General features: G+C 39.4%; 1 protein-coding gene across 8 annotated transcripts; it reads left to right on the plus strand.

The window, feature by feature from the left end:
• Positions 1-14107: 14107 nt before the first annotated feature.
• DDX6 (DEAD-box helicase 6) lies at positions 14108-48937 on the plus strand. 8 transcript variants are annotated; one of them, XM_068554498.1, is made up of 14 exons: positions 14108-14240; positions 17523-17998; positions 20669-20732; positions 21698-21802; positions 30979-31108; positions 32310-32456; positions 33581-33675; positions 35140-35262; positions 35750-35878; positions 37339-37455; positions 40508-40571; positions 42808-42909; positions 43393-43599; positions 44592-48937. In XM_068554498.1, exons 2-13 carry the CDS (start codon positions 17799-17801, stop codon positions 43566-43568), a joined length of 1452 nt encoding a protein of 483 aa, XP_068410599.1. In that variant the 5' UTR covers positions 14108-14240; positions 17523-17798; the 3' UTR covers positions 43569-43599; positions 44592-48937. The 8 variants fall into 8 exon arrangements, with proteins under 8 accessions (XP_068410599.1, XP_068410598.1, XP_068410597.1 ...); XM_068554497.1 differs by lacking the exon at positions 14108-14240 and adding an exon at positions 14670-14737; XM_068554496.1 differs by lacking the exon at positions 14108-14240 and adding an exon at positions 14873-14953.
• Positions 48938-60948: the final 12011 nt, after the last annotated feature.

Genomic DNA, 60948 nt, shown 5'->3' on the forward strand with positions numbered 1-60948 from the left:
TTGTGACACTTGGCACTACTTCTTTCTTTTCTTTTTTCTTTTTTAATATTTATTTATTTATTTGGTTGCGCTGGGTCTTAGTTGCGGCAGGCAGTTCCTTATTTGCAGCTTGCAGGCTCCTTAGTTGCAGCAGGTGGGCTCCTTAGTTGTGGCATGGGAACTCTTAGTTGTGGCATGCATGTGGGATCTAGTTCCCTGACCAGGGATTGAACCCGGGCCCCTTGCATTGGAAGCTCGGAGTCTTAACCACTGTACCACCAGGGAAGTCCCACTACTTCTTTCTTGAAGTTCCCTCTCCCTTTCTCCCCACATTCTCCTTGTTATCCTTGGCCTGTCTCTTCTTCTCAGACTTCTTTGCCACATCCTCTTCTTCTGCCTGACTCCCCTGATGTTCTCTTCCTTGAGTTTATCCTTCGTCCTTCTGCCTCAGTCCCACCTACCTTTCCTGGGACATCATTCCCACTCCTGTTGTTTTAACTCTCCCTCTCTGAAGAAGACATTTTTCCTTTTTCCACTTCTGACCTCTCCTTCTGACCTTCAGTTCCGTATCTCCAGATAGATGCCTACAATAGACTGAATGGTTGCTTCCCTCCAAAATTCATATATTGAAATTCTACTCTCAATGTGATGGTATTTGGAGGTCGGGCCTTTGGGAGGTAATTAAGTCATGAAGGTGGAGTCCTCATGAATGGGATTAGTGCCCTTATAAGAAGATGCCAGGGAGCTAGCTAGCTCTCTTTTCTACCATGTGAAGATACAATGAGAAGTCAACTGTCTGCAACCTGGAAGAGGGTCTCACCAGAACCTGACCATGTTGACACTGATTTCAGACTTCTAGTCTCCAGACAGAAATAAATTTCTGTTGTTTATGAGCCACTCAGACTATGGTATTTTGTTATAGCAGCCTGAGCTGATTAAGACAATGCCCAAGAGGCATCTCAAACTCAGTACTCAACTTAGCCATCTCTGAAAGTATCACTTACCATCCCCACCATGAACCTAATCTTCCTCTTAGGTTCTCTCTGACAGTGGCTGTTGCTTCCAACCTCCCAAGTCTGCAGGCCTAGAAACCTAGACGTCATTCTTTCCACCTCCTTTACCTTTCTTTCTTTTTCTTTTAAATTTATTTTTGTTATCTATCTATCTATCTATCTATTTATTTATTATTTTTGGCTGCGTTGGGTCTTCGTTGCTGTGCACGGGCTTTCTCTAGTTGCGGTGAGCGGGGGCTACTCTTTGTTGCAGTGTGTGGACTTCTCATTGCGGTGGCTTCTCTTGCTGTGGAGCACGGGCTCTAGGCACACGGGCTTCAGTAGTTGTGGCTCACAGGCTCAGTAGTTGTGGCTCGTGGGCTCTAGAGCGTAGGCTCAGTAGTTGTGGCGCACGGGCTTTGTTGCTCTGCAGCATGTGGGACCTTCCCGGACCAAGGCTCAAACCCGCGTCCCCTGCATTGGCAGGCAGATTCTTAACCACTGGACCACCAGGGAAGTCCTCCTTTACCTTTCTTCCCCACATCCAATCTATTCCCATGTCCTGTCATTTAACTTACTATTGATCTCCCAAATCTGTTTCTCTTCGTCAACCCTCATGCTGGGTAGAGAATGGATTATAAGGACCAAGGAGATCAGTTAGGAGGTGTTTTCAGTAGTCTAAATGAGAGTTGATGAGGAACCTCTTAACTGGTCTCCTTGGCCCCTCAAAAATCCATCTCTATTCAGCTGTCAGAGTAATATTCCTTTTATTTTATTTTGCCACACCACACGGCTTATGGGATCTTAGTTCCCCAATCAGGGATTGAACCTGGGCCCTTGGCAGTGAGAGCATGGAGTCCTAACCACTGGATTGCCAGGGAATTCCCAGAGGGTAATATTCCTATAGTCCCATAAAGTCACCCTCATCTTCAAAATCTGTAGGTTAATGTATAACCTTCAATGCTTGACACAGGCTGTTTATAGAGTGATTCCTAACGGGCTCTCCAGCCTCAGCTATAGTCACTTATTTTCCCAACACACACCTACACACCTAAGCTACTTGTGGGACCCCACTCCCCATCCTAGTCAACCTGCTGTTGACTCTGTCAGTAATGCTCTTTAATCCGTGGTCCACCTGATCAGTTCCTACTCAACCTTCAGCATCTTGCTCAGAATTTCATCTTGAAAGCTTCCCTGAAACACTGCATCCCTACCCCCTTGCAGAATTAATTACTCCCTGTACTCCTCTTAGGCTTAGTACATATTTTCTTATTTTAAAGCTTGGTACATGTTTTTATTATAGAATGCATTATTATGTTATTTTGGTAATGTGTTTTATCTTTGCTACTATTAGAGTGTAAATTCCTTTTCATTCATATTTGCTCCCCCAGAGTCAAATGTCAGGTCTGGCACATAGTGGATGTACAGTTAATGTTTTTTAAGCTCAACTGAATTCTGTACAGGTGAGGCCTTAAGGAGGAAGGAAAAGGGGATATTAAAAGAGAGGGGAGGTGGGAGCTAAGTTTGGAGAGGTTGGGAGAAGGCACCTTGTTTGCCAATCTACAACGCTTGGCTTTTACCCTATGGAAATTTGGAACCAGCAGAATCTTCAAGCTGGGGAGTGATGTAGAAAAAATTGTTTCAAGAAGCCAGTTCTACAGCAGACTTGAAGACTGTTGCAATAATGCAGGCAATGGATAATAAATGTGTACATCAAGATAATGGCAGTGGGTATAGACAAAGGAGCTAAGCTGCAAGCAGTATTTCTGAAATAAATTTGATCAGTTTAATTCAGAGGGGTAAGGAATGAAGGTTAAGACTTCTAGGTTTCTGGCTTAGATGGCTGGTGATACCATTAACCAAGATACACAATACAAAAAGGGCAGGGATGTTGGGGGTTGGGACACAGTCAGAATGAAAGGCTAGTGAGGCAGCCAGAATAGATGTACCTAGTCACTAGATGGGGACACAAGCCTGGGGGTTATCCATTTGGTAGTTATCAACACACTAAATGCCTGGTGACCTCATGATGGGTGAGATCATCTTCAAAGGAAGAAAGAGAACCAGGAAAAGTGGAGTCCTAGGAGCCAAGGACGGAAGATATGGAGAAATAGTGGGTACTCAACAATATCTAACACTGGAGAGTAACGTGTTCCCATGTGTGTTTTATGAACTCCCCTGGGATGTTTGACAGTATTCTACTACTGGGAACGTGAGAGAACAAAGAGAGCAACTGGTGATCCAGTTTGGAAAATCCTGTGCTAAACAAATTTGAACAATTTTTTTCTGTTGCAGGATTTTACATTTACATTTTCACACTGTGACTTTCCCAGAGGGAAATGTATTCATTCATTCATTCATCCTTTCAGTTCGACAAATATTAAACATCTTTTACGTGCTGGAATTACGGGGCTATTCAGTAACAAAACAGTTAAGGGTTCCTGCCCTGAAGAACATGAATTTCTCAGAAAAGTCAGATATTAACTAATTAAACAAATTAACTGCAATTGAGCTACATGCTACAGAGTTGACGCACAGGGTACTACAGCAGCGTCTAATAGGAGGAACGTGAACTCACTTTTTTACCAGAGCAACTCTAGGGACTAGTGTTCTGCAGAACCAAATTGAGGAAGTGTGGCTGTGGAAAGGTCAAGTAGGCTGAGAACTAGAGCATATGTCTGTGGATTTAAAAACAAAGAGGTCATTCATGGTACTAGTGAGAGCTGTTTCACAGAGTCGAGTTGATGAGGTCTAGACAGACAATCTACTCTTTGGTAAAGTAAGGGAAGAAGCAAACAGGGCTGCAGCTGCAAGGGGAAGAGAAAGTCTAGGGTAAGTCTTTAGTCTTTAGTCTGTCTTTTGTCTGGGGAGTCATACCCATTTGCAAGTTAAAAGGAAGGAATCAGAAGAGCTAGACAGTTTGCACTCAAAAATAGTGAGGGCACTCAATCGTGTACAGTATTCACTTGTAAATGTTTGTTTGGTATATTCTTTGCTCTAGGGATTGTACTAGGCACTTGGGATACAAGGGGGAAGACAATATACATCGTCCCTGCTCTCCTATATTCTAACAGGGAAGACAAACAATAAACAAGTCATCATGAAGAAATAAAATAATTAGAGCTATGATAAGAAGTATGAAGAAAATAAACAGGATCCTGTGATAGGGGACATGGTGTATGTGTGTGTGGGAGGGTCTTTGAGGAATGATATTTACTTGAAGAATAACAAGAAGCCAGTTGTGTAAGGAGAGGAGAGGAGTGCTTCAGTTAGACGAAACAGTAGGTCTTGAGGTGGGAAAGAGTTTAGCTGATCTAAGAACTTCCAAGGGCCACTGTGGCTCAAGTAGAACGAGCAACTAGGAGAGTGGCAGGAGCTGAAGTAGGAGGGGTAGGTAGGACTCGGATCATGTAGGTCCTTGCAGACCAGGGCAGGGAATTGGGAGCATATTCTCAGCATATTGGGAAGCTATTAACAATGCAGGGTACTGATGCTCTCATTTACATGAAAAAATATCACTAAGGCTGTGTGGAATATAGATTGGGGTAAGACAAGGAGTAAGTAGGGAGCCCAAGTTAGGACACAACAGCAGTAAACAGGCCAGTGAAAGACAATTCTGTCTGGTTGAGATTGGAGGCAATGGGGTAAAGGAGTGGACAGATTCAGGAAATATTTTAGAGGTTGGTGATGGATTGGGTATAAGAGATGAGGGAAAGATCTAGGCTGAGGAAGTAGAAATTGAGATACTATGTAATTCTTTTGGAAGGATTTTCTTTTTCAGTAAAACTTTCTGTGATCATCGAAATGTTTTACATTTGCCCTGTCCATTATGAGCCATACTGTGTGACTATTTATTTATTTATTTATTTTTGGCTGCGTTGGGTCTTTGTTGCTGCACGCGGGCTTTCTCTAGTTGCGGTGAGCAGGGGCTACTCTTCGTTGTGGTGCACGGGCTTCTCATTGCAGTGGCTTCTCTTGTTGTGGAGCACAGGCTTCAGTAGTTGTGGCACATGGGCTCAGTAGTTGTGGCTCACAGGCTCTAGAGCACAGGCTCAGTAGTTGTGGCGCATGGGCTTAGCTGCTCCGCAGCATGTGGGATCTTTCCAGACCAGGGCTCGAACCCATGTCCCCTGCATTGGCAGGCAGATTCTTAACCACTGCGCCACCAGGGAAGTCCAAGAGCCCTTTCAATAAACACTTACTGAGCACCTACCAAATGCTAGGCCTTATGTTAGGTGTTGGACATACAAAGAATAAGGCATAGATAGATCCAGTCATTGTGAAAGGCAAACCTACAACCAAATTAACTCTGATAGCAAGGGATCTGCACAGTCATAGAAATTTGCACAATGGTGGCACTGAGGTGGGAGTGCTTCACTCTGCCTGGGGTACTGGAGGGAAGGGATGTAGGGAAGGAGGTAAGGCCAGGTTCTCTAGAAGATGAGTCTAGAGGTGGAGAAGGGAAACTGAAAAAGACTGAGCTCTGTGACCTTGATTTTTTCCACGAAGCAGGAGGCAGTCATCTGCTGTGAGTCAGTAATAGGTTAGAAGACCTGTGTTATATATTCTTGGTTGTGTTCTCTGTAAGTGAAGTACCTGGATTTGCACCTTCAGCAACCAGCATGATGTCCTGACCTTAGTCACAGGGCATTTTATACTCATCCAGAGATATCATTGAGAGCATATCTCCAAAAATGTCTGCATCTCCACACATTACTTACTACTCTATTATTCATTCAACATTTTTAATTGTACGCTTTATTTTTCCTTCCAGTTTTATTCGTAACTGACATACAGCACTGTATAAGTTTAAGGTATATAGAATAATGATTTGACTTACATACATCATGAAATGATGACCACAATAAGTTTAGTGACCATCCATCATCTCATATAGATACAAAACTAAAGAAATAGAAAAAAAATGTTTTCCTTGTGATGAGAACTCTTAGGATTTACTCTCTTAACAGCTTTCATATATACCATAGAGCTGTGTTCATTATATTGATCATGTTGTACACAACATCCCTAGTACTTATTTATCTTATGAGTGGGAGTTTGTACCTTTTGACTGTCTTTATCCAATTCCTCCTCCCTCAACCTGCTCCTCTGGTAACCACAAATCTGATCTCTTTTTCTATGGGTTTGGTTGGTTGGTTGTTTTTGAAGTATAATTGATCTACAACACTATGTTAGTTCCTGTTACACAACATAGTTATTTGGTATTTCTATACATTTCAAAATGATCACAGTAAGTCTAGTTACAATATGTCACCATACAAAGAACATCGTTATCGACTATATTCCCCACACTGTACATTTCACACCCATGACTCATTTATTTTGCAACTGGAAGTTTGTACCTCTTAATCTCCCCACCTATTTCTTTCTTCCCCTTACCCTTATTCAACAGCATTTAATAAGCATTTATTGTGTATCTGGTATAGAATAAATGAATGAATGGTGAATAAATGAACAAAAGAATAAATGGTTGAATGAATGAACAGGTAAAGAATTACAGCTTGTCATTGACACTAGAAACAAGATTTAACTAAAAATTTGATAGCAATTATATTTTTAGCTACCCCACCTTTAGCATGGAAACCTTTAGCTGCCTAGATCACTCACTATAAAAATAGCTATTGTTTATTGAGGCTTGCAATGAGTTAGGCCCTATGCTAAGCAGTTTACATGTATTTCTCATTTACTCTTCTCATAATCACCCCAGAGGCAGAGTTATCATCCTGATTTTACAGATAAGAAAACAGGTTTAGGGAGGTTAAATAGCTTAGGAATTCAAGGTCTTTTTATTCCAAAGTTAGATCTCAACACTATGCATAGTTTTCACTCTTCCCCTACTTCCAAAAGACACTATGCTTTTGCATAACCATTACTTGATCTTTTGAACCTGTACCCTGAAAACATTACTGAAATTGTTAGGATGGAGATATCTGAAGCTCCTCCTTTTGCTGGCTGGAAGAACACAGAGGCATGCATCTACAAATAGGGAAGGTGATCTTTGACCCTGGTGCCACCGACTGTGGGCACCTAACCTGATATTTCCTACCATTGTCATCACTTCACTCTTTCCTACAAATTACCAGCCAGTAAGTATTGAGCATCTCAGTTATCAACCAATTTATAAATATGAACTAGTTTTGTTACGTGGAATGGAGAATTATTAGACATGATACTTGCCTTGAAAGAGCTTCCAATCTAGAAGAAATAAGATCACAAAAAACTCAACAAAAGCAAGCTAGCTAGTATGTACCTGGGTACTAAATGGTGTGGCACAGTCTATAATCAAAGAGCTTGGGAGACATGACATTTGGAGTCAACTGGGGGCAAAGGAAAGTAACATTTATTGGACTTTTTTTTAGCCTAACACACTTACAATGTGTTAGATATTGTGCTAGACTCTTCACATACGTGATCTCATTTTAATGTATCATCCAGTTTTATTCAACAAACACTTCCTGAGCTTTTACTATATTTATACAAAATACTAGGTGTTATTGATGAAAGAAATAGGAACATGACTTTGTTCCTGTCCTCACTGAGCTTAGAAATAAGACATGTGTACAAATGGCTATGATACAGGGCTTTAAACAACAGTGACTGTATAATTTATTGTCCAAATTGGGATGCTTTTGAGAATAAATAAGAGCACTATTAATAGTTACTGTGGAACAACCCAGGCATTAAACCCAGACTGCTCTGAACAATCCAGGTTGTTATCACCTCGGCAAGGAGAGAGCTTGAAGTGGTGGCCAAGCACAAAGGAGCCAGGGGGCTGAATCAGCGAAACCCAGTGGTAGAAATGGATCATTTGGGCTTGCTGCTTGGGAGGGCACAGGCAATAAGCATGTAAACAACATAATTTCAGGTAGCTTAAGGGGGTAAAGAGAGGGGGGAAGGGGACTACTTTAAAAGGCATGGCCAGGGGAATTCCCTGGCAGTCCAGTGGTTAGGACTCCATGCTTTCACTGCCGAGGGCCAGGTTCAGTCCCTGCTTGGGGAACTAAGATTCCACAAGCCACACGGCACGGCCAAAAAAGAAAAAAAAAAAAGAAGCATGTTTAGTGGGAAGACATTTCAGAGGCAGTAATATTTAAGCTGAAACTTGAATGATGAGAAGAATCAAGAAATTGAAAGACAAAAAGAAAAAAAAATCACAAGAATGGTCTTATCTCATCAGTGATCTGAAGGTCAGTAGGCCCAACCTCCCACTCCTGGGGTTTGGGGTGAGGAGGTTTAGGGGCCTCCTACTTAGTGTGAAGAGACATGAGGGGGTTTCAGTTTTATTCTGTAGGTAATAGAGAATCATTAAAGAGTCTTGAACAGAACAGTGATATGAGTGGAAAAATTACTCTGGCACTAGTGTATAGGGTGGGTTAGAGAGGGGAAGAGGTTGAAGCAGGAAATCCAGGCAGCTATTGAAATAGTCCAAGCAAGAGAAAAAACTCCTGGATTGGGACAGTGGCAGTAACATTGGAGAAATAGAGATGGAAGTGATACCCCAGAGCAAGAACGTGTAGGACTTATGCTAGGATGTCACCTATCATAGTGCCAGTCCCTAGGAGGCCCTCAGTAAATGCTAGCTCCTCCCCTCCCTCACTCAGCAGGTAATGGGAGTGAGGGAAGATTGTTTCTGTTTGTTGTTTAGAATCGAGAAAAACCTGGGCGGGAATCCAGTTTCAGGTTAAGGGGAAGAACCAGTAGAGAGGGAGATATCAAAAATGTAAGGGAAAGGGGGTTACCGATAGCATGTTTTATTTAAAAAGGGATAGATGTAAAGGTGAATATAGTCTTAGATAGGAGGTGTGATACTTCATCCTCCAAGACAGGATCAACAGAAGTCTGTCGAGGGAGGTGGAAAGTCAGTGAAGCTTCTATGGAACATCTTTGATTTGAAGGTGGGCTTATGGATAGAAGAAAATATTTGGAATGCTTCCGTGGGAAACAATTTGTCCAACAGCTGTTCTCACCCTTGGTTGAATGTTAGGCTCTTCCTGGGAGCCTTAAAACAAAAAATGATGCTGGACCCCCAGCCCCAAAGATTCTGATTTAATTCCTCTGGGATGGGGCCCAGGCACTGGTGTTTTCAAAAGTGCCTGTGTTGCTGTTAATGAACAGCCCTGATTGAGAACCATCAGAAAGAGGTTCGAGGGCCTCAGAAATGGCTCAGCTGAGGTATGGGAGCAGGGATTTGTTGTTGAGCCAATCAGCCTGGTTACAGGGCTCTCTCCAGCACCAACTTTTCTGGAGCAGAAGCTGTGAAATTAGAGCATGGTTCTTGTTTACTGAGGTTGGTAAAGCACTAGGCTGAAGAAGTAAGAGGTGATAGAGGTTGGGGGAAAAGAATTGGCCAATCACAGATTGTCTAATCTGACAGAAAAAGCAGAGGTTCAGATGAAAGTCGATAAAATAATAATAGCAACACCACATAATTTTTTTGAGTGCTATCTACCAGCTGCAAAAATAAAGTGATTTATACAAATTCTCATTTACTCTCACCGAGCTCTAGGTCCTCATTTATTATCCTCATTTTATAAACGGGGAAACCGAAGCTCAGAAGTTAAGAAAGGTTCCCAAGTTTATGGAGTTAAAAAGTGGCAGAACTGGGATTTGAACCCAGATCTGACTGACTCTAGAACCTGAGCTCTGGTTGGGCAGGAACAAGGGAGTGGGAAGGAGGGAAGATAAGAGCCTGTAGGAATCTGCTGGGTTTGAATGGGCTTGAGATTGGCCTCGAGGAAAGGAGATGAGAGGGTTTCTGAGGGAAACAATGGAAGGTGGGGGGAATGGGTCCTGAGCATTGGAGGGAGAGTGGGAAATCAGATTGGATAGGCACACTGACAGGCCCAATCTGTCAATGGAATGTAGACTCCATGTGGTAAAAAGGAACTGGGCGACACTAAGGGGTTATTTAGGAGGTGGTTGACGTGATAAAGAGTAACCTTAAAATTTATCAAGCAGATGAAGAGCTAGGAAGGTCACTGAGGAAAGCTCTGCACTGAAATACTTTTTTCTTCCTTTGTTCCCTGTCTTGTCCTGGTAGCCACAGATGTGACTTAACCCACCCATGGCACTCAGGACTGCAGACTGCCTAATCCTCAGCTCTAAGCTATCTTTCCAGGGCTCGTACCTAAGATCACAGTTCTATGTTCAAGGATTAATAGAAGGCTCTGCAGATTGACTAGTGGCTGGAAAGCGGGGCTGGGCACTTTGTCATGTTTGTTGCTACCCCTGCAGAGAAGGTTATTCAGAAATATAATGTTGATACAAGGTGCTGGGTACAAAGGAGGCACCGTACACATACCAACACCACGAGAATTCCACAGGATTGCCAGGGACCTCCATCAACATCACTCATTAGCAACTGCCCCTGACCTAACTCAGAAAGTACCCAAGAGCACCAAGCCATCTTCGATGCGGACGGTGTCAGTTCTTTCTTGATTTGAGTAGACCAAATTAAATTTATACCTAAAGAACTAGTTTCCAGATTTCAGTGTCTTCCCAGCCCACGTTGTTTTCAAATTAATGAAAATTAAAATTGCTGGTGCACAGTAAGGAAAACTGAAGAGGCAAAATGAATAGCTAGAATTCTCTGAGTGATGACCAGAGCACAAATAATGCTGGGACCTGATGAGGCCAAAAGACACCTAGTGAGCTTAGCTAGCTGGTTGTGGTACCCTGGGAAGGGGGAGATGTTATCTGTCAAAGGGAAGATAAATTCTGCAAACCAAACATGGCAGTTTGGGGAAAATGTGTTTAACCCACTCACTTCCCTCCTTATTTGTAATATTGCTTCCCTACTTTTCAACTTGAGTTTACTCTGGAAGTGGAACATTTATTCCAACAAAATGTGCCCGGTGTGGTCTCTCAGAGATTAAAGACATCTGCTTAGTAGGCATTAACTTCAGTGTAGTACTTGCACCTCTCTGAGGATGTCTTACTAAGCCCTCAGCAGGCTGAGGCTGCTTCATTTTCTTCAGGTATGTAAACTGAAGAGGCAAATTTTACCTGCTCTGAAGTCCAAAGAAAATGGTACTTGGCTCCTTGGGCTCATTAGCCTTTAGTCTTAGTTAGTAATTACCAGATGTTGCTCAGGCATATTTGGAAAAGAACTTTATCTGTTGAACTTTCTTTTGGAAAATCAGAACATTATACTGCAAATTGTGAAGGAGGGGAAATGCTGTACTAGAAAGCTTAGCCAGGTGTGACATAATCATTTTCTTGAGGATGTGGTGTGGCAAACTTTTTTTCTTCTAGGTAATGAACACATTTGCTTGTAGTTTGAGTTAAAAAAAAAAAAGCTGGGGCTTCCCTGGTGGCGCGGTGGTTGAGAATCTGCCTGCCAATGCAGGGGACACGGGTTCGAGCCCTGGTCTGGGAAGATCCCACATGCCGCGGAGCAACCAGGCCCGTGAGCCACAACTACTGAGCCTACGCGTCTGGAGTCTGTGCTCCGCAACAAGAGAGGCCGCGATAGTGAAGAGGCCCGCGCACCGCGATGAAGAGTGGCCCCCGCTTGCCGCAGCTGGAGAAAGCCCTCGCACAGACACGAAGACCCAAAATAGCCAAAAATAAAATATATAAATAAATAAAAGATTACTATAAAAAAAAAAGCTATTATGTTTCCTTTAAAAAAACGTGTAGACCGTCAAAAGTGTGAAATCCATTTTAGCCTGTTGAAAATATTTGGGTTTTTAAGATAGCATCACAGATGTATATATTCCAGGTTCAAATTACTCTGAATTCTAGATTCTAAATATTATAAACTGAAGTTAAAATCAAATGTAAATTAACCTGTGATTTTTTTTTTTCTTCTAGTTATTTTTAGGTAAATAACTGAGGATAGGATGTGAGGCTGGCAAACAATATTCGCTGGGAGGACCCTTATTGTGATCGAATTCCAAGTAGTATTTTTTAGTCACATCTCATTCTTACACACACACACGAATCCTGTTGTGTTTTAAACAGATACTGAAAACCTCAACTCTATTTGTGAATCTTTTTCTTTTTTAAGATATCTTTCCTACAGACAGAATCTCTAGCAGCCAGCCAACAATCCAGGCCTAACACTTTAGCTAACAGCTTCATGGTTCAAAAAAAGTAGGGTGGGGGAAGTGAGAGTGAGTAAAAACAAAATGAAAATGACCAGTATGTTTTGGGAAACACTTTACTACAGTTATTAGGTGACCTCACTGGGGATAGCACGCCCTCCAGAAACCGTATTTACCACGAATCACCCAAACTATTATATTCAATAAGGTCAAAGGGCTGATTTATGTAATATTTTTAAATTTACATTTTATAAATATAAGGATACTGTGTGTATTATCAAATAATTCATTTGTATTTCTAAAGTGTCATATTTTCTATTGTTCTTGTTAATCTGTTTGAACTAGGGAGAAAAAAAGGTATTGAGATAGTTGAATATTGGATCCATCAATCACTAAAATTGAACCAAGAAAAGATCCAAGTTTTCATAGTTTAATTCTATACCATCCATACTTCTCACCAGAAAACTGATAAGGGCTGACATAAATAACTCAGTTGGAAGGATATCTGACTATCTTATAAAAACATTATGCAGAATCTTTAAAGGTGTTAGCCCTGGCAGGATTCCTAGGTGAGAATAGGCAGCTATACCATATTCTACTTTTGGTGGCCTCCTCACTTTTGGTTTTTGTCATGACCTCAACCAGGCCCCCTTTGAAGGTTTATTTGTGAACACAAACCTTTCTCCTTTGGCTGGTCTCATTTTTTTAGTGGTCTAGGGAAAGAGACCGAGGCAAGCTGTGGCCTATTTTAAATCCTTAGGTTCCCTTCCCTCCCACTCCTTGCCCTCCTCCCCTCCACATTCCTGCTACATGGAAAGGCAGTGGGGCCTCATACCTCAACATTTTATTAAAGAACCACTTAGCCATTCTCTCACCAGGATGGGCACAAGATGCCGGTTATTCCCTTAGATGAGTGGGTTTTTAAAAAGCTGGGTGGGAGACCCCATGCTACAAATTTAATTTAAAAACTGTTAAAGGAACCTTTTTTTAAATCTCAAGAACAGCCTTTTCACACTTCTCTACCACCTTTCCATTGGCTGTGTGTAAATAAACAAAGACCACCAAGTGAGAACAGGCTATTTATTCAAAGCTTGCTACAGCAAGGGAGCCAGCCACCTTCACTCAGCTTGGGACTTACAGGCCGGCAGTTAAAAAAAATAAATAAATAAAAATAAAAGGGGGTGGGTGGAGTAGGCTTCAGGGTATGCTCTGATTGGAGGTTAACTCGGGGAAGCTGGAGGCGGGCTAACTAGAAGCCGGGCATCTAACGTGATTGGTTGGGGGGGTGGAAAACATATCTGGCTTTCTCTGATTGGTCCCGAGTTGGTAACAGGGGCAAAAATTTGGGAAGCTGGCAGTCAATGACCGACTCCTGCCCGTTCTAAGCTGATCACTGTAGAGGCTGTGGTTTGGCTTCCCGTGTTGGTTGCAGCAGAGGTTGTGGGTCGTAGTTCTGTTGTCAACATATGGTCCCGTCATTGCCCTGTATATTGTCTGTCAACTGGGTGAGACCCAGGTTTTTATTTTCCCTTGACCTAGATAACTTTCTAGCTTCCGATTTTTGTTTTACCTGGAACAAGATTGCATTCCTATTATTTCTGTTAAGGATAAACGGAGACATTAGGATATGGAAAGTATTTATGGGAACAAATACATCAGTGTCTTTCTGATGAGGGTCAGGCTGGAGAAAGAATCACCCTCGGTCCTCTGATTCCCCATTTCCGTACAGAACTCCTATTACCATTATAACTGACTCCTTAGCAGCGTTTCCTTCCTTCGGGGGAGGCTCGGCCTCCTTGGTTCCCTCTCTTTGAGGACTGCCCTTTGGGGCCGAAAGAGGAGGATCGTTGCCCCAGTCTCCCACTCTCCTTCCCGAAGCTCGCTTTCCGGGTTCCGGCCCGGGTCGCACGCCCGCTACCCAGCACCCCACCCCCGCCCAGTCCTCCTACAGCGTCCTCCACCCCCGCCCCCGCCCGCCCGCGCACAGCGCCCCCTGTCCCCCGCCCCGCGCCCTCCCCGGTGCTCCCCACCGCACCGGTCCCGGCCGGCCCCCCTTCCGGTTCCCACACCCGGACGCGTGCCGGCGCCTCCGGACCACTGGTTCCGCGCGTTCCTGCACGGAGGCGCGCCCCGGAGGGGCTCGAACGGACGCGACCCCCTTGGTCCCGCAGCAGCCTCCCCGGCCCGCGGGAGATGTCAGGTCAGCTCTCCTGTCCCCGAGTCTCTACCAGGTCCTTGGTCAGGAATAAGCAGATCCTTCTCGGGTCCCAAGCCCCCGACATCCATTCTGGGGGGACTCTTCCCAGCCACCATTCCCCGATCATTTCTCCTCAGCTGTGGAAAAAGCAGCCCTCCTTTCTCTTCAGAAAGGGACCCGTATTTTCCTTTCAACTTCCATCAACTTGGGCCCCCGCGGGCCCCCAGTCGGTGGGAAAGCACTACCCTCCATTTTCGCCTCAGGGAGGTTCCTCGGCCCGGATCTCTCCTGCCACGAATCAGGAGAGGTCGAGGCGCCGCGGCGAGCTCAGCGGCTGCAGCTGGGCCCTCGCCATCTTGCGCGGAGGAGGAGCCGCGGCGGCCGCCATGCGGAGAGCTAAGGGGCGGGGGCGCTGCGGGCGAGGGAGGGGGCGGGGGAGCCGAGTTAGCTCGGCCCGGGCGGCGGCTTCGGCGGCGCCTTGAGAGCGGGCAGCGGCGGAGGTAGGGCTGGGTGGCCCATGGAGCGGGCGAGCGGCGGCAGGCTGGCCCACTGGCCCCCGGCGTGGAGCGGGGCGGGGGGCGGGGCGGGGGGCGGCCGAAGCGAGGGGCCGGGTGGGGGCGGGCGGAGGTTTCCGAGGAGGAAGGAGCCGCCGCCATTTTGGGAGCTTCGAGTCAACAATAAAGGACCGAGGGTACAGAGCGGGAGTGGCCTCAGTGGTAGGACTCGGGCCCGAGCCGCAAGGAGTGGGGTGAGGTGAGGGGGTGGAGGTCGGCGATGCAGCGGGGGCTGCGGGGAGTCCCCCCCGCCCCGGCCGGCGTGGAGGGCGCTCTGAGGCGGAGGACTGAGGCCTGGTCGGGCCCGGGGGAGGAAGGCGGGCGGCAGTTGTGGGGCGGGGGCGCCCGGGAGGAGTGGGATAGAGCACTGTTGTGCCCGACGGGGTCCGGAGGAGGAGCGGGAGAATTCCTCGGAGGAGCTTTGTGGGAGACGAGGGAAGGTGGGATCGTAGGGGGTGGCAAGGACTTAGGGAGATCGTGGAGGTTACAGGGTACGAGGCGGCCCTATAGGGGGCGGCAGGGATATGCAGTAGCGGAGGGCTGGGTTTCGAAGAGGACCGGCTGCTTGACGGAGTAAGGCCTTGCAGGTCGATAACAAGGGGGTGATTATGGAGCCCCAGAGTCATGGAGGAAAGGAGGGGCCGTCTGACTTAAGGGTTTCTCTTCGGGGCCTTTTGGGGGAGCCCCTATTGTTTCCTACCCGCGGAGCTGGTTCCCTGCTCTTGTTGCGCAGATACGATTGCAGGGCCCCAACCCTTTTGTGTTTATGGGCCCAGGGAGCTGACTCGAAGTGTGTGGGTTTGGGGGGGGGGTGTTGAAGGGGAGGGAGACAAGAAATTATTTGCCTACAGTTATGGGGCTCAAATCATTGGCTTGTTTCTTTCCCTTATCGCTCACTCCCCTTTCTCTTCCACAGTCCCCTCGCCCCTTCAAAATAGAACGGTCACTCCAACTTGCAGACCAAGCTTAGAGAAACTGCGCTGCATTCGCACACAAAAGGTCTTTTTGGAGATGACGATACTGTTTTGGGTGTGAAACTGTCAATTGCTAACTACAATTTGGGAAGTGCTGTAATTAACTCCGCTAGGGGTGCCTCCCAACTCGTCTCTGTTTCGTTCGTATTTTTGAAAATGTAGAAATATAACTTGCAAATCTAAATTGGGAAGGGGTAGGAGGAATATTTCTTTTCCTGAGACGTAGAGCTGCAGTGCTGGTTTTAGCTTAATTAAGAGGGGAGCAGTTATCACATAGTCACATTTTGGATGCAGGGAGGTATGAGGTCTTACGTGCATGATGGACAGTAATGATATCATTTAATTTTTAGAAGTTGCCACTTTCATCCTCTTAGTGCTTGCAAATAAGTAAGTCTTCTGGTATGAAGGAGGTGATATCGCTGATCATAATATAAACCTGTCAATACAGGAAACCAATTACTACCTTGCACTGAAATTGGGTGGCTCTTAACCACCCTCTGCTTAAGAGGTCACTCAGCTTCTGGGAGACTTGGAAATATACAGCTTTGTGTACGTGATAATCAGGATTTGCTTGTGAGCAACTTTATTTTCAATTTAAAAAAAGACATCAAAGAGTTGTTTTTTTTTTAATTTTATTGTTTGAGAAACCTTGGTGTATGGCAGAAACGCTAATTAATAAGCTAGTGTATATTTGGTAAGAAATGTAAAGGAGTCAAAGAACAAAGCAAACAGAGTAGCCCTTTATTTTCTGGCCTTTTTCCCTCTGGCTTTTAAATTATGTTTTCATTTACTTCCTTTAAAAATAATTTTATTTGGGGAATAATTTAAAATTTTTTAAAATTAACTTAATTAGTACTCTGGGTTTCCTGGAAAGTTTGATTAAAGTTACTAGTATCTTTAGCCTTTCACAGATTTTTTTTTTTTAACACAGGTAATTTCCTTTTTGTGTTTTTGTAATTTAAAAAAATGCTACTTCAAGTTGGAATATACTTTTTGAAAAGTGTTATATTTAAAAACGTAGAAGTTTTTTTAGTATTCAGATTTAATTAAGGTAGCTAAAGGTTTTCTTGTCTGTTTTTCAAGCAAAAGATTTTGACATGTAGACATATTTATATCCCTTGACTGCTTCCGTTACTCTTTTAAAGGGCAAAAACTTAAGGAAAAAAAATATTTTTCTTTATAAAGTTTAACTTATGTCGTTGAAATTCATAAGGGCATAAATGTGTTCTTCTGAAAGCATAAGGTGAAGTCAAAAGCCCAACTCTTCAAGGATTCTCAGTTGTCAGAAATAGAAAAAAAATTAATGAATTGTCTTGCCTTGTTCATTTGTAGATTTACATTAAGTTGTGTGATACTTCATTGAGTTGTAATGCAATTGAGTGTAATGACTCATTGACTTTAAGAGGTGGCAGGGACTTTAGAGAATTCATCAGGGAGGAAATAAGGGAAGAGATTGTCATTTGACAACTAATGCTAACTTAATCACAGTATCTTTCTACTTGGTATTCTCTGGGTTGCTTTGAACTGACAGTTTAAAATGTTTGAGATCGGTCTCGGTGCAGGTTTGGTTTTTGAGGCAGTTCATCTTTTTGTGTCTTTCCTAGCTTGGCTAGTGATTTGGTCTCAGTGCAGCTATATTCGTAATTCTTTAATTTAAAAGAAGAGAGTGCTTCTAAAGGAGTTCTTTAAAAGGGAAACAAAATTTTTTTTTTCTAATTTTACTCTGTTTGCTAATTTAACTTTTTTCTTTGTTTCAGACTGAAGTGGGCGAATTCAGATATATAACTCAACCTTGTTAGAGGGCTTTATTAAAAAAATAAAGAGTTGATTCTGTGCATGAGAGCAAGTTACTGCTGCTTACCGTTCAGAGACTTACAGGTGCTTGCCTGCATTGCAATAAAGGACTCATATATTGAGCAAGACTTATATTTATCTCTTCGTTTTGGAGAGCCTAATAAACTGTTATTACAGTTTCTCTACTGACTTTCAAAAGTTTTGAAGTTTGAAAGAGACATCTTTGCAATTAATACAGCATGAGCACGGCCAGAACAGAGAACCCTGTTATAATGGGTCTATCCAGTCAAAATGGTCAGCTGAGGGGCCCTGTGAAGCCCAGTGGTGGCCCCGGAGGAGGGGGCACACAGACACAGCAACAGATGAACCAGCTGAAAAACACCAACACAATCAATAATGGCACTCAGCAGCAAGCACAGAGTATGACCACCACTATTAAGTAAGTCTTAGAATAAATAATAAACACACTTGGGGGACCAAGGAGATTTATTTTGTTAGTTTGTTGTTGACTACTTTGGGTTTACCTTAGTTTAACCATTTTGATAGCAAATAGAGGACAGATGCCTTTGTTTTATGGCCAGCAGGTATTTGCAGTAGAAGAATGTATTTCTGTCATAACTAATTCAGGTTTATTAAGTAACTTAACAGGCACAGATTAATATGTATTAATTTTGTGTAGACTATTTTTTGAAACATTTCTGGCTTTCATAATGAGCTCAGATTCATCTTGTTTTTGCCAGTATGGCTTTTTCCCTAGTGTTGGAACTTGACCTTATCCTAGTTTGAATGGCAGTTATAGCCAGTTTCACGTTTTAAATTTAAAGACTTGCCCAGCCTTCTGAACTTCAAACATACTCATAGAAAATTTATCCATAACTTTTTTTTAGTTTATGACACTTTGCTTTTCTGCCCTATTTATTTAATTTTCAAATACACTTTCTCCTCCTTTTACACACACACACAAAATAACAAGCAGTTTATGTCATAGGGAACTCAGGATTTTGAACTCTTGTAAACACATCTCTGAATAGTCCCAAACCCGTTTGACAACTTTTAAAAACGTAAGAGCTTCATCTTACTATGGAATATTTTTTCTTTTAAATTTGGAAGTGTGTAGGCTATCATCTTTAAGTGTACACTTTAAAGTATTTGAGTGGTAACTATGACTCCAAAGAATCAGTTAATAGAAAACATTCAAGAATCTTGACCCATATGAGATTTGTCTTTGTTAAAAATCTAGCCATGTAAGTTGATTTAACCTCTAGAAATCTTCGTAAGATGATAAAACTCTTTCAAGGAACCAAAGCTTGTGTTTTATTACAACCTAGATCTTTTCCAGCTTAAAAAGTACTTACTAAAGAAAAATAGTCCTAACTTCCAACAGAATTGGTTTGGTCACTAGGAGAATTGGCATTAATGCGTATTATTTTTGAGATGAATGTTTTAATTAGTATAGAAATCAAGAATATTTTCTAAATTGCAGTTTGTCTTGACAAAATATGAATAGGCTAGCAATATTTAGGCTACTTTTAATCCTTAATCATAGAAACATAAAGCTACATTATTTCATTTTGAGAGTATTTTCTACTTGAACTCAGATTTGAGACAACAGTGGATTTTGCCTTTTTTTTTTTTTTTTTTTTTTTTTTGCTTTTCCTAGGATTAATGGTTTCTTTTCAATTCCGTGAATCTTTAAATCTCAGTTTAAATGTCATCTCTTCTATGAAGACTTCTAGATCCCATGGCTCAGAGCTCTTCTAATACCTATCTCTATCACTTATTTTCTCATTAAAAATTTTTTTTAACCTCCTAAGATTATACATTTTTTTTGTAGGCAGATTTTGCGTTGTATCTTCCCGTATTTTTATCCACTATTTAGTGAATTTGGCAATGTGGCAAGCTGGCTTACTAGGATGTTCAACTGACATTTTTGTTTATACCAAACTTTGCTATGGTAGGGACTGGGGTGAAAGGCTTTAGTACCCTTGGATTGGTAGCAAATAGTTCCCTGTGTTACAGTATCTGGGATTATGTGGGACCTAGCTTTAAGTAAAATATATGCTTATCTTTCTAAATCAAGACTCTTGAGATGTTTGGGGTGCTCTAATTATATGAGTTATTGCAGTTAAATCAGTGAAAGCCTACTTATTTTAAAGACACAGTTGAAAGCATTGTCTGCTTTATTGACAGTCTTTTTTCTGTTAGATGCTTTGGGTATTGTATTATTTGAAGTTTTTACCTGACCAAAAAGAAAATTTTTTATTACGTTTTCTTTGTTGTTTTCTTTCATGGTTTCAGGCATCCCCAGTAAAAAAGAGAAAGAGAGATGTTTACTAGCAGCTAATGTTTAGCTCTTCTTTTGCCAGGCACTGTGCTGAGTGCTTTATAGAAATTATTTTATGTAATTTTTATCCCATTTTTTATGTGAGAGAATGGAGGTTTAGAAAAGTAACTGTTCCAAGGTCACAGAACTAATATGTAGAAGAGTCAGGGCTTGAACTCAAGTCTGAAACTTTATAGATTCCTTGGCTTTAACTAGTCACCAAGAGTTACAAACTCAGATGCCTATAGGGGACTGCCAGATTAGAGGGTACTTGCCCTATTAAAAGGCATCAACCACTTGATTTTAAACTCCATTTACTAAGCTCTGTCAAACTATTGCCATGCAGAAATTTGAAACCAGTGTTGCTAAAGCTTCCAGGTTTTTACAAGAAAATCCAGAATCTGGACTTTTACACAAAATCTCCTAATTTTTTAATGTTGGCCACTAATTTAAATTAAAACACACTATATAGGTCAAACAAAACATATGGGTTACCAGTTTTGAAAATGGTTGGACTGTATACAACACTGCTTCTCTTAAGAGGATGGATACCTTACTCCCTTCTATTCTTGATTTTTAAAAATTCTCCCTAGATTGTTGTGCTTTGTAAGAAAGAACAGTTTTTCTAAAATTGTTTATCTCTTTTGTTACCTGTATTCTTAAGTAAACGGCAATATGTTAAACTTAGTGTGGTTTTTAGAATTATAATCGAGATGAATTATCTTTGTATTTTAGAATACTAATGCTGTGAATTCTGATACTTCAATTTTACTGTATTCTCTCTAGACCTGGTGATGACTGGAAAAAGACTTTAAAACTCCCTCCAAAGGATCTAAGAATCAAAACTTCGGTAAGTTGGTTGTAACATTCAAGTGGAAAAATGATGTGGAAAGTGAAGTAGTTATTTAATGATAACAGGCACTGTGTTTACTCTTAAGTAAGTTGAAGTGGTTGAAATTGTATAACTCATGTATGATGAGTTGCCCAAAATTTCCACTATTTGGAGGAATTAGTAATAATGTGTATGTATATACATTATTGCAGTATATAATGTAATATTTAATATACAGTATACAATACAATAATTATCACTATATATAGAGTATTTAATATATAATTTATATATTGAATATTGTGTTTATACGTATATATATCTTATCTCATTTGTGGAACGCTTTTATGGTTTTCAAGGCATTTTCTCAAAATTCTCTTGTTTCCAGCAGCACAGTAAGTTTCAGGGTAGGTATTGTCCACATTTTGTGGATGAGAAAACTGAAGTTGAGAGGTTAGTTCTCTTATCCCAGTGTTCTCAACCAAGGGCAATTTTTGTCCCCTAGGAAGCATTTAGCAATAGCTGGAGACATTTTTGGTTATCACAGCTGAAGGGATGCTACAGAACAGCCCCTTACAGCAAAGAATTTTCTGGCCCAAATGTCAGTAGTGCTGGGCTTGAGAAACCCTGGTTTAGACTAGGATATTTGTAGGCAGTGCATGGTGGAGCTAGGGTTTGACTTCACATCTTGTGGTTTGATACTTATATAGAAATAACAGTATTCCATCAGTCCTTGGAGAAAAATGACCACAGGGTGGCTGGTCTTTCCCCAAAACATAGTTTTTAAATGGCTTGTGTGTGTTAAAGAGAGTGGTTATTTTTCAGTTGAACTATAGATCAAGACAGAGAACTAATCTGCATATATTTATATTTTAAATGGGGTAAAGAATTAGTCTCTCAAACACTTTATTAAACATGCTAATTACCAAAGGAACCCAGTTGTACTTCATTCTTCTGATGTTTGTCTGTTTTTGTTTGACCAGGATGTGACCTCCACAAAAGGAAATGAGTTTGAAGATTACTGTTTGAAACGGGAGTTGCTGATGGGAATTTTTGAAATGGGCTGGGAAAAGCCATCTCCTATTCAGGTATGTTTCCCCTTTTTTATCATATGTATAATGTTATGAGTTAAGCGTTACACACTTTTTGATCTGCGGGAATGGTACAGTGAAACAACAATTCTCTCCAGTTTGTATACACACACATATATATATATATATGTACACACAGGCATACACACTTTCTGAACCTTTAAATGGTAAGTTACAAAGTCATGGCCCTTTATTTCTAAATATTTCAGTGTGTATTTCCTAAGAATAGGGATAGTCTCTTGAATAATCATAGTACGGTTATGTTCAGTCAATTTAACTTTAATGCAATATTTCTATCTCATCTGTCATTTGTAGTCTTATTTTTAATTGGCCCCCAGATTTTGTCTTAAAGCATGTTTTTTCTCTTCTGTATAGGACCCATCCTAGGATCAGGTATTGCATATAATGGTTACATCTCTTTTAGTAGTGAGCATTTCCCTATTCTTTTTTTGTCTTTTATGACATTGACATGTTAAAAATATGGCCCCCTTCCTTTTTTTTTTTTCCTCCAGTAGAACATTCCTCATTTTGGGTTTGTCTCATGTTTCCATGTGATTAGATTCAAGTTATGCATTCTTAGCCAGAATACTGCAGAAGTCACATTTGAAGGGATAGTGTTCATCTATTCCTCAAGGGTGATTTTAATTTTGATTACACTTTTGAAGTGGTGTCCTGATTTTTCTACTGTATAATTATTGCTCCCCCCCACCACCTTGAAACTAATAAACAGTCTTTGGGGAGCATTTTAAGGCAATGCAGATATACTACCCTTCATAAAAATTTCCCCCTAGCTCCTCCTTATGTATCTATATATTATTAATGTGGACTCATGAATTACTTTTTTTTTTTTAATGGTATTTTTTTGTGTATATAGATTTATTTATTTATTATTTTTGGCTGCGTTGGGTCTTCGTTGCTGTGCGTGGGCTTCCTCTAGTTGTGGTGAGGGGAGGCTACTCTTCGTTGCGGTGCACGGGCTTCTCATTGCGGAGCACGGGCTCTAGGCGCACGGGCTTCAGTAGTTGTGGCACACGGGCTCTAGAGCTCAGGCTCAGTAGTTGTGGAGCATGGGCTTAGTTGCTCTGCGGCATTGGCAGGCAGACTCTTAACCACTGTGCCACCAGAGAAGTTCCTTTAATAATGGTATTTTTGTGCTCGAATTGTCCCATATTTGGCCAGTGTGAGCTCCTTCAAGCCAGTTCCTTTGTGTTTGTAATGTTCCTCTTTCATTTTTTTCCTCTGATAGACTATTTTGTAAAGCAGTTTTAAGTTCATAGCAATTGAGCAAAAGAGATTTTTCATAAATGCCTGCCCACACTCATGCATAGCCTCCCCCATTATCAGCATTCCCCACAAGAGCAATATTTGTTACAACTGATGAACCTGTGTTGACACATTATCACCCGAAGTCCATAGTTTGCATTAGGGTTCATTCTTGGTATTGTACATTCTGTGAGTTTGAACAAATGTATAATGACATGTATCCACCATTATAGTATCATACAGAGTAGTTTCACTGACCTCTGTGCTCCACCTATTCACCCTTCCCTTCCCACTTCGTTTTTCTTGAGCACTTCCTTTTTGGTATATCATGATGTCAAGCTTATCTGTAGAGCTACCCTTCCCCAGCCTCAGAATCAGCTATTTCTCCAAGGAACTCTGATTCCAATTAGTGGGGAGTAGTATTAGGGACCAAGATCTAAGCACTAGGTGCACTCTTTGAGTGGAAAGAGCAAGGAGATATATGTATGTATACACATACATGCCTGTAGACCTAAACATGCATCATACATACACAGATTTGATAAATGTGTTTGTTGTCTTCACATAAATTGAAGCTGTTGAATCCAAGCTGTACTCGGGACAAACTCTGTGACATCATTGAGTACTTTTTCATTGAACAGACATGTATCAAGTGACCTAGAAAGTGTTAGACCCTGAGGGTGTTATGATGAACAAGATATTAAATAGGGTTCCTGCACTCAATAAGGACAGCTTACTGTACAGGTAATTTCAGTGTAATGTAATGGGCACATATATGTAGTTGAAATTGCACATATATGTAGCCACTAGGGAAGATGGAACAACATGGAAGAAGTGATCCATGTTCCAAGTGGGGAACACTGGAATGGTGATTGCCTGGGGATGAGAGTGTGCCTTTGTGGACAAACTGAAAGGAGTTTGTTGTGGTTAGAGAAAGTATCAAGATAAAGTTATACCTCATCAGGCAATTTGAGTGCAGATATCAAAAATATTTAGGAATCTACTTTTCTATAATATAGTTCATGTTAATCTATTTTATCTGTAGGAGTGAAACATTTTATGGGCACTTTTCTACTGTATCATTCAACTTTGTATCTCTAGTACTTAGCAAGGTGCATGGCAGGAAATAGGCCCTCAGTTGTATTGCTTTGTTGGAATTATGGTTAATGGATATCTGTAAGTGAACTTCGTCTAGAGAAGTGTTTGAGAGCACTGTCTTTGCGGTGAGGCTGCGCAGGTTGAATCCCAACTCCACTCCTAAGGAGATTATTTAAATGTCTCGAAGCCTCTGCTTTCTGACCTATAAAATTGATAAAATAGTATATACCGTGGAGTTGTTGTAAAGATTAAATGAGGTAATTCATGTTAGTATCCTAACTACAGTGGCTAGTAGGTGACAAATGCCCAATAAATGTTATGGGGTTTTATTTTATGTAGTAGTTTTATCAAAAAAGGAGATTGGTTCATTTAGCAGAGTTAATTCTTAATGGACGCTTGCTGACTCCTGTTTCACACCTTTGTATTAAATTTTAAAATTCACTTTGTTATTTGCATTCTCAGTTTGGTATAGCATATAGATAATTAACTCTCCAGCCACTTAGCCAGTCTATCATCTAGCTTTTTCTGTAAAGTAGAAATGATCTCCCTCACAGGGTTTTTATTGTGAGGACCAAAGGTAGTGTACAGGCATACCTCGTTTTACTGTGCTTTGCTTTACTGTATTTTGCAGATACTGCGTTTGGGTTTTTATTGTTTTTTTTTTTAAAACAAATCGAAGGTTTGTGGCAACCCTGTGTTGTCAGATGATGGTTATTATTTTTAAATTAAGGTGTGTATATTGTTTTTTTACACAGTGCTACTGCACACTTAATAGACTATAGCATAGTGTAAACATAACTTTTATATGCACTGGGAAACAAAAATATTTGTGTGACTCACTTGATTGCACTGATCTAGAACCGAATCCGCAATGCTCCAAGGTGTATTTTGAAATAGCAAGCAGAGTATGAATATAAAGTATTATTCTATATACCTGAGACTATCATTCACATTGCTTTTTCCTGCACTATTGTTTTGCCTGAGAATCCATGGAAAACACAAGATAACATGCTTCTTAGAGTCATTCAGTGTAACAAACCATAAATACTAGGACTTTAGAACCAAAAGAAATCTAGAAGGCCTCTAGTAAAATCCAACCTCGTGACTGACATTCTTCTATTCTCTTCTTGTCTACCTTCTCTCCTCACTTTTTTTGTTATTTTTTTTCTTTCCCTAAAACGTGTCTATTGTCTTTATAGTACTTAGTTTTACAGTTTTATTCAGGTTTTTTTTTTTCTCTCTCCAGATATAAAATCCTCTTGATCAGATGGGTGTCATATGCATTTGAATCTTTTTTAAGAGATCTGACTTAGTTGCATTTTGGCTATAAGATTATTGGAAAATGAGGCACTTAAAATCTTTTGAGATGATATAATTTTACACTGACAGGCTGGAACCGGATATACTACAGATTGCTTCCACACATCTTTCTTTGGTACAGCCATCTGTGATTCTAGTTCTAGGTCTGAATGCTGTGCCCAGTAGCATAACCATGCCATTCTAAGGCCTAGCTTTACAGGAATAGAGACTTCTTTGGAGGACCTAAGAGTCTGTTATTCTGCTTAACATTGAGAAACCTTATATTAACTTGGGGATGATTGGTGACAGCTCTTGCTGCTTCCAGACCTTAGGCACAACTTTTGAAGACTTTTTAGGTAAGAAGGTGATGGAATGGCAAGTAGTTCATTATTGAGGGAAACATGGAAGTTCTTCTTTTGGCAACCAAATTTCATATCAAGTCGGGAATCTCAAATTATTTTGAGAAATTATTTTGTTAACCAAGTCTAATTGGTCGTTTATTAAATTTATAGTTAAGAATTAGAGCATTCTTAATTCTTTTGTAATTCATTCCTCCTGCTGACATGGATTTATTGCCAAAAGAATTATTTTCCTAAATTCTCAAAAAAGTCTTTAAATGCATGTCTTCATTGGTTACTATGGTAAAATTGGGATGTGTTCCTTAAGCTGGAGATGTTCTTTTTGAAATTACTATCTTCCATCTCCTTTTTTTCTGGGTAGCAGTAGATGTCTTAACTATTGCTTACCTCCTCCACAGTACCCATTTTTTTCCCCCTGAAATTAAGGTTCTTAAATTCAACTGGTCCTAGGAAGTAAAAAGAAGCAGCTACTCTAAAAGCAGCTAGCTGGGCAATTTGGAGCCTTTTCAGGTACTGTACTTTTGTAAAATGCCTCTCAGTACTAGGAAATTGGAAGGTATCCCATTCTTTGGTTGTAGGCAACAGAAACCAACTTGGGTTAACTTAAGCAAAAGGAAATTTATTGAATATCAGGAATTCACAAGATTAGGGAGAAGTCTGGAGAAACACACTTGGCATTGGCCAAGAACCAAGGCAGCCCTAAAGGGCTCAGGAAGCTGTAAATTGTTATAGGATGCACTATAGCAATTTCAATTCTTAGAAGGGAGCATTCAGCCAGCCTGACTTCAGTCAGTGTCCTCCATTTAGCTGAGGAAGTTGGCTAGACTATCCATTGGGGTGGGGAGGATGTAATTCCTCAAAAGGAAAGTTAGGGTGCTACTAAGAAAGGGAAATGGATAGCAGGGTTATAAAAACACAATAAATACATACTTACTCAGTCCCTAGACCTTACAGTGGAACATGGACTTTGGAGAGCTAAAGTGGCAGAATCGGACCTTAAGGTCGTGGGGTTGTTTCTGTTTTTTTGTGTTTGTTTGTTTTGGTTTTTGGTGGGTTTTGGTTTTGTTTTTGGTTGCTTTGTTTTGTTTTTGGTGGCTTTAGGGTATAAATCACACAGCACACAATTCACACATTTTAAGTATACAATTCATTGTTTTTTAGTATATTCACAGTTGTGCAGTCACACAACTAAAACAGTCAGTTTTAGAACATTTTCATCACCCCAAAAAGAAACTTCTTTAATAATCACCCTTCATCTTCTACTAGCTCTAAGCAACCACTAATCTACTTTCTGTCTGTATGGATTGGCTTATTCTGGACAATTTCACGTAAATGGAATCATACAATATATGCTCTTTTGTGACTGGCTTTTTTGACTTAGCATGTTTTTAGGGCTCATCCATATTGTAGCATGTATCAGTACTGCATTCCTTTTTATTGTTGAATAATATTCCACTGTATAGCTACACCACATTGGTTTATCCATTCTTCAGTTGGTAGGGTTGTTTCCACTGTTAGCTGTTATGAATAATGCTCCTTTGAACACTGGTGTATGAATTTTTGTGTGGAGATATTTTCATTTCTCTTGGGTATATACCTAGGAGTAGAATTGCTGGTTCACATGGTAACTCTTTAACCTTCTGAGGAACTGCCAGACTGTTTTCCAAAATGGCTGTACATTGTACTTAGTGGTATATGAGGTACTGATTTCTCTGTTTGCAAACCGAAGTTCAAATCCTGGTTCTAGCATTTCTTGCTTTGTGACCTTCGGTAAAACAGTCTGAGGATCCATTTGTCAGTTGTAAAACAAAAAGTACCTAACTTGAAAGGATATAATTAACGTTAAGTATCTAAGCATAGTGTCCACCACAGTAAGTTTTTAAAAATTATTTAGCTTCCTTCCTCCTTTCTCTTCTCCCTGGCAGCTCCCCATGACTTCCTCTTGGGTTTCAAAGCTGTCTGAGTCGGACTTGAATTCTCTTGCTTCATATTCCTTAATCTTCCTAGCAAACAGTGGTAAGAGACGGTGTGGATATACTGGATTTCCTGACTGCTAATCATAATGATCACCATATGAGATGAAATACAGTGCATCTTAACTTACAGACTAGCTTACTTTGTTAAAGTCCTATCCTTAAACAGTTTCTGTAGAGCATAAGTCCTGTCAGAGTAGAGGAATAGAAGTCAGTGAATGGCTTTTAAGTCAAAAGATAAACCCCAAATAGGAATTAGGATACCCCCAATCTAATTCTATCCTGTCTTACTTCATTCAGAAGTCTTATCTTTTTTTATTATTATTAATTTTTATTGGAGTATGGTTGCTTTACAATGTTTTGTTAGCCTCCACTGCACAACAAAATGAATCAGCCATACACATACAGGTATCCCCTCCCTTTTGGACTTCCCTCCCATTTAGGTTACCACAGTGCATTAGGTAGAGTTCCCTGTGCTATACAGTATGTTCCCATCAGTTGTCTATTTTGTACATAGTTTGAATAATGTATATGTGTCAATCCCAGTCCCTCCTTCCCCGCCCCTTTCCCCCTTGGTATCCATACATTTGTTCTCTACGTCCAAATCTCTCTCTGCTTTGCAAGTAAGATCATGTATACCATTTTTCTGGATTCCATATATACACGTTATTATACGACATTTGCTTTTCTCTCTCTGACTTCACCCTGTATGACTCTCAGTTCATCCGTGCCTCTACAAATGACCCAATTTCGTTCCTCCTTATGGCTGAGTAATATTCCATTGTATATATGTACCACATCTTCTTTATCCATTCCTCTGTTGATGGACATTTAGATTGCTTCCATGTCCTGGCTATTGTAAATAGTGCTGCTGTGAACATTGGGGTGCATGTGTTTGTTTTGAATTATGGTTTTCTCTGGGTATATGCCCAGTAGTGGGATTGTTGGATCATATTGTAGTTCTATTTTTAGTTTTCTAAGGAAACTCCATACTGTTCTCCATAGTGGCTGTATAAATTTACATTCCCACCAACAGTGTATGAGGGTTCCCTTTTCTCCACACCCTCTCCAGCAGTTATTGTTTGTAGATTTTTTGATGATGGCCATTCTGACCGGTGTGAGGTGATACCTCATTGTAGTTTTGATTTGCATTTGTCTAATAGTGATGTTGAGCATCCTTTCATGTGTTTGTTGGCCATGTGTATGTCTTCTTTGGAGAAATGTCTATTTAGGTCTTCTGCCCATTTTTGGATTGGGTTGTTTTTTTGATATTGAGCTGTGTGAGCTGCTTGTATATTTTGGAGATTAATCTTTGTCAGTTGCTTTGTTTGCAAATATTTTCTCCATTCTGAGGGTTGTCTTTTCGTCTTGTTTATGGTTTCCAGAAGTCTTATCCTTTTAAAGAACCTGATTCAGGAAGTCACTGGGAGACTACCTAGCCTTTTTTTCTGCTGTAGAACTGAGTAGTATGCAGGTAGCCTGTTTAAAAACCATAGAAGAGAATGAACCCATGGGGATAATGGGCCTTCAGGACAACAAAAGATTAATAGAGTTGACTCAAAGTAGGGGGGAAGAGATTAAGACCAAAGGGTCAAAACCAAGGTTTTCTTCTTTGACCTGCTTTACCATACATAATAAGCGGACTGTTTAATGCTGGCTGTAGGAACAAGATAATAGAATATTGTCACTGGATCATTTTCGCAGTTGTTCTGGCAGCTATGTTAGTTATTCTGACCATATGGAACCCATCTGACCCCTGTGATTGGGGTTCTAGAATAAGAGTCATGGTGGGAAATGAAAGTCATGATGCTTACGATTTAGGTATTTCTCCAGTAACGGTTTTTGGGGTTTTTTTTATTTTTTATTTTTGGCTGCGTTGGGTCTTTGTTGCTGTGCGTGGGCTTTCTCTAGTTGTGGCAAGCGGGGGCTGTTTTTTGTTGCGTTGTGCAGGCTTCTCATTGCAGTGGCTTCTCCTGTTGCAGATCCTGGGCTCTAGGCGCGTGGGCTTCAGTAGTTGTGGCACAAGGGCTCAGTAGTTGGGGCTCAGTAGTTGGGGCACAAGGGCTCAGTAGTTGTGGCACACAGGCTTAGTTGCTCCGAGGCATGTGGGATCTTCCCGGCCCAGGGCTCGAACCCGTGTCCCCTGCATTGGCAGGTGGATTCCTAACCACGGCGCCACCAGGGAAGTTCTTCAGTAACAGTTTTAGAGTGCTAGAGATACTTGTTTTGCTCATTAGCTCAAGCATAGAACTAATTATTTTAGTGATTGTGAATCTCTTTTCCTAATTTATTTTTCTAATTTTCTAGTTTTAGAAATTAAAATGTTTAGTTTTAGAAATCGAAATACTCTGCTTCCTCTCTGTTTATACCTGTTTTACTTTTTAAATTTCTCTCCGTATATGTGTATTTAATATTTAGTAATTGTTAAGAATCCTTTGCTATTGTCTAGGAAATATTATATTATAATAAGAAATATTGTCTTCTGCAAAACACATAAGACAAACTAAGCCAAATATGAAAATGAGAAGTCAGCCTTGGTAATGTGACCATGGATCAAGATAACTGGAATAGAGTTGAGACTCCAGTTGAGCACATCTCAGGACAGAAGTTGGCTGTGAGACAGACATTGGACATTATGTAATACGATTTTTAAAAAAATCAAATAGGACCTGAGGTTAAACTTTCCCAGCTGATTCCTGTTTTGTGTAGGGATAAATTGTCCAACCTACAATTTTTCTTTGTGGTCAAATGGGTTTACTAGTCTCAGAATATCTTATTACAGTCTTTCCTTTGAATATTGTTTGTGCTGTCTTTTCCTCCAGTTTTTAATTGTGAAATGTCCTTTGCTTTTTTTTCCTCTACGTATTCATGATGTTAGCCCAAGTTACTCCTCTTGGTTGTTGATGCTCAGCTTCCTTAGACAACACATTTGCACATGCAGACTTACATATACAGTTTTTTTTATTACTTGAGTATGTATTTTATAAGCAGTTCTGGTAAATGTCAGTTGATACTGATGGTGATGTGGACTGGTCCTGCTAATTTATTTGGTCTCTACTTATTCTTGTAAAATACTTAATAATACCAAAGAGCTATGTATACTTTCAGTGTGTTTTAGAGAAGAATTTGCTTATGTACTGTTTTTATTCACAAATAATTTGCATTGTCTTATCTCTTCTAGGAGGAGAGCATTCCCATTGCTTTATCTGGTAGGGATATTTTAGCTAGAGCAAAAAACGGAACAGGCAAGAGCGGTGCCTACCTCATTCCCTTACTTGAACGGCTAGACCTGAAGAAGGACAATATACAAGGTTAGTTGTTTGTTTAAATTGTAAATGGCGATTTAAATCTTGGAGTTATTACCATCTTTTTTTTAGTCAGAACTTAAATAATCTGGAATTCGTATTTATCCTTTTCACAGTTTTTGGCCTGGTTGTCTTGTAAAAATGATCCCTAACTTTTTAAAGAGATTTCTAGTTTTCAAAGTTCTTTTACATATTACACAGCTATGACAACATTTCAGTGAGATAGGCAAAATAAGTATTATTGTCCTATAGATAGGAAAAGCTAAGATCTTGAGAAGTTAAATTATCTGACGTAGATACAAACTATGGAACTGAAATGTTTCTTGTGACAGCTCTGTGTCTGTAGAGTTCCTTGTAGAAACATGAACTTTTTCTCTTTAAAGCCTTGTGGTTTGGGGATTTTAAGAGCTTAGGCAGTAGGGAAGAAACAAATTTCCATAACTGTACCCAGAGTAAGCTAATAGAGTTAAGTTTTCATCTCTGAAGCTTTTTCTTAAAATTTTCAGCTATTTTTTTCCCCAGCATTCTTTCTTTCTTTCTTTCTTTCTTTATTTTTGGCTGTGTTGGGTCTTCGTTTCTGTGCGAGGGCTTTCTCTAGTTGCGGCGAGCGGGGCCCACTCTTCATCGCGGTGCGCGGGCCTCTCACTATCGTGGCCTCTCGTTGCAGAGCACGGGCTCCAGACGCGCAGGCTCAGTAGTTGTGGCTCACGGGCCTAATTGCTCCGCGGCACGTGGGATCTTCCCAGACCAGGGCTTGAACCCGTGTCTCCTGCATTGGCAGGCAGATTCTCAACCACTGCGCCACCAGGGAAGCCCTCCCCAGCTTTCTTGATCTATAATTATTATTTCTGCCATCTCTCTGTTACTAACTTTCATGTGATATAAATAGAACTGGGCGGCAAGAGTTTCTTATTTGGGTATTTTGACTAGTGAATCTCTTACTAAAATATTAATGAACTTTGGGCTAATAATTGACAACTCGAAGAACCCTTTAAGGGGTTGTAACTAAGAAGAGTACAAGAATTGTATAGCATTGTTACTGAGGAAAAGTCTAAATCTGGAACACTATAATAGGTTCTCTTTTTTTTTTTTAAGAAATTTATTCATTTGAGTGTCTTAATTAAAAGGGGAAATATTTCTGTAGCTTCTTAAACTCTTAATATATGCTGGGTTTTTTCTGTTTTCTCTGTTATTTGTTATTTTCCAGCAATGGTGATTGTTCCCACTAGAGAACTTGCTCTACAGGTCAGTCAAATTTGCATCCAGGTCAGCAAACACATGGGAGGGGCTAAAGTGATGGCAACCACAGGAGGAACCAATTTACGAGATGACATAATGAGGCTTGATGATACAGGTAGGAAATGATTGATGTAAGGTGGCTGGCTCTCTGTAATTCCACACACAGGTGTTTCCTTTCAGTAACTTATTAAAGTTGTTTTTAAAATTAATAAGGAACAAACATTGCAGTAGAAAAATGAATAAAGGAAATGACCATTTCATTCAAGCATAAAAACAAATTGTTTTAGTAATTGAAAGAATATTCAACCTTACTAGTAATTTTTTAAATTACACATAAAAACAGTAAAGTGATATTGTACCTTTCTGATTGACAAGGTTAATTCATATTGGCAAGGCTAATTAGTAACCAGTAATGTGAGTTTGTGGAGAAATTGGCTGCCTTGCAACATGGGGGTATAAATTGATATAATCTCTATGGTGGGCAATGTGGCATTATATTTCAAAATTATTAAATGTATATTTTTAAGAATCTTTTTTTGAAGAAATAAGTGGACAAATGCAAGGTTGTTTACTACAGCATGGTTTGTAGTACTGAAAAAATTGGAGCAACATGAATGTCAGGGGAGTTTGGCTAAAATACATTGGGTATAGTCTGAAGGGAATTCCACACGGCCATTAAAGAGTGAAGCTGACCTGTATTCATTTTTTAATGAAGAGTTCTCCATGATACATTATTTAGTGAAAAAAGAAAACAGCAAGAATGAAATCCACTTATATAAAATTATATATAGAATTTTAGTCAAAATTTTATATATGATTATCATTTGATAAGTTTAATTACTATATTCTTTGTGCTGTCCTGTTATTTAAAATGATTATTTGATCCTTATTACAGTCTTCAGAAGACCATTGATCTAGATTAAAGGCAAGCTACTGTATCAGAAGCTTGGCATACCTTTTGTTTTTCCTTGGGGGTTGCCCCAAGACAAGTATGCCCCTTATTTGGAGCAGGTGATTTGGGAAGTTGTAGCCCCACCCCATGTAGCAGTGAAACTAACAGGTATTCTGTAGCCAACCAAAGATGAAATGGAAATCCATATTCTAAAACACACCTTTGCCTCTTTGTATTATTCCTACCTCTACAGCAGTATTCCTGATAAAATATATGATATAAACCTTTACTATATCCTTTTTGCCCCAACTAAAATTAACGAAAATATGTTTTCTAATCTTGTGTAGTGCATGTCGTGATAGCTACCCCTGGGAGAATCCTGGATCTTATCAAGAAAGGAGTAGCAAAAGTTGATCATGTCCAGATGATAGTATTGGATGAGGTAATGTCTCTTCATTTGGAAACATACTATTCTGTACTACTCTGGCTTTGTTCATAACTGCCAGTGAGTGAAGCATAACCTCTTCGTGTTTATGAGCTTTTATTTATTTATTTATTTAGTTTTAGTTTTTGGCTGCATTGGGTCTTCGTTGCGGCGTGCAGGCTTTCTCTAGTTGTGGCGAGCGGGGGCTGCTCTTCGTTGCAGTGGGTGGGCTTCTCATTGCGGTGGCTTCTCGTTGCAGAACACAGGCTCTAGGCACACGGGCTTCAGTAGTTGTGGCACGCAGGCTCAGTAGTTGTGGCTCGCGGGCTCAGTAGTTGTGGTACATGGGCTTAGTTGCTCTGCGGCATGTGGGATCTTCCCGGACCAGGGCTCGAACCCATGTCCCCTGCATTGGCAGGCGAATTCTTAATCACTCTGCCACCAGGGAAGTCCCTATGACCTTTTAATAAATGCATGACTCTTGTCGGTTCAAACTAATTTGCTTATAAAACATGTTTTACCCTTTAAAAACAATAGATGATAGGAATTTATAGGAGTAAATCCGCCTTGTGTCTTTTTCTTAGTAAAGCCAGGTTTTTATTTTTCAATAAGAGAAGTTGTTGAATAATCTCAAAGCCAAGTTCATTCTAAGTCTCTTTCCATTCTGTGATTCATCTTAAGCATGTAATGTCTCTAACCCCTCATTTAACATACAACTTTGTATTGTTTGGTTTTTCGTCTCTGTTATAATGTGTTATCTCACCAGGTTATAAGTGCCTTTTAAGAACTTATTCAGCTCTGCATCCTTGGGACCTAGCAGTGTTTTATATGTATATGAAATCAGCGTTGATGTTTTTAAAGTTATTTTCCTGTTTGGTCTGTGTTTTAGATTACTAGAGCAGTTTCGTCATGATCTAATTTGGAACAGGTTTTTATCTTTGAGTAATGAGAGAGCACATTTATTAGTTACTGCGTGCTAGCACTAAGTGCTTTACATGTTTTTTCATTTAATTTTTGCAAGAATCCTATAAGGTAGGTATCCTATAAAGTAGTTACTACAGTAAGAAGACACCTTAATTTTTAAATTGTGGAAACTGAAAGAGTCAGTGGTTAAGAAGCCTCCCAACATAGCTAATAAGCGAAGGAGACAAGTTTTAAACCCAGGTAGTTTGACTCTGCAGCCTGTACTTTTAATCACTATACCATAATGTCTCTGTAATGGGAGTCACATTAAAATTTTGTTATGGGAACAAGGATTATATCTGTCTAGGACTTTTTTTCCTTGGAAGATGAGTATTACAGACTTTTCCCCTTCTGAATCACTGGTAATGTGTCTTGGTGCCTTTGGACTATGCAGTGTTGTAGAGGACTTACTGTTTACGACCAGGAGCATTCCATGAACTTGCTGGATGATGCCTTATTAACCAAAGACCTTAGACATTATTTCATTGTGTTTAAGATCGTCTTCTCTTTGTACTGCAGGCAGATAAGTTGCTGTCACAGGATTTTGTGCAGATAATGGAGGATATTATTCTCACGCTACCTAAAAACAGACAGATTTTATTATATTCTGCTACCTTCCCTCTTAGTGTACAGAAGTTCATGGTGAGTATAAACCTGTACTTGGAAGCAGTACTATCCTGTTGTTCATGAGTATATCTTTATCCATGATTACATCTTACTACTAGTCTATATATTAACGCTGATTTCAAGTTTTGGGCTTTTTCTTTAGCTGATCAATTAAGGTTTGTTGTGCATAAATTAACTGGTTTTTTTAAGATACAAAAGTAATTTGATTCTTAATTGTTCACTTAGCTTTTGTTGTCAGACTGACATAGCCATTGATGCTAGATAAATTGATTACAGCATAATTCTATATTTAAAGTACAAAATAGTAACCTAGCTGTATATCTGAATGTTATATCTCCCATTTTATGGTAATTTACTTCTTTCATGACAGATAATAACATTTTAAAGAGGGCTCCATCCCTTAAAGTAAGAGTTTATCAGACAGAAATGTATGAGGATATATTCTGAGTTTAAGAAATAGACTCTGCTTTCATTTAAATATGAGACTCTTCTTTTTTTTCAGAATTCCCATTTGCAGAAACCCTATGAGATTAACCTGATGGAGGAACTAACTTTGAAGGGAGTAACCCAGTACTACGCATATGTAACTGAGCGCCAAAAAGTACACTGCCTCAACACACTTTTCTCCAGGGTAAGTCTGTTAGGCTTCAGCGGCTGAATGTTGTCCGTTACTTACTACTTAACCTCAGTAAAACAAACAGTTGTATCAGTTTTCTCACCATTTTCTTTTTCTTTTCTTTTTTTTTAAATACTTATTTATTTGGCTGCTCCAGGTCTTAGTTGTGGCATGCGGGATCTCTTAAGTTGCAGCATGTGGGCTCTTAGTTGCGGCATGCGGGATCTAGTTCCCTGACCAGGGATCGAACCCGGGCACCCTGCACTGGGAGCACAGAGTCTTAACCACTGGACCACCGGGGAAGTCCCTCTCAGCATTTTCAGTGTAAAAAAAATCCCTTAGTTTTTCCTGAAAGGTAGTTTGAGTTGTTGATCTGAAGCTGATACTGTATGATTGACAAGTCACAGGCACTTCTAATTTGATTCTAAAATAATTTGACCTTAATTACAGATAATCCTCATTATTCTCAGTAATTATAATTGTTCCGTTGTAGGCAGATTCTGTTTTTGCAAATTTGCCTACTTGCCAAAATTTCCTTGTCACCCCGAAGTCAGTACTCAGGTGCTCTTGAGGTCATTTGCAGACATACGTGAAAAATTTGAGACCTCATGCGGTTTCCCCCTGCTTTCTTGTTTCAGCTCATACTATAAATGAACACCCTTTTCACAGTCTATTTAGTGCCACATTTCCCACATTTCTGTGCTTTTCTGTTGATTTCACTCTTTTAGATGGCCCCTAGGCATAGTGCTGAAGTGTTGTCCAGCGCTCCTAAGTACAAGAAGACTGATGTGCCTTGCAGAGATAATGTATTAGATAAACTTCATTAAGGCATGAGTTACAGAGCTGTGGGCCATGAGTAAATCAGGTGTCTTTAAACAGTAACACTGTTTAAACCAAATTCCTTGGTGGTCCAGTGGTTAGGACTCCATGCCTCCACTGCAGGGGACATGGGTTCGATCCCTGGTCAGGGAACTAGGATCCTGCAAGCTGTGTGGCAGGGCCAAAAAAAAAAAAAAACCAGTAACACACATAAAACAAGGTTATCTGTTGACCCGTTGATGAAGAAGTTAAGTGTTCCTCACAGGAACCTAACCCTGTATTTCGCCTGGAAGCAGTGGTCCTATATTCAGTAATTCAGTGTTTCCAGTAACTGTATAGAACATAACTACCTCAAGTAATGAGAATTGGCTGTGTTTTACTCCTGTTGGCAATTATGCGGCCCTTATGAAAAATACTCTGCTACAATAAAACTTACTCTACAATAAAAATTATCTTCAACTACTATGTAAATGAATAGTACTTAAAATTTTTACAGTTTTGCATCTCTCTTGTATCATGAGATTCTAAGTCTTAGATGATATTTTCAACATTAGGGTTAATATTTTCAAGATTTGGCAAAGTTAATGAAGGTTTTTGTTTTCCTTCCTTATGTCATCGTTTTGTTTTGTTTTGTTGTGTTTACCCCCTGTGCTCAGCTTCAGATAAACCAGTCGATCATTTTCTGTAACTCCTCTCAGAGAGTTGAATTGCTAGCCAAGAAGATTTCTCAACTGGGTTATTCTTGCTTCTATATCCATGCTAAAATGAGGCAGGTGAGTGTAAAACTTGAACTTGCATAGATTTTTTAAAAAACCTTTTTCTTAGTATTTCTTGGATTTTGTTTTGTTTTAATGCTCTTCCAAATGCCCTGAGTTTAAGAATAAATTATTCCTTAGCAGGCAAAGGACCATTCATTTTAACCTCTCTGGCATTAGGTTTTCTAACTACAAACAGGGGTAATAGTACAAATTCTTACCTCACAAGGTTGTCAGGAAGATTGAGATTATGTAGGAATGAATAGTTTGTAAGTTGCCAAACATAATAGAAATGTGAGATTTTATTCCCTTCCTTCCCCGTATTCTTAGATTTGGGCTAGTATTTAATACAGTAATCACTAGCTACACGTGGCAATTTAAAAGAGTTAAAATTTAAATAAGTAAGTTAAAATGAAACAATATCTAAAATTTAGATTCAGTGCAATCCCTATCAAACTACCAATGGCATTTTTCACAGAACTAGAACAAAAAATTTCACAATTTGTATGGAAACACAAAAGACCCCGAATAGCCAAAGCAATCTTGAGAAAGAAAAACGGAGCTGGAGGAATCAGGCTCCCTGACTTCAGACTATACTACAAAGTTACAGTAATCAAGACAGTATGGTACTGGCACAAAAACAGAAATATAGATCAATGGAAAAGTATAGAAAGCCCACAGATAAACCCACTCACATATGGTCTCCTTATCTTTGATAAAGGAGGCAAGAATATACAGTGGAGAAAAGACAGCCTCTTCAATAAGTGATGCTGGGAAAACTGGACAGCTACATGTAAAAGAATGAAATTAGAACACTTCCTAACACCGTGCACAAAAATAAACTCAAAATGGATTAAAGACCTAAATGTAAGGCCAGACACTATAAAATTCTTAGAGGGAAACATAGGCAGAACACACTATGACATAAATCACAGCAAGATCCTTTTTGACCCACCTCCTAGAGAAATGGAAATAAACAAATGGGATCTAATGAAGCTTAAAAGCTTTTGCACAGCAAAGGGAACCATAAACAAGACGAAAAGACAACCCTCAGAAAGGGAGAAAATACTTGCAAATGAAGCAACTGACAAAGGATTAATCTCCAAAATACACAAGCAGCTCATGCAGCTCAATATCAAAAAAAACAAAAACCCAATCCAAAAATGGGCAGAAGACCTAAATAGACATTTCTCCAAAGAAGATATACAGATGGCCAACAACACATGAAAGGATGCTCAACATCACTAATCATTAGAGAAATGCAAATCAGAACTACACTGAGGTATCACCTCACACCGGTCAGAATGGCCATCATCAAAAAATCTACAAACAATAAATAAATGCTGGAGAGGGTGTGGAGAAAAGGAACCCTCTTGCACTGTTGGTGGGAATGTAAACTGATACAGCCACAATGGAGAACAGTATAGAGGTTCCTTAAGAAGCTAAAAATAGAAGTACCATATGACCCAGCAATCCTACTACGGGGCATATACCATGAGAAAACCATAATTCAAAAAGAATCATGTACCACAGTGTTCATTGCAGCACTATTTACAATATCCAGGACATGGAAGCACCCTAAGTGTCCATCAACAGGTGAATGGATAAAGAAGATGTGGCACATATATACAATGGAATATTAGCCATAAAAAGAAACAAAATTGAGTTATTTGTAGTGAGGTGGATGGACTGAGAGTCTGTCTTACAGAGTTAAGTAAGTCAGAGAAAAACAAATACTGTATGCTAACACGCATATATGGAATCTAAAAAAAAAAAAAAAAAAATGATTCTGAAGAACCTAGGGGCAGGACAGGAATAAAGACCTAGACGTAGAGAATGGACTCTAGGACATGGGGAGGGGGAAGGGTAAGCTGAGACGAAATGAGAGAGTAGCACTGACATATATATATACTACCAAATGTAAAATAGATAGCTAGTGGGAAGCAGCCAAGTAGCACAGGGAGATCACCTCATGCTTTGTGATCACCTAGAGGGGTGGGATAGGGAGGGTGGGAGGGAGATGCAAGAGGGAGGGGATATGGGGATATATGTATACATATAGCTGATTCACTTTGTTATACAGCAGCAACTAACAACAATGTAAAGCAATTATACTCCAATAAAGATGTTAAAAAAATAAAATTTAGTTCTTCAGTCACACTACCCACATTTGAAGTGCCGCATTACATGTGACTAGCAGTCACAGTTTTGGAAAGTACAGATACAGAACATTTCCATCATTGCAAAAGGTTCTGATTTTTCTGTGTACCTCCTAAGGTACATCTGTTTTTACTATTTGCCTTTAGAAAAGGATGCAATCTGTATTTCAGAACTTAATTCAACAGAAAATAGATTCAACACCATCACAAGACAACATTTTGTGTTTGTGCTGACGTTGTGAAATTTCATAAGAAAGTAGTTTCTGTAGGCTAACGGGCTAAGAACTTAATCAACTCACATATGGTTTTCAAAGAAGCTTAGTGTCATGGATCAGATACCTTCATGTAGGCCCCTAATATTAAAATTATCACAGGAAATGAATGTATTAAATTGAAGAGAATATTTCAGAATGGAAGAACACTGTGTTGAAAAGAAAGACCAGTTTGCCAGATGCTAGATTTATTGCTTTTTGCTAGTCAGTGTATGTTTTCATTTTTGTTTTTTAATTGGAAAGTAGTTATTTTTAGCTTTTGTATATAATAACTGAAAAGGTAAATAGTAGATGTTTTGGTCAAGCCAAACTTTTGACATCTTTTGTTTGAAATATTTTAGAAGTATGGTGAAAATTATCACTAAAAATCCACTCCAGCAAAAAAGAAAAATACCTTTAAGAATTGAGATAATAAGCAACATATACACACGTATTCATATTAATTCCCATGGGAAACTAATTTATGGTTAATTATTTTCACGTTTTGTTTTTAATCTATGTGTATTGAATTTGGCTCCTTTCTCATTCATGTAAAAAAAAATTTTGGGTATAAAGAACTTTGGGTAGGAGAAAAAAATCATGGCAGTTTGGGGGCTTGTGTGAGTTTTAATCAAATCAAATGCATTACTTTGTTCCTAGGAACATCGGAATCGTGTATTTCATGATTTCCGAAATGGCTTATGCCGCAATCTTGTTTGCACTGGTAAGTATTTTGTTTTGTTTACCCGTAGTTTTTCTTCTTAGTTTTGCTCTTTCTCTATCGTATCACGCAGTGAGGCCCGTGACATAGTCCAGCTTGCTCTACTATCATTTCTAGAATTTCTGAAGTTGAGAATGAGCTGTAGTTAACTTTTGAAATTAGGTTCCATACCTGAAACTGCAGAAGGCTTGTTCTGGCACTCATACCTCATCTCTGCCTTTTAAACCAGTTTTGGGGTTTGTGTATTTTCTGAATAGTTTTAGCATACAGGAATGAATTATATATAGCATACACAAAATGAATTAAGAAACTATGTTTTAGAAGTGTTTATCATGGCCTTTTTGGGGTTTTTTGCCAGAATCAGACCAGTTTATATTTTGGTATATTTCACTGTGAAGAAAAACAAACTGGGGCGGGGCAGGTGGACAGTCAGAGCAGACAAAACAAATGGATTCAGTAGCCTCCCATCTCTACACTGGGAATATAGTCTTAGTATTGATACTAGATTAATAATCTAAACTAGGCTTCTGGATAGAGGGAAGAACCTGGATTTTTTTTTTTTTTTTTAATTTTTGAGGTATACACACAGATAAATACAGAACTGCATGGGTTCTGAAGGCCGACTGTAAAGTTATATGCAGATTTTCAACTGTGAGACCCTAACCCCTGAGTTGTTCAGGGGTCAACTGTATAGACAAACAGAAAGTGCCATTTGCCATTAACCATTTCCTTATTTGAGAATGAAAAATACTTTTTTGTTTTCTAGAAAGAGTTCTTATTTAGTACTTATAGAACTCACCCATTGATATGAATTACTGCTGTGGTTACATGGTTTTATTTTTAAGCATTACTTGCAAGGCTGCCTTCAGATAAGTTTTTGAAGTGCCGATGCTTGCTTCTTTCTGATTTTTCAGAACAGTGGGTAATATGTCGTTAAATAAGTACTGAATAACATTTATGTGTAAAATGTATAAATAAATATATGCAAAGTACCACTCCTCTCTTCAAGGAGTAGTTGTTTAATCAGAGATAAAAAGATAACATTAAGAACCCAAGGCAGGGCCTGCAGACTTATTCTGTGAAGTGTCATATAGTAAATACCTTAGACTTTGCACACCATATGGTCTCTGTTACAAGTTATAAACTTGTGGCAGTATATAAACAAATGGGCATGGCCACATGGCAGTAAAACCTTATGTACAAAAACAGGCATTGGGCTGGATCTACAAGGGAGTAAAAGTAATTTGCAAGTGGGAGGTATGTACAGTAAATAATCATAAATTTTCGTAAGAGAGGGAAGGTGACTAGCTGAGGTGATCTGAGAAGAGATGAAATTGTAATTTAAGCTATAAGTGAGTTTCAGACTTGGAGAAGAAGGAATTTTAAGTTAGGGGACTGGTATAAAAAGTAATCCATAGACGGCTAAGAAGATATGTTTAAAGAAGTATAGTGGACAAGTTTGGTGGAGAGGAAGGTTTGAGATGTGTTAGAGAAGTATGTTAGGACCAGAGTATAGAGTGGAGGACCTTGAATATCAGTTTTAAATTTTATCTGGAGGCAATTTAAAATAATGAGTTACAAATTCAAAGCAGTATTTTAGAAATATTTGACCATGGATTATTTTGAAGTGTGGAGCTGATAGATGCAGGGAGAACTAGTTATTAGCCTATAATAATTATTTCTACCTGTATTTTTCAAAGCCTAAATTAGCATAATAATTGTGGGACTAGAAAAGAGTTAGAAGGGATAGCCTTGCATATTAGCTTACCTCAGACCTGTTATAAATCATTTAGCAGAACGGGATGAATGAATTCTAAACAAAGCATAAATAATTACTGCTAGAGGATTATGTCTTTTTAGAAGTATTCTACGTTACACAACAAAATTTTTAAAAATAATTTACTCTGTTAGCCTTGGATTAAATACTCAAAAATAGACGGAAGAAAATTATACTCCTGAGACTCATTTATGAGTGTATAGCTTATCAGTCATCCTTGACTTGCACAGTCACCTTAGACCATTTTTTAAAACTTTGTTACAGGACTGGGAAAAGGTAACTTGTTGAGCAGAAAGCTGCTTATGGTAATGTGCATGACAGATAATGCCAGTAATTTGCAAATGCTTTTGAATTACTGATGAGGTGAATGAAGCTTAGGTTACATTAGAAATATATGTTAAAGAGTATTATGGCACCAAATTGAAGGATATAATGGAGTTTTTGTTTTTGTTTTTTTTAAAGATTTGTTTACCCGAGGTATTGATATACAAGCTGTGAATGTGGTAATAAACTTTGACTTCCCAAAGCTGGCAGAGACCTATCTCCATCGTATTGGAAGATCAGGTGAGGAACAGGAAGGAGATGTTCTTCGTGGAAGTTGTTTGAGAAGTGTAATCACTAAATTTTGTTCCTTTGTAGAGTGTGGTAGCAGTTAGAACAGTGAATTAAAACTAATTTAGTTGTTTGATATATCAAATTAATTTCCAATTCTTCCAGAACACTTTATTTTAAAAGGTTAAAATAACTTTATGCTTAATTTAAGATTCACAAATGAGAACCTCACTTCTGTAACTGTACTGTTTAGTATGTGTATTCTGGCAACTTCTGACAGAAATGAGCACCCGTTTTTTCATTTGAAAAAGGTAAAATAGAAGTACTACTTCAGGCTGTGAAACCTGAAGTTGTAACGTGTGTTTGGGTTCATATACTCAGAATGGTAGTGAACAAAAACATAAATCCTTTATGGATTTGCCACTTAACACACTAGTGCTTGCACATTGATTCCCATATTTAACTGTTTTATTAATTAAAATTGGTTTTTGTTAGGTCGCTTTGGTCATCTTGGCTTAGCCATCAACTTGATCACATATGATGATCGCTTCAACCTGAAAAGTATTGAGGAGCAGCTGGGAACAGAAATCAAACCTATCCCGAGTAACATTGACAAGAGCCTGTATGTGGCAGAATACCACAGCGAGCCTGTAGAAGATGAGAAACCTTAACAAGCATGTGTGTACCCGACAAAATAGCAAAGTGAGCATAATGTTTAAAGAAAGGAAATCAAGGTCCTCTTTCCTGGGGGAAATTTGATGTTCCACGGTATATAATTAGCAATAAAGGATGAAATACCTCTTGGCAGAAATGACAGTAAACAGGAAGTATCTCTGTTGAAGTTGTGATCTTATTGGCGAATCCATAAATGCGGTTCACTTGAATACAGTCTTCCTAAGTACTTAAGACAAGTTCAGACTTCTAAAATAATGGAAGCAAAAAAGAATCTTAGCGATTTTGAATATGAAAATATTTTTGCTCTTTTCCTTTATCACTCGGTCATCTTTGTTAGCGTTCACTCTTAATTTCTAATGGGTACCTTAATAAATTATGTTAAATTACCTGTAAAATTTTATTGCTAAAGGTGTAATCAGGTTATGAGGATAACTGTCTTATTTTAAATGCCTACTCTGGTTTCCTGCAGATGGTTTCTCATCTTTTGGTGACTGTTGGGCTCTGGTAGAAGTGCTTAAAACAAGGCTTAACATAGGGAAAAACCTCTAAAACAGCCTACATTCCTCTAAGGAAAATCTGATTTAATTTGAGAGCTGATAGTTTCCAAATCAGCAGTGAACATCCTACCTGTTGCTATTTTTAGATTTTTCAAATTACTTTCTTCACTTTAACCTTTTTATCCTAATTTAAATGTCAAACACAAAACCCTTGGACAAATATAAAACTAGCCCATGTTTGCTAATACATTGGCAGGCTGTTGAGTTCATGTACGGTTTAAAAAAAAAATTTTTTTTTTTTAATTGTCACAGAGACTGCTGCCTGTTACCAGAACTTTCAGGGTTTCATTCTGTCTCTGGGATACATAGCAGAAATTCCTTAATCCTGAGTGGATTCTATAGTAGGCAGACAGGCTCAGTAGAAGCTGTGATAGAGAGCAGTGGCACGGGGATTGTGAACACCTGTGTGTCCTAGTTCATATTGCTTTCAGGACATTAATTTCAGGCTTCTTTTTTTTTTAGGTTTTGACAAACTACAGAAGGCTCGTTTGGATCTGTGACACATCGATTTTGGGGGGATGCTCTTCTCTTTGGGTTTTTCATCTTCTTTTATTTTGGAACTATGAAGACTTAAAAGAGCTCAGACATTTTTTCTTTTTCTTAATTGGTGAAGAGAAAAAAGCTGAAAAGGAATTTACCTTTTTTGTTCCACTTGTTTGCACTGTGTGCTGACTGAACATTAGTTGCACTAACTGCTGGTTTTTTAAAAATGTTTTCTGGGGAAGGGGGACAAGGAAGGAGGAGAAAGAAGAGAAGGGGAGAAACCCTAAAAAGAGAAGAATCTTGATGAACACAAGCTTGTCTGCGATTTCAGAATTCTCCAACAGCTGACTCTTGAGTGCATTTCAACTTCTCCCTGGTTACTCATCCGTTTTTTAAGCCTGAAGAGCTTATTACTTATTTGTGCAAAGTGCCTTATGCTATGAGACCATTCAGAATATCATCTTTTAGACACAGCCCAAGGAATCAACAGTAGTAGTGTTTTTTTCTTTTTTCTTTCTTTTTAAAATTTTTGTCTTTCCATTTTGGTTTCAAGTTGAAGTCTCTCTCTTCCCTTTCTACCCGATACTCAAGCCCAGGGCTGGAAGATGAAACGTATTAGTGATGTTAAACACCATTTTCTTTTTCTTTATGTGGAGGAGTTGATATGCAACTGCAGTTCATCCGCACTGTAAATACATGTATTTAAAAAAAAAACAATCCCAAGTAAAAATTTCTTCTGGGCTGAGTAGATGCAACATCATCGCTCCCAAAGGAAAGAGCAGTCTATCATTGCAGGAGCCATATGACAAGCCTTTTGTGCTCTATAGCAGAACACTAAAGACTGGTTTACATACGCCTCCATTAGCAGTTATGGCACTTGATGTGTAGACATGTCAGAGCCTTTGACCCTCTTTCCTCTGTGGCAAAGCGTGTCCCATAGAAAATTGGGTGTGTATACTTGTATAAACTTTGTAAATAGGTTTTTTTCTGGGTTCATATATATATATATACATATATATATATATTTTTTTTTTTTTGGATGAAGGTTGCTGGGATTAAGGGGATTAGAGTGATTATGGGAGCAGCTAAAGATGAGAGGGGCTCAGTTTTCCGCAACACTAAATTCTAAAAAAGTACTTTGGCTTCTTACTGTAGAGAGCAGACCTCTACAGGGACACCCTCTGTTGGAAAAGGGACCCAGAAGTCTGGGATTCACTGCTGCCACACTTTGTCTCGTATAGTACCTTTGGAGGAGGCCTGACAGAGCAAGGAAGCTTTAGAAACCTGTAATTCAAGATGTTATTTTTGAGACGCTCTCTCTGATAATGTTTCTTCCCCCCTTTTTAAAAGTTTGAGAAACTTTTCAAGCTCAGCAAAAGGGGACAAAGAATAATTTGCCTTGCAGTGTGGCAGTTTGAGTGGCAGTTTCTTTGAGCAGTATATGTATAAAGCATGGATTTGCATTTCAAAATATTAGCCAGTACCAGCTGTGGTAACATTAGCAGTTCTGGGGCTTACTTTCTGTGGCTCTTCTGTACTGTGTAAGTGTATTGCCCTCTGCCCACCTTGATACATAAACTTGCAGGAATGGGCAACCCCTGAGAGCTGTTAACTTTGATGCTACAGAAAGCTGCTTGCCATCCTCTTGCTTTGTGACAAGAATTATCTGTCATTTTGCATTGTAAATTGCTGGCAAATGCGTTACAGTCAATAGTGTTGCTTTAAATTGTGCCCCTCCCAACATGCTTGATGTTTGGCCTGATCTCCAGGCAAAAGGAGTGAGATGAAGCAAAACCAGTGAACTTTTTTTTTAATGTTTTTAATTCCCTTTTAACCCAGTGTACTAGGTCAATTAGGAGGCATCTAGGATTTTTTTTTAAAAAAAGGAAAAAATAAAATTAAAAAAATTTGATTTCCATATGCCATTGTTTTCCAAAACCCTAAAATATTGCAAGATGTGTCCTGCATAGACTTTCATGCTTAACTCATCTGGAAAAAGAAATCAGTTATTCAAAGTTGCTTTTTGACTCTGCCTAGTTCTAAGCAAAATTGTGACTCACCCAAAATTCCTTGAGGATCAAAATCCTGTAGATGCCTCCTGATCAGACATAGCCCTAACTCCTTAAAAACTGTAGCAAGAGCTGCACAGTACAAACCCCAAAAAGAATAACTCATTTATCTGGTAGCCAAGCCACATGTGTCTATCCAGCCAATGTTGGTTACTAAATACAAGGCCTACTTAATTAAGGAAGTAACCTTTTTCCGGGGAGGGGTGGGGGGAGGGAATTTAAAAGGCATCAACTTTTGACCAAAAATCTTGCCCTTGTACTGATGCAGCTCTCTTTCTCCCCCACCTCTGGCGAGATAAGAGGGATCATTCATTATAGAAGAAAAACAAGGAATGCTCATAAATGCAATTTTGTGTCTCGCTAGAGAGTGTGTGGGTGACTAAGCAGCGCAGTCTTTTTTGCCATCCTCAGACTGTGCTCTGCCTGGTGCCACATGCCTGTGGGTCCCTCTAAAAGCACAGACTTTAAATTGAAAGTATTAATGAAGTACAGCCTCTGATGAGGAGTGGCACTTAAAACTATCTGGGACACCACTATTGGACACAGTCTTGTAGAGGCAGCTGTCCAGTTTTGGTGCTTGTCTCTTGAATAGGAATTGTTAAATGGAAAGATGCTCTAAGGACTAGGTCAAAGCCTAGTCTTTTTTTTTTTTTTTTTTTTTTTTAATTGCCCTTACAATAAGGAGCATTGTTACTATTGGAAGTTGTTTTTGTGTTCCTTGCAGTACTGGGTGTTTAAGTAGTGATAATATTTTTCCACTGGTTCATTTGGATGAAAACTATTTGCCCTATTTTTAATATTTAAATTACATTCAGCACCTGGTTTAACCAGTGGTTATATAGTTGTGTAATGGGTTGTGGACTGTTACACAGCTTGCTGCCTCTGTCTTTCTCTTTTCCTTACATTCCGATGGAGAGACTTCCTTGCCTTTTCCCTTAGGAATGGAATGGAATAAATTTATTCTAAAATGATCTTCCATGGGAAGAAGTAAGGGAGAGAGAAACCTAAATATAATCTCTAAATTATTTTCAAGTTGGTTCCAGCATCATAATATGGGTTGGCCCCAAAGACTGGGGGGGGGGAGGGGGGAGGCAATTGGTTATCAATATTTGTTTTCAGAATGAGATGGGAGCATCTTTCCTTTGCCATGTGCTTTGTGTTAGAGACCGTCATGCTTGGGTTAGAACCAGACAACCCAGCACAAAGCCTTGAGTGTAAATTGTTGGAATCAAAACATCTCATTCTGATCACTTGATTTTTTTTTTTTTTTTTTTTAATAGGGGTGGGAGGGAGGTTACTTTGCCCCAAAAGGGAGGGTATCTGCACTAAGGATTTAGAAACACTTTGGAAGCTCATAACCTCATCAGAAACTGCCTTTAGTCACACTCCTGACCTTATAGATGAGTAACAAAAAGATGAAATAAGTTCTTGGGAATTAAGCCATGTTATTTTAATTTGCTCCTTTTTCAACGTTCTGTGTCTCTTAAGCTGTTATTGTGGAATCATTTTCTGGCAAAATACCTTTGTCAAGCAAAATTATTGGCCTCGTGGGAGCTGACGTCAGTCAACTGGTGAATTTAAGTGGACTTTGGTGAGCTTATAGTTGTACTTTATATCCTTAAAGGTAGTTTTTTAAAACTTCCAAAGAAAACCCACTCTCCTTTCTGATCTAAAAACTCATCTTTGGGGTAAAGAGTTAAGTGTCCAAAGGTTGTAACAGTTCATGAGGTAAGAGGGTGCTAGCCTGGCACCTGGATTCTGCCCCTCCGTTGCTGACAGATTCCAACAGAAGTGTGTTTAAATTCTCCAGTAGACAATACTGGGTTGGGGGGGAGGGGGGGTAGGGTTGGGTTGCTAAGGTACAGGCTGCTGTACTTTACCCAGTGGTTGTGAGGGAGGGTCCCTGGAGAAAACCAAGTCGCTAGTCCCTTTTTTGAAACAAAATTAAAACTTGAAAAAAATTTTTTGTTCAGTACAAAATGGGATAGAATTTAATGTCCCTAGCCACAAGGGACCAGTTCCACTGAGAAGTGAACAGTGGGGATTCAATTTTGAAAACATTTGGGGAAAGGGAAAATTGGCTTTCTGTTAATTGGCAAATGTTCCAGTGGGGCTCTGTTTTTGTTGGAATGTGTTATGTTGTATGTACACATATATGGACCAGAGTGTCTGCTGAGTTTATAAAGTTAAGAAAAGCTGGTTGATAAAATCTTGATTTTTGTTACTTTATCTCAATAAAAGCCCACTGGAACTTCAGACGTGTGTGTGGTATGTCTATAGCAGCAGGCTGTGCGGTTTAGGAATACTTGCCTTTGAAATCATTTTTACTTAAATAACTCACATTCTGGTAAAGCAGTAAGATTCTCAGCACTACTCCTCTGAATAAAATATGTGAGCACCTTTGTCCAGCCTTATTCGTTGTCCCACCGTTCGCATTTCACTCTGTTTTCATAGCCTAAACACAGAACAGATAAATCAGTTGGAAAGGAGAGAGATGTTGGTCCACAGTATGTCCGGGGGACTGCCCGTGGTCAGTCACCTAGAATTGTTCAGATGTTTTAGAAAGTTGAACAAAAATTACTTAGGAATTAACGATATGAATGGAATTTGTATTCTGAGACCGGGAAGTACTAATGAAAGAAATCAGAAGACCTAGATAATTGGAGAAATCCAGACACAAAGCTGGACACAGCATCCTTGCCCCCCACCCCAAAAGAAATACTTCAGTATAACAAAATAATGTTCCTGACATGTATGCTGAAAACTGCAAAATATGCTGATGAGAGAAATCAGGCCTGAAGACATAGTCTTCCAATCCATGAACATGACACCTCTATTTTTGTCAGTTCCCCAGTTACATCTGTAGGTTCAGAGTATTTCCTTCCAGTCAGTCCCAGCAAGCTTATTGACAAGATAGCCACCAAGATAATTCTAAAATTCATATGGAAAGGCAAACCGCCATAACAGTTTTGGAAAAGAACAAAATTGGATGACTCATTACCTGATTTCAAATTATAGGAAGCTACAGCAGTCAAGAAATTTGTAAATTCAGTTCTTTCACTACAATACACTGAAGAAATGTAGGAAGACATGCCATCAACATTTTCATCTAAGGAGCAAAGAATGGATGTGTACAGTCTGGCCGAAGATCAATTTTTCTTGTAGATGCTGTGTGGGCAGTTGTTTGTTCCTAGTTCATTAGGTGCATTTCCATTATCCTGTTAATCTAATCGCGGAACAGCGTACTGGCTATCTCTCTGCCTCTGGATTTGTCCCACCCTCCCTCAGTTTACTGTCTCCAGAGATTGACCTGTATGAACCACATAAATATTTCCTCTGCTCTCCGGCTCCCATTTGGGTTTGCTCACCAGGGATTCCCCCTCAGGAAATTAGAAAAAGAGTGAGGTAGGAGTTTGTATTCCTTTAATTCCCTTCCGATAAGATGCCTCTAGCTGCTTTGTTTCTCAACTGGAGATCTCTGCAGCTGAGTCTGTCACTCTCTCCCTCCATTTTCTGGTAACCATCCTCTCCCCTTGGTAGATTTTCCCTACACCCATGCTTTTGTAAATAGGCCAGATGTAAATAAACTCTCCTCAAATTTTCCTATGCCATCTGTTTCTTGTTGGGACCCAGACAGAGTAATTGGTACCAGAAGTGGCCCCAGGAAACAGACTCTTAAAACGAGATTCTGGGATTGGGTTAGTTATATTTGATGAGCTCAATGATAACCTCCTTATGGGGGTTGGTGGATGGGATGGAACATGAATAATTCATGGTATACAGTGGCATCACAATTCAAATTTTCACTGGTAGTACCATGGGATTAAGTGCAGGTAAAGGACGAGGCATAGGGAAATCAAGGGGCTGTGACAATCAGCAATAATACAACCTACGGACTGGGAGAAAACATTTGCAAATGTTATGACCAACAAGGGATTAATTTCCAAAATATGCAAACAGCTCACACAACTCAACAACAGAAAAACAACCCAATCAAAAAGTGGGCGGATGATCTAAATATTTCTCCAAAGAAGACATACAGATGGCCAAAAGGCACATGAAAAAATGCTCAATATCACTAATTATTAGAGAAATGCAAATCAAAATTACAATGAGGTATCACCTCACTCCGGTCAGAATGGCCACCATCAAAAAGTCTACAAATAATAAATGCTGGAGAGGGTGTGGAGAAAGAGGAACCCTCCTACACTGTTGGTGCAAGTGTAAATTGGTGCAGCCACTATGGAGAACAGTATGGAGTTTCCTTAAAAAATTAAAAATAGAGTTACCATATGATCCTGCAACCCCACTCCTGGGCATATATCTGGAGAAAACTATAATTAGAAAAGATACATGCACCCCTATGTTCATAGCAGCACTATTTACGATAGCCAAGACACGGAAGCAACCTAAATGTCCATCAACAGATGAATGGATAAAGAAGATGTGATACATATATACAATGGAATATTACTCAGCCATAAAAAAGAATGAAATAATGCCATTTGCAGCAACATGGAAGGACCTAGAGATTATCATACTAAGTGAAGTAAGCCAGACAAAGACAAATATCATATGATATGCTTATATGTGGAACTTAAAAAAGAGAGAGAAGAATGAACTTATTTACAAAACAGAAATAGACCCACAGACATAGAAAACAAATTTATGGTTACCAAAGGGGAAAGGTGGGGAGGGATACATTAGGAGGATGGGATTAACATATACTCACTACTATATATAAAATAGATAACCAACAAGGACCTACTGTATAGCACTGGGAACTATACTCAATATTCTGTAATAACCTATAAGGGAAAAGAGTCTGGAAAAGTGTATCTATCTACATATCTATATCTATAGATAAATATATATCACTGAATCACTGTGCTGTATACCTGAAACACAACATCGTAAATCAACTATACTTCAATAAAAAAAATAATAACTTCCTTGTACCTTTCCTCCACCAACCACACACACACATAAAAGTGGTAGGCCTTTTAAAACTTGTTCTTTGGCACGGGGTAAAAAAAAAAAGAAAAGGCCTCAATTGCATACCTAAGATTAAAAATATGAACATGCAATTAACATACAAACAGAACAAGAAGGCCTCCCTGGGAGTTTTGAAGAGGGTCCCTTATCTGTAGATAGCTTTGTCCTTAGCTAATTGGTTACTGTGTCCCTAGGACTGAAATAGATGGCAGCCTTCTAAAGTTTTACTTGATTTGTATACACAGAAAATCTCTGGATCTGATGAACAGAATTCTGACTTGAGCCAGTCTGTTGATCTCCTCTGAAGTTTCCAGATGCGAGACCGTTAGCTGACACAGAGCCTCTTGAATAAAAGCGAAGCCTTTCTCAAAAGGACTTGTGACCATTTGCTAGTGTGACTATATATTGGGGAAGAGGGAATAACTAGACTTTTGAGGACTACTGGGGGCCCAAAATGCTACAGGTCAGAGTAAAGGCTTATGGAGGTCAAGTGATCCATGGAGTTTTGGCTTGGGTCCATCTCACAGTTGACATATTGGGTCCCCAAACCCAGGTCTAGATTGCGTAGTGGGAATTGACATCCTCAGCAACAGGCAAAATCACCAAATTAGTTCCCTGACCCATGGAATAATAAATATTATGATAGAAAATGCTATGTAGAAGCCACTAGAACTGCCTCTAACTACCAAAGTAGTGAACCAAAACCAATACCACATTCCTGAAGAGACTGCAGAGATTAGTTCCACCAATGAAGATTTAGAAGATGCAAGATTGGTGGTTTATAGGCCTTCCCTGGTGGTCCAGTGGGTGAGACTCTGCGCTCCCAGTGCAGGGGGCCCAGGTTCGATCCTGCATCTAGTTGGGGAAATAGATCCCACATGCATGCCGCAACTAAGTTCGCATGCTGCAACTAAGACCCGGCGCAGCCAAAATAAATAAATAAATATTAAAAAAAAAAAAAAAGATTGGTGGTTTTTACTACATCTTCCTTCAACACACGTATCTGGTTTGTGCAGGAGACAAATGGATTGTGGGAAATGACAGTGGATTATCATAAACTTAAGTGATGATACCAGTTGCAACTGCTGTTCCAGATGTGTGTGTTCTTTGCTGGAACAAATCAACACATTCCCTGCCACCTGGTATACAGCTACTGATGTAGTGAACACTTTCTTTCTCTAGACCTGATAGCAAAGACTGTATGAAATAGTTGGTTTTCAGCAGGCAGGACCAGCAACACACTTTATTGGTCTGTGTCAGGGCTCTATTACCTCTCTAGCTGGTCTACAGAGACAGATCATCACTGAATTCTACAGGCTATCATCACGCTGGCCCACTACATTATAGCAGGATACGGTATCTACCTTGGATACTTTGGTAAAATTCAAGCATGCCAGAGGATGGGAAATAGATTCCACCAAAAAATCATGGACCTGCCCGCCCCAGTGAAATCCTAGGGGTCCAGTAAACTGGGGCATGTTGCAATATCCCTTTCTAGGTAAAGGGCAGATTGCCACATCTGGCTCCTTCTACCACTAAGAAAGAGGTACAATGCCTAGTGGGCCTCTTTGCATTTTGAAGGCAATAGATACTTTATTTGGGTGTATTACTTCAAGTCATTTGCTGAGAAATCTGAATTTTTGTCTTTCTTAACAATGGCCCAGAACAAGAGAAGGCTCTGCAGCAGGTCCAAGCTGCAGTACAGTTTGCTCTGCCACTTAGGCCTTATGATCCAGCAGATCCAATGATCTCAAAGTGTCTGTGGCAGATAGTGATGCTTGTATAAAGCTTTTGGCAGGCTCCTGTAGGTGAATGACAGCACAGATGTTTAGGATTTTGAGAAAAGCTATGCTATCCTCCGCAGAAAACTATTCCCCTCTTGAAAGACAGCTTCTGTGGACTTCCCTGGTGGCACAGTGGTTAAGAATCCACCTGCCACTGCAGGGGACACAGGTTCAATCCCTGGTCCGGGAAGATCCCACATGCCGCGGAGCAACTAAGCCCGTGCGCCACAACTACTGAGCCTGCACTCTAGAGTCCGCATGCCACAGCTACTGAGCCCACGCACCTAGAGCCCATGCTCTGCAACAAGAAAAGCCACAGCAATGAGAAGCCCGTGCACCGCAACGAAGAGTAGCCCCTGCTCACCACAACTAGAGGAAGCCCGCGCTCAGCAACGAAGACCCAATGCAGCCAAAAATAAATAAATAAATTTATTTAAAACAAACAAACAAACAAACAGCTTCTGGCTTGCTCTGGGGCCTTAGTAGAGACTGAACTCTTGACCACCAGGCATTACCAAGTCACCGTGCAACCTAAGTTACCCCTGATGAATTGGACATTGCCTGACTCATCAAGTCATAAGGCAACTTTGGGTTCTGCTGGCCCAGAGGTCTTAATTCCCAAGAGAGAAATGCTTCCTCCAGAGAACTCAGAAGTTCTATTAAACTCGAAACTGAGCCTGCCACACCAGGCTTCTGCCTACTTTAGGCTTCTCATGCTAACCAACCATTGGGCTGCTTTGTGACTATTGATCCTAATTTGAAAGGGGAAATTGGGTTGTGATTACACAAAGAGGTAAGTAAGACTTTGTCTGGAGCGCAGTAGATCTCCTGGGGCTGCTCTTAATACTACCATATAAAGTGATAAAAGTTAACGGAAAATTACAACAATTTAGCACAGGCTGGATTAGTAATAGTCCAGACTCTTCAGGAATGAAGGTTTGAGTCATTCCATCAGGTAAGGAATCAGGACTATCCAAGGTACTTGCAGAGGGCAAAGGAAATATGGAATGGGTAGTAGAAGAAGGAAGAAGGAATTTATAGATAACATTTATGGCCACATGACTAGCTGTAGAAATGAGGACTATAATAGTTATGAGTATTTCTTCCTTATTTTATTATAAATCTGTCAGGTATGTATCAACTAGTTCTTCTCTTTTTTTCTCATCTCATTCTCCTACCGTCTAAGATAAGATGTATTATAGATATCAAAGAGGGTTTTGACCCACTAGAAAAGGCTTGAACATCACCTGAAAATAAAGTGACATATAGGAATTTGTATCCTCTTTTGGGAGATGGTTAGCATGCTTTTTATCTTTTGATGGACAGGAGTATGTTAATCAGATGCATGATTTTGCAGACTTTTTACTTTGGAAGTTAAATATGGTGTAAAAGAGGTGTGACTGAATGTCATATTAACATGGGACGGAATGTTGTGGGTTTTTTAATTGTCCATTTAGCTAACCTGGAACTACATTTCCTAGAATCTCCTGTCTTGTTAAGTTGACTTTGGTAGATTTGTAGTGTATTAACTTGGCTAAGCTAAAATTAAATTTCCCACAATCCCCTTCCCTGTTTGGCTCGGGATCAGAGTTGGCCAAAAGAAAATTTGCACAAGATTTGGGAGGTGAAACTGAAGCAGCAGGCATTACAATCTGAAGGTCATCATGGTCAGAGGTGAGGAGAGACAGAGAGATGCCAGAAAGTTCCAGTTTTCCCTTGCTCTTTTTTTTTTTTTGCTGCACATCCTTGTTCTTGCTCTATGTCCAGCTCTTTTTCTTTATTGCTAGCTCTGCTGACCAATAGCAACCCAGACCTATTGCCAGACCACTTGGCTGTGAATTCACAGAGCGTAGCTATGAAGAGACAACAGCCTTCCATGGTCTTCTATCCCAGTTCCCTGTGTGATCCCGTTCCAGCAGCTGATGTGCCTCACTTCCAGACTTCCCTGAAAGCACTAACTAGTTCACCCAAACTAGTGATTAAGAAAGCCAATTAGTGATTTTTCCCCTGGCTTTTTAACACCCTCATTTGGACCATTACTTCCCCAGTCTCTCCTCCAATTATGTAAAGCAGTGGCTCTCAAACTTCAACAGGCATCTGGATTACCTAGAGGGTTTACTAAAACCAACTTTCTGAGTCTTACCCCCAGGCTTCTAGGTCTGTGGTGGGGCCTAGATATTTGCATTTCTAACAAATCCCCAGGTAATGCTGATGCTTGATGCTGTTGGTCCAGGGAGCATACACTGGGAACCACTGGAGTAAAGCCTAATTCCTCTAATAATTCCTCATTCTGTAATATCCATTGTAGTTCTGCTTCCTTGATTTAACTCTGGCTAATATAGGGCCATAGACCATATAGGGGAAGAAAAATTAAAAGTTATAAACATGCAATTAGGAACTTGCCAGTGGGGGTGGGAGAAGAGGACTTCTGCCTTTCACTTCCTGCCAAGACAGAGTAATGGTGACCAAATCTACTCCCATTCCTAAAGCAGCCAACAATGGACAATATATGAAGCAACAGTTTAAGACACTAGACACCAGGCAATGAAAGACAGTGAAACCTGAAGATGAGAAAGACAAGATGAGCCCTGTGATTACGATCACCCAACTTACTGCCTTGAGAGAGTTTTCCAGCCACGATGCAGGGAAGGGAACCCAAGTGGAGCCCAGCAAACTACCTGAGTTGAGGAAACAGAGCTGAGATTCTGAGAGGAGCAAGAGGATGGAGACCACAGGACAGAGTGCCAGAGAGGAGAGAGCTGCACAGAAAGAGAACTCCAGAGATGTGCAGAGGGCCCCCCTTGAGTATTTAGCTGAGTATTGATTTGCCCAAGCACGTGCAGAAACTACTTGAGACCAGGGAAAGAACCACCCAAAAGGATTAGTGGGAACAGTGTCCAGAGCTCACACAGGGTTGGGAATACTGCCTGTGCCCACGAGGCAGACTGGAATACCTCATGATTCATGAGGCATTGGGTAGAGTACTCAGAAAGGTCTTGCCTCAGTAATGGGGAATAATTAGACTTAGAAAGAGTACTGATATGCTCCCACCTAACACACCTTAAAAAGCAAGACCCAAAAGGATCAAACTCTTTCCAAATAACTTAACTGCTTCCCATAAAAAAAGTTCAATAGTATTTATAAAAATATAAAAAATCCAGCACCCAAAGTAAAATTCATAATGTCTGGCAGCTGATTAACAACAAGAAAACACGCAAAGAAGCAGGGAAAATAGGACCCATAATATAGAGAATAATCAGTAAGTCAGAACTGACCCAGATATTAGAATTAGCTAGACAAGAACATTTTAAAAAAATCAAATTAAACTTCTAGAGATGAAAACTACAATGACTGAGGTGAAAAACATACTGGAGGGGATTGATGGCAGATTTGAAAGATTAATGAACTTGAAGATATAGCAATAGAAACTATCCAAAATGAAAAAACATTTTAATGAACAGAGTTTCAGTGAGCTATAGGACAATTTCAAGTGACCTAATATCTGTGTAATAGGTGTCTCCAAAGAAGATGAGGAAGGAGGGATGGAAAATTTTTTTGAAGAAATAATGGTCCCCAAATCTTTAATTTGATTAAAACTATAAACCCACAGATTCAAGAAGCTTAATGAACTCCGAGCACAAGAAATATGAAGAAAACCACAGGGTATATCATAATCAAATTGCTCAAAACCGATGATAAAGAGAAAATCTTAAAAGCAACCAGAAAAAAAGACACATTATGTACAGGGGAACAAAGATAAAAATGATGTAGATTTCTTAGTAGAAAGAATTGTTGACAGAAGACAGTAGGGCAACACCTTTAAAGGACTGAAAGAAAAGAAAATGTCAATCTAGAATTCTATACCCATTAAAATACATTTCAAAAATAAAGGCTTGGCTCCCCTGGCGGCACAGTGGTTAAGAATCCGCCTGCCAGTGCAGGGACACGGGTTTGAGCCCTGGTCCGGGAACATACCACATGCCGCGGAGCAACTAAGCCCATGCGCCACAGCTACTGAGCCTGGGCGCTGCAACTACTGAGCCTGCGCTCTAGAGCCCGTGAGCCACAACTACTGAAGCCCGTCTGCCTGGAGCCCGTGCTCCGCAACAAGAGAAGCCACCGCAATGAGAAGCCTGCGCACTACAGCAAAGAATAGCCCCCACTCGCCGCAACTAGAGAAAGCCCGCATGCAGCAACAAAGACCCAACGCAGCCAAAAATAAATAAATAAATAAAATTCTCACAAGAAAGGTAACTGGAGCTGAGAACACAGCCTATACAATACTTAGTTCCAAAACCCCTCCTCACATCAGAGGAAAAACTCACGCGCTTAGGAACAGAAGAAAAAAAGAAAAAATAAATAAATAAAGGCTTAAGAAATTTTTATACATAAAAAACTGAAAGAATTCATCATCATCAGACCCACATTGTAGGAAATGTTAAAGGGAAAAGCCAAAATGAAATGATATCATGTGGAAATATGGATCTACACAAAGGAAATAAAAAGCACTGAAAAGGGTAATTACATTGGTAAACATATAAGATATTTTAATTATTATTTTAATACTTTTAAAAGGTAATTGATTGTTAAACAAAGATAATAAAAATATAGTGTGGGATTTATAACACATGTAAAAGGAAAACATATGCTAATAATAGCAGAAAGTCAGAACAGAAGAAATGGAAGCATACTATTGTAAGATTCTTATTCAGTACTTACAGTGGTATAATATCACTTGAAAGTAGACTGTGATCATTTTAATGATGCATGCTGTAAACACTAAAGCAGCCACTAAAATAACCAAAGAGTTATAGCTAATAAGCCAAAAAAGGAAATAAAATGGAATCATAAAGACTCAGTTCATTCAAAAGAAGGCTGAAAATTTTTAAAATGTACAAAAGTACAGATGGAACAATAGAAAATATGTAGCGAAATGACAGATGTAAACCTAACATTTTCATTAATCACATTAAATGTGTTACTACTACACATCTATTAGAATGACTAATATTAATATCTAAAAGACAGCTGGAACTCTCTTACACTGCTTGTGGGAATGTATAGTTGTACAACTATTTAAGAAATTGCCAGTCTGTTTTCAAAAATAGTTAAACATACACCTACCATATGATCCAGCCATTTTACTCTTACATGTTTACACAAGGAAGACAAAAGTGTTTGTCCATATGAAGTCTTGTATATGAATGTTCACAGCAGCTTTATTGGTAATAGCCAAAAAGTGGGAACAACCTAAGTATTCATCGATGGGTAAATAGATAAACAAATTGTGATATACCCAAACAATGGAATACTTTTCAGCAATAAAAAAGAATGAATTATTGATACACAAAACAACCTGAACAAATCTCAAAATAGCAGTGATGAGTAAAAGTAGCTAGACAAAAAGAGTACATACTGTATGATCCATATAAAAAATAAAATTCTGAAGATACCACAATGAAGAAAATTACAGGCCAATATCACTGATGAACATAGATTCAAAAATTCTCCACGAAATATTAGCAAATCAAATTCAACAATACATTAAAAGGATCAAACACCATGATCAAGTGGGATTTATCCCAAGATGCAAGGATGGTTCAAAATCTGCAAATCGGGGGGAGGGATAAATGAGGAGTTTGGGATTAACATATACACACTATTATACATAAAATAGATAACCAACAAGGTCCTACTGTATAGCACAGGGAACTATACTCAATATTTTGTAATAACCTATAAGAGAAAAGAATCTGAAAAAGAATAGACATACATATATATGTATAACTGAATCACTTTGCTGAACACCTGCAACTAATGCAACATTGTAAATCAACTATACCTCAATTAAAAAGACCCAAAATCTGCAAATCAGTCCATGTGATACACCACATTAAGAAACTGAAGAATAAAAATCATATGATCATCTCAATAGAGCAGAAAAATCTTTTGACAAAATTCAACATCTATTTATGATAAAAACCGTCAACAAAGTGAGTATAGAAGGAATACATCTCAACATAATAAATGCCATATATGACAAACCCACATCCAACATCATACTTAATGGTCATTCCCTCTAAAATCAGTAACAAGACAAAGATGCCCACTCTCGCCAATTTTATTCAACGTAGTATTGGAAGTCATAGCCACAGCAATCACACAAGAAATAAAAGGAATCCAAGTTAGAAAGGAAGAAGTAAAACTGTCACTGTTTGCAGGTGACAAGACATAGAAAATCCTCAAGATGCTATCAAAAAACTATTAGAACAAAAATGAATTCGGTAAAGTTGCAGGATACAAAATTATACAGAAAGCTGTTGTATTTCTGTACACTAATAATGTACTATCAGAAAGAGAAATTAAGAGACTTCCCCCATGGTCCAGCGGTTAAGAATCCTCCTTCCAACACAGGGGTTGCGGGTTCAATCCCTAGTGGGGGAACTAGTTGCCCCACAGCATGTGGGATATTAAGTCCATGCACTGCAATGAGAAGCTCACATGCCACAACTAGAGAAGCCCATGCACCACAACTAGAGAGCAGCCCTCGTGCCGCAACTAGAGAGAAGACTGCATGCCACAACGAAGACCCAGTGTAGCCAAAAAAAAAAAAAAAGAAAGAAAGAAAGAGAAATTAAGAAAACAAAACAGCCCCATTTATAGTTGCATCAAAGAGAATGAAGTACCTAGGAATAAATCTAACTCTGAAAACTATAAGATGTTGATGAAAGAAAGTGAAGAGGATACAAACAGAGGGAAAAATATACTGTGCTCATGGTTTGAAAGATTTAATACTGTTAAAATGACCATACTACCCAAGGCAATCTACAGATCCAATGCAATCCCTATCAAATTACCAAAGACATTTTTCACAGAACTAGAACAAATCTAAAATTTGTATGGAAACACAAAAGATCCCTAATATCCAAATTAATCTTGAGAAAGAAGAACAAAGCTAGAGGTATCATCTCTCTGATTTCAAACTATACTACAAAGCTACAGTAATCAAAACAGTATGGTACTGGCACAAAAGCAGATCAGTGGAACAGAATAGAGAGCCCAGAAATAAACCCACAATTATATGGTCAATTACTCTATGACAAAGGAGGTAAGAATATAGAGTGGGGAAAAAGCCTCTTTAATGGTGTTGGGAAAACTGGACAGCTATATGCAAAAGAATCAAACTGGACTACTTTCTTAAGCCATATACAAAAATAAACTCAAGATAGAGTAAAGACTTAAATGTAAGATCTGAAACCATAAAAATCCTAGAAGGAAACACAGGTAGTATTCTTTTTGATGTAGGTCTTAACACTTTTTTGGATCTGTCTCCTCAGGCAAGGGAAACAAAAACAAAAATAAACAAACGACACTACATCAAACTAGGGTTTTGCATAGCGAAGGAAACTATCAACAAAACGAAAAGGTCGCCTACTGAATGGGAGAAGATATTTGCAAATAATATATCTAATAAGGGGTTAATATCCA

Source organism: Eschrichtius robustus, chromosome 11, assembly GCF_028021215.1.
Source record: "Eschrichtius robustus isolate mEscRob2 chromosome 11, mEscRob2.pri, whole genome shotgun sequence".
Classification (NCBI taxonomy): Eukaryota; Metazoa; Chordata; class Mammalia; order Artiodactyla; family Eschrichtiidae; genus Eschrichtius; species Eschrichtius robustus.

Coding starts and splice junctions, on each gene's coding strand:
- DDX6 (XM_068554498.1), top strand. CDS start 17,799: ATGAGCACGGCCAGAACAGAGAACCCTGTTATAATGGGTCTATCCAGT. Junction 31,109..32,309: donor GAAGAAGGACAATATACAAG/GTTAGTTGTTTG, acceptor GTTATTTTCCAG/CAATGGTGATTGTTCCCACT. Junction 37,456..40,507: donor TCCATGCTAAAATGAGGCAG/GTGAGTGTAAAA, acceptor CTTTGTTCCTAG/GAACATCGGAATCGTGTATT.